Raw genomic sequence first — 72,089 nt, forward strand, 5'->3', positions numbered from 1 at the left:
GCAGAAAAGAGACAGACAATATTGAATTCTGGAGAGGTGTGTTGCAGTTTAGGAAAAGAAAAGCTCATATAGACATGACAACATTGTTACCAGAGTATAATTTCAAATTGCGTTTTAGTAAGATTCAATTAGTTGGCTAACTCACATGCTTGAAGAAAGCCCTTTTCAAGACTGGACAAACACTGTTATCCTTGACGTTGTTCTCAGAAACTCAGGCAGTTAGCAGAACCTACCAGACAGCAGCACTTACTAAATTCTCTGTTAAAGTTTCACAGTTTTTTGTCTCCTGTTTATTTCAGAGTGATAATCCTTGAGTTCTTTGAATATCCTTCTAAACTAGTTGATATGAGGCAGGCACACTCAATGAAAAGAAAACAAAACTAACAGTTATTGAGCATTGGACTAACCAATTTCTGTGCATTATCTAATTTACTCTAGGAAAATGCAATGAACTAAATATTATGATCATCTTCGTTTATAGTTGGAGACATTGAGGCTTAGAAAGTTTAAGTGGTTTTACTAAGTTTATTTAACTAATATATGTCAAAGCCAGAGTATGAACCAGAGTCTGTCAGATATTAAAGCATGTGTTCTTAAATACTATGCTACACTCTCAGACATTTTCTCTTTCTATGGTTGCCAGATTTAGCAAATAAAAATACAGAATGTCTTGTATTTTATCCGGCAACCTTAAATTGACTAATAAGTTTAATATTATAATACATTTTATTTGAGCCCAAAAGAAAGAAGACTTTTTGAAAACCAGGTTGTATTTAAATTTGGCAATTGGAAATTACCAGCTCATCCATAATCCTTGATGGACAATGAAGGACTGATGAAGCTCATGGAAAGTAGTTGGAGAACAAACAATGCTTGAAAGTTTTGCTCCATTCTTCTAATTTTCCACATCCTCAGGATAGTTAACTGCAGCTAGAAGAGGCACTTCCCTTTTTTTCTTCCCAGATTGTTGAATAAACTCTGGAGAGTATGAAGGAATTGCATGATAAACAACGTTTCATTGTGACTAAATGAATGTGACTACTGTGCCACATAGTAGCTGGGTGATTACGTTTTCTCTTCCCAACTGCCTAGAGAATTACATCAGACCATTATGAGTGTAATCTCATTTTCATCATATGTAACAGACATATATTGAATGTTAACAATATACTAGGTACTAATTAGAATCAATAAGATATTAAGAGAATCCCAGGGCCCAGTCAAGCTTAATGAATATGGCTAAGGGTCATAGTGTGATTTAATATACTCAACCATCTCAGGGGAACTGAGGAGGAAAAGGGGACATTTGAGAGACCTAAAGGTGCGTTTGTCATCTTGGTGAACAGTCATTTTTCAGAGTATTACGTGTGACCAAATGTCAAGAAACTAAGCAAGGTACAAGGCAGATTGCCTTCTCTGAACTTGGCTAAAGATGCATGTGCTCCCACTATTGGGTCTAGTGGATAAAGAGGTTAAATTCAATGAGAACAAAGATCCCTCCCTTCCAGGGTTATAAAGTGCTTGGTGTGAATCACTATAAAAATGAGAACTAATATGGGACACAGAAGTATTTAGTCACCTTAGAGAGTTGTCATACCCAAATGGCAAGCTGATCCCAAGCTAGATTCATTAAGAAGGGCTATAATTAGCTGTGCATGCCCCCTTATATTGTAGGTAGAGAACTATTATTTTATCTTAATGAATGCTATTCATTAACATCACATATTCAGTAAACATTTAGGGTAAGAGTAATGGGGTTTAGAGTAACTAAAAGGAGTGGAATACTCTAAAAAATGGGAATTTAAGATTTGATATACAGTCTTAAAACTTGAGGCAAAATTATGATTTACAGTAGAATTTTCCCATTTTGAGCACCTCCTATACTTTGCCTTCTAGGTGCCTAGAACACTCAAACTTTAAGGATATCCAGGTCAGAGCTCTGCTCCTCTCCTCCGTGTCCCAAAATTACCCTTCAGTCCCTCAACCTTGTCCTCGGATTTTAAAACTTTCATTCTTTCAGTGTCTTTGGCACAGCTAATTTTTAGGAGGAAAACATCTTACGCAAAAGTGCAAGCAACTGATAACACTTTATAGTATAAGATTAACTTTTCAGAGGTATTTGAATGGTTAGAGAATATTATTTTTAGCACCAAGAAGTGAATCCTTAATTGAATAACTTAAATAAGGACACACCACAATCATGGACAGGTTTTTTCAATGTACTCCTCAAATCACAAAACACATAGGTCTATGAAGATACACAAACAAGGTCATTCCCATTAATAACAACTGCATGTCTTAAGTCCTTTTGATTTCAGCAGCCAATATATAATTTTTAAGCAAATAGTGGATGTAAATATCATGGGCATAGATTCCATGACCCATGTTTATCGGTACACTGAGAATGTAGATAATGTCTACACCAATGTTTTCCAAATGCCAGTCCTCATCTAGACGCCAAAAGACTTGTGTCACAGTGAAATAAGAAAAAAATATGAATAATGGAGTAACATTATAATGCTAAATAGTTCTTTACCTGAGATTGTATCCATCTTATATTTTATTGGCATTAAAATAACCTTTCTTGTATCAGGTCACAGTATAAGTAGATAGTATTAAATATGCAATTATTTGGCAGAATAAAAAGTTAGCAGCCTTGAAGTCTTGCTTGGGTCAAATAATCTCTTCTTGAAGCTGAGCTCATGTGTGAAATCTCTAAATCTGGGAACTACTCTTCTCTACAACTCTAAAGCAATTCATCAACTCTGGAAATTCCATTAGTGGTGGTAGCGGGTGGGAATGAAGCATTGAGTGGTAGGCAATGGGTTGAAGGACTGGAGAAGGAGAAATTAGTCAAACTGCCAAAACGACCAATTGACTGAACTTTTGCCTCAGAAATGACCTTGGCTGCCCCAGTCTTTAAAAGGTCCCTGAGGTGTCTCTTTGGACTTTAGGCCTGAAAGACAGGTGCAGTTCTCATCCTTCCCTTGCATCACTCATTCTAAATGCTTGCACATGCTGCACCATTTTCTCTTTGAAAGGAAAAAAATCTATCAAAACATAGAGTATAGAAGAGAAGGAAATGAGCTGTGGAGAGGGGGGAAAGCAGGGATCTACTTTATCTCTGTTCAAAGACAATTGAGAGAAAAGTCCATTTGGCTTTGACTAAATGGACATACCCTGTTCTATGTGCTTTGGATTCAGATCTTTTAAAATAACATCATTTCTATTGGGACTTTACTAGCTCAGTAAACAGCTCTTCTCATTGACTCACAGCTTCTGTTGAATTAGGAGTTGGGGGATGCGCTGGTTTACAAATCTGAGGGTGATCACTGCAGGCTCATTCACCCCTCCTAGCAAATTCACCTTTAAGCAGCTTTCCAGCAATCGTTACATGAGAAAGAGGAGTGGTGAGAGGAAACATGTTGAAACTATAGCCCACAGGGATGGTCCAAGCCAGATGTCTGTTGTGAATTTCTTGCTAGGCCCACCCACACAACTGTTTATTTTTGGCGACCAATCTGAGCATTTGGTTTCTCATAGATTGGTGCCAAACACCTGCCTGCAACCAATACGGACAGCTAAGCACAGTGGCAGAATAGCCAGCCACCTATGCAGGTGTGTTTTCAGGGATAGAAGAAAGTATCCAGTAACAGAAAAATATACGCATTTATGTGTGCACATATGTTTATATGCTTTTACTATCCCTTTAAGTTCCTTTGCCAGAATCTTTGCATTTCATAGTGAAACATTAGCCTTTAACTACAAATCCTTTATAAGAGAGAGAACATATTTATACTAAGCTGTAAATGACTAATAGCAGAACATTTCCCAGGATATTCTTTTGACAAACAAAAGCTGCTGAGACACTAAAATGGAAGGAGTTTTAGTCTCAGAGGAAGACAAAAGGTAAAGAAATGGGTAATAGAGTTGTAGCAGGCACCCTTCAGCTATTTTGGCAAGGGTTAGCTTAATGATCAAAATGTGATTAAGTACTATCTGGAGGTAGAAAGAATCTGAGCAGTAAACACGGAGTATTATGGAATATGAAAATACAAAAATGAAAGATATTCAACCTATTATTAACAATCCTATAATCTAAAATAGTAATGTTATTTATTTGTCTATCTTCTTACCACTTGGTCCAAAAAGAATTTAAGGCAGGAATAACAATTATAAATCAACCTCACATTTGTATCACACTTCATAGTTTGCAAAGTTCTTTAATATTCATTCTCTCATTTAAAATGATTGGTAATGTCACATTGCCAAAATGTGAGCAGAATTTTATTGAAAAATAACAAAAAATTAATCCTTTGTCTGAGAATGGTTCAAAACCAAGCAGCTTATAGTGTCATTTCTTTTGAAATACTTGCATACTTTTTGAACTCTTGTCTGTGCTTTTAACCTGAAATCATAGATAATGAACCATTTATTAAACTTGCTTGCAGCTAATATCAGTTTATCCCCAAGCATCAGACGCCAGATGTTTTTGATGAGAAGAAAATTAATGGCCTAAATAATGAATCAATTGAGGAGCAGTGGCCATAATCCATCTGCTCTTTAAGCCAAGGCCCTGAGTCAGGCGAGCTTCTGGTTACACAGAATATTAATCAGTTGAAGAGTTAAACGGAGGACTCAAAGCCATTGTTGTGAGATGCCTCCGGGCGCCCCCAAGCCACTCCTTCTATAGGCCGGGCTTTGTACGAGGAATGAATAGGCCAACAAAAAGCAGGACACAGAGAGAGAGCTATATAGCACGGGTAGTTTGGATTGACTTCCCCTTGTGTACCCAAGGAGGGAATGACTAAATATGGACAGTGGGAGCCCAAGCCAAGCCTCTTCTATTTAGATGACCTAATATTCCCTAAACACATAATCCATTTTGATGACAGTTAAATCGTTTATTTATTGGGTTTGATCCCATTTGTCATTGTTGCCCTTATTCATTTAGCATTCTCTTCCAATCTCCACACTGATATTTTACTATGATTTGATGTGAAGAATCAGTTTGTATCAAATAAAGTTCTCGTACATACAGAAATTTTCTCAGGGTTTGAGGCTTCAGCCTATATCTTCTTGCTTTTTATTTCCATTCCTTCTGGATATTTGAAAAGCAAGTTATAAGAGAGGCAACGAAAAACCTAATCAGGCACCTTCTCAAATGGTGATATGTAACCTGATTCTTTCCTTTTTAAAGCCCATAACTAATTTATCTCAGAGGCTGGAAAAAGATTACACAAAGTGGCTTTGCTACTTCTTTTTAAATATTTAAGATGGATATATTATGAAAAGAGGATAGCTAGTAAGCTAGCTAGCTATAGATAGATAGATAGATAGATAGATAGAAGATAGATGTAAATACATATAGAGCAGAACCCAAATAACTTGATTTCAACCTCTATTTCTCCAGATCTCTCAAAATTTCTGGGAAACATTTGTAATGGTGGGACTGAGCATACTGGAAAAAATGTTTTTCAACTATGCATCCTTTTACCCATTCCTGCTTTTGCACTTCAACTACTTAGGTAGCAAAAATAGAAGAAATTAGAAAAATTCCAATCAAGAGTGCTAGAGGCGGCCAAAATACCAGAGAATAAAAATTAATAGAAACAATTTTGTTTTTGTGGAGCCATCATCCAGTGCTGCTCTAAGGAAGCACCATATCTCTCACCTATACCTCCTACTCCCTGCTAAATTGAGAAATAGAGTCCTAGAGAGAGTAGCTTTCCTTTTGCATCTGGCCCTTTGTTAGAACACTGTTGCTAAATCAGCCATCTCCTGGGCTGTGTAGAGAAAGTGAGTGTCCTTTGTTTCCTCCTTGGTTCTTGCCATTACTAAAGGATTGCCTGGCTCCCAGGTGAAACTGGTCTGTTTTCCTGAACACATCCTAGTGCATGCCTATTTGAGTACACATGCACACACACATCCCAATCACAATTACCAAACCTTTGCTGCTCACGCTTAGGATTTTGAATGCCAGAGAGTCCTAGGAACTTATCTGGGAGGACCTGGACATTCTGCTGGCCTAAGTAAAGTTCCCCTAAAATAAATTCACCCTGCCCATTACTTAGGGGTGCAGGAATGTGGTGCCACCACTCTCCACACACACGAATTGTACCACCAGATAACATAAACATGCTGTTTATCATCCGATACCACTTATATAGTTAATGCTAATATTTTAAAAATAGCCTTTTTACTTAAAAGCCTTCTGAAATATCGGAGGCTTTGGTCACTTTTTAAACTGGTTCAGTATTTTGCAGGTTTGCTACGTGAGAGGACAGAGAAAAGGAAATGATTTAGAAATGTTGCTAAATAGAAGACCTAGAATCCTGGAAGTTATTCTGAGATGCAGAAAGCACAGTGTGACTAAAAGCACAATGTGACTAACAGTGGTGAGCCTAACTTCCTGAGTTCATGAGACTGCTGCCTTGGCTGCCCAAACAGGCAGCTCTGCAATCAGAGCTCATTGTGACCAGTTCTCTATGAAATATAAAGCTGTTTATTTTGAAATGTCCGCATACTATTTTCTCAGAGAAATAGAATCTTGTATTTTTGGTAGGGGAATTAGCTAGAGAGACTCTTTTCATGATGATCATCTTCATTTCAGATATTGTAATTGAGTCATTCCTTTGAATCTGGAGGTATTTTTGTTTTCGGTTGAAATGAGTCTCAACAATGGCAACGTTGGTCCGAGTGACTTTTCTTTATTAAAATCCAATCCAAAGGACCAAAGTAAAATCCTCTCCCAAAGCTTCTTTCAATCTTCATATTTTACCTAGTTGTGTTGTATTTATTGTGCATAGCATTCTAAGGAAGGTTATGAGTTTGCTTATTTCTAAGCCAAAACAAAAATCTGCTGCAACATGTAAAGAGACCTGTTTGTTATTGATTGATTTCTATCTACATTCTTTATATGCATTAACACTTTCAAAACCTCAATTAGTGTATTTTCCTCCTTTTAATCTTTTGTGAAAATTATCTTCCTAAACACTAATTTTAATGCTTTGAATTGAAACTTTCTGATTTGTTTCCTTATCTTGACTCTTCAGGTAGTCTCCCGTTTGAATTTTAATATATTATTCTCAAACCCTTGGTGTTTTTTTTTTTTTGGTTTTTGGGTTTTATTTGCTGAGGAAGATTTGCCCTGAGCTAACATCTGTGCCAATCTTCCTCTATTTTTTAGTATGTGGGCTGCCAACACAGCATAGCCGCTAACAGAGCGGTGTAGGTGCTTGTTTGGGAACCGACTCTGGGCCACTGAAGCAGAATGTGCTGAACTGAATCACTAGGCCACTGGGGCTGACCCTCCCTTTGGTTTTGAAAGTGAATAAGCTTCAGGTTTTTTCAATTTATGTTGTGGATTTATTTTTGAGTTTTAAATTGGGTTGTGATCTGCTAAATCAGTCAAGAAAATGTAAGTTGCCATCTCCAGTTTCCTCCTTTGCACCGTGAAAAATAAGCTGATGAGAACACAATTCTCATCTGGATTTCTCACTTTGACTTTACAGCTCTTATTCGGAAATCACATTTTCTTTTAGGATTTCTCTGTATTTGGATAAACTAATGATGCCAAGTAATCTGATGATTAAAAGACAGAATGTAAGCTTAATCAGTTGTCTATTTCAAAAATAAATACTTCAGTTAAAACGGCATCTTTGGATCAAACCTATGAGAACATTGATACTCTTGATTTGGTATATAATTTTATTAACCTGTTTTTTCTTTATAAAAATCAACAACTGAGTATAAATTTATGATAAAAGGAATGTGGAAAAGTCTCCATTCGAAGTGTCTCATTTTTTGTCTTTGTACAAAAAAAAGTTCTTTCCCATTCAATTTTGCTTATTTGAAATTTAATGTAAAATTCACATAATTTTGTAGAAGATAAAATATTAGTTTTTTCGTTGTATCAATTAAAAAATAAAAATAGGATTATCAATAGAGAACAAGATAGACTCAACTGTATTCTGGAGAAAAACTCAAGCAGTTCTTACAGAAGCCCATTTTCGAGGATCACGTAATTGGATTTTCCCCTCTTTCATTCACACCCCCTGCTCCAGGTACCCTTCAATATGAGTTCGCCTCCTGTAATAGTCTATGGGTCTAACCAGAGTAGGGAATGAAAAGAAATAAAGGTGCTTACACACATGCATTAACTATTTTAGACCTTGAGATCACCAAGAGAGCACTAAGAAGTCCTTTTGATTTTACTCTTCTCTTTATCCTCTTCAAAAGACCAGATTTTTTCTCACAAAAGCGTCTTGTTCTGTTTCCTCTAGGCACTGCTTTTCAGATATTTCAACCATTGCCATTGTTTCCCTGTGAGTTGGTTATTATTGAGCAGAACATAATGAAGCTAGGATTTCTATGTCTACTTCCTTCCGAGGAGGCCTAATCACTTGCCTCACCTCTCAGTGAATATCCCTGTGAGAGAAGTATGATTACACTCAGTCTGCTGATAGAGAAAAGGAGGCACAGAGAAGTGGCTACTGATAGGGTTAAGAATATGACCCTAGGCTCCTAATCCCTTAGCCTGGGTCTTTTTGTTAAACTACTTTGCCAAGTGACAGAATTCCTGGAATTTGTTTTTCCTTGCGTTAATTGTAAACTTTCCTGCTAAAACAAAATTCATCATCAGTTCTATGCATCTACGGAGGCATTGAATTTTATTTGTTATTAAGTGACAATATTTTCCTCGTCTTTCAAGGCAAACAACTTCAAAGAGATTTTGTTTCAATCCTCTCTGTGGCCAGCCAGCATTCCCCTCCTTTCCTGCTCCAGTCTCACCACGCTGCAGTACCAAGCACTGAAACTGATTGATTTTTCTTTCTCATTGTTTTCACACTAACAGCATTATTGCAATTCGGGTGCCTCACATTGCAATAGCCTCCTAAATGGCCTCTTTGCTCTAGACTCCTTCCTATTCTAATGCAGCATTACAGACGCGGCCAGAAATTGTATCTTTCTAGGGCATCATTTTGATCATATCCTTCATTTAAAAGCCTTCAATCTCCTCTTCACTTACAAAATAAAATCCAAATTTCTCATCTGGTATTCATAGCCTACTCTTATAACACTGAGCTTGCACCACCACTCCTTGTCACATGTGACTGTTGTAGATATTTGTAAAAGCATTTAGCATTTTTGGTTTCTCAAGGTCAGAGCCTATGCTGTCTTCAAGTTTACATTTCACACAGCACCAAACAGAGTGATGTGTACATCAAAGATGTACAAGAAATATTTTAGAATGAATATATGGAAAAATAAAGATTTTTACTTCCACTTACTATCTACCTCACTATTCTTAAAAGTTTGAATCAGAATGGTAAATTTTAAAAGGTTCAAGTGGTGCATATATAAAGAAACAAAATAACTATATGATAATATCAGATTCACAATTTTAAAAATAACTTTTGTTCCTCTTACTAATTAATATATTGTAGAAAATGCAGGAAATTCAGATAAGTACCATCTACAAAGAAGTACATAAAGGTACCCAACGTTAGCATTTTGGTGTCTAACCTTCTAAATTCTTTTTTTTTCTTCTACTAGTAGGCAGTAACTTTAAGAGAAAAAAGCTCAGAAAGCTCTCTTTTATTCTCAGTGGGATAAATTGTCTCTGTGGATTTACTATTTGGTTATTTTTAGTAGAGTGGAGGGTCTCTGACTTTGCAACTAGAAATATAATGAATATATTCTTATGCTCTTATATATAATTCTCTCTACTACTTTTCATGTCAATAAAATAAATTAGATCTCCAGAGAAGAAAGGACAAAAAGTGTGTTTCTCCTTACTATTTGTTCAGCAGAAAATATTTAAACATGAAATCTTTCCTCACCCCAATCCCCCATAGGAAAGGGAAAAACAATCTAAAGTTTTATATAAAGATTGACTTTGGCAGGTTTCTCAGGGTTGCTTCAAACGGACAGTAGCATTTGTATTATCTTATTATTCCCTTTTTAAAAAGAAGGAAGTTAGATTTTTCATGTGGGTACAGATTGACAACTCTTACTCAAATAAAAGAAACAGAATTTATTGTTTCAAATGTTTCTTTAGTGTTGCTTTAGTTGAGCTTTCTTCTTTGACTTGGTCTCATTAAGTAAGAAATTAGTGCAACATTTTCTACCCCCAAGCAAGAAGGAACGTTTTCCCTCCTCAGTTGTTTTCCCAGCATACTTGTCAGACAACTGCCGTACAGGGGAAAGGGCACTTGGCTTGGAATTAAGTTGTTCCTCCGCCTCTGGCTATATGAAGAAATTCCTTGTCTTCCTTATTTCCTGTTTCAGATATACAGTAAACTTTCTTCTCATTCCAAACCTCGAAATAAAAAGTTAGCATTAATTTACTCCTTTTAATAAACATCCCCTTATTTGTACCAGATTGAACTTCACATTAGTATTAAGTTCGTTTGAGTCTATAAATAATAATTTTCTTGGTAAAATGAGCAGCAGTCCAGGTCAATGGCACAGTTGTAATTCGAAGCTTATCCCTGCCACAGGTAAACGAAAAGAACACTATGGTTTATAATATTAGCACATCTCCTACTACCAAATTATAGGTTTGTCTTCAGTGAGGAGGTACTCATTATAGTTATTGAAAACTGTTAAAATACACTTACTTTTTGTCAAAGGATTTGAATCAGATGTGTGACATAAAAGGAAGCATTTATTCAATGCAATGTTATGAAGGCTCATTTGCAAATACTCTATGTGTTGGGAGGTCTGTCCTTCAGATTTCAAGGCTGTCTTTTTTCCACTTGAATAATAAGGAAAGCAATATTGCTGTAAAAAGAGACAAGGGATGAATGGAAAGAAAGTTTCTGTGTTATAGTTCAACTATGAGAAGTTAATTTTTTTCATACATGAGGAAATTGTTGTATTGAATATTGTTTTAAAGAAATATTTCTTCTCTTAACTTGGCATGGAACTTGGATGACATCTTATTGTATTGAGATATAGGCTTTAATGGTATTTCTTTTAAATGCTCCATGCTCAGTGAAGCCTTCCTCTAAAATCTCACATTACATCAACAATTAAAAACAAATTTATCTCCCCTCAACTACCATCCCTCCCTGAAACTTTTTTAAAACATTGCAAGTTTAAACTTACGATAGAGTCAAGATTTGTATTTAAATCAAACCAAGAAGAACTGAGAAAATGTTCTCACAATCTGGACACTTCTTGGACCACATTGTGTAAGGGATTGGGAACAAACACACACGGTATATTGCATGTTACATAAGCATATTCATACTTGATGAGCACACATATGGCTGACTGAATTAAATCCGTCTTCCCTGCAGTCTAACTCTAAAATTCTTTTAAAACTGACCTTACAATGCAATAATGTCTCTGCTTCCGTCTTATTGGGTGACCTTGTAGGCCTGTAACTATAACAGATAATAGTATGTGGCTAATTTCGTTGAAGGCTTTTGAGACACAGACCAAATGTTAAGGTTCCGTTTCCTGATATTTTGAGAAAAAGGGTATAGGTTTCAAATTCCTATTTTCATGGAAACTAGCATGCATGCTGGGGGAAAGAAGCTTTGAAGTTATCAGAAAGTTTTTTTAATCTAAATGATCTGCAGCAAAGTAGAACTGTTAGCATTACCCAGAGTACTTAGCTGCTCTGTTGCCCTTGTGGGTCAAACTTCAGTGTAAATAACTTTATCCAGAAGCAACTATTTGGATGTGCCCCACATCTGTCAGTGAAGCATTTGGATCCAATCTAAACACAAGCCTGAAACAGGGTAGCTGCACCACACATGAAACTTACCAAATTCCCCTATTTTAAAAGCTCAGTTTTTGTTTTGAAATACATATGCGAAGGGAAAAAGCAGACAATTTGGCATTTCAGTCTCTGTGTTGTTTTTCTTCTCTTTGATCTGCCAAATGACCAGAGATACTCAAGTGTCTCTTATCTGCATAGGTGAAAGCCAAGTAATTATATAGTAAAGTGAACTACATGGTAGGATCCTCTCTGTCTCTCTGTCTCTCTCACATCCATACACACATCAGAAATACAAACCAGTCTTATAGGTCACACATCTTGTGGTGACAATTGTTTTAGAGGGGAGGAGGATTGGGAGTTAAACTAACTACATAATTTTCAAAACCTGAAAGTATAACAGCCTAATTCTTTTCACTTTATTATTTTTGTTAAGTAATCAGGTTGTCTATATGCTACTTTCAAAATCTTACACTTCTCTTCTCTCTGGTTCCCTGTTTTAATTGACATAGAGGAGTGTGCTGTTTTGAAATAGCATTGCAGAAGCCTCTGCAAAGCTGATGTACATTTTTAAATTACAGATAAAAACCCATTTCTGATGATAATAATGCCCTACTTGAGAGATATTTTTTAAATTCAAATACGCAGTTTTATGAGAAATAGACAAACAAGTATATGAAAGCTGATATTCAGAATTCATGTTTCCCTACACCTCCCACTTACCTACTAAAATATATGTTATAGGGTTGAGAAGTTCATCTCAATCTTGCAACCCACAGCCCTTTTTTTCTTTTATTTATTTATTTACTTTTATTGAGGTAACAGTGGTTTATAATATTATATAAATTTCAGGTGTATTTCATATTTTGATTTCTGTGTAGTCTATATCATGTTCACCACACAAAGACTAATTACTATCCATCATCGTACACGTGTGCCCTATTACCCCTTTTGCCCTCCATGGCCCATGGCCCTTTAAAGTGAGAACTGATACTCAGAATGATGGCCCTGAGTTCTTCCATGGGCTCAAAAATAGTTATTTTAATAAGTAGCTACTACTTATTAAGCCCATAAGATGTTTTTTGTGAATCTGCTAATCTCTTTATTTGCATTATGCAATTTAATATACCTGTAAGTAAATGTAAAGTATCTGACCAAGTAAGCAGCAGAGCCAGCATTTGTTCTTAGGAATGTCTGACTTTAAATACTGACTCTTAAACACCACTCTATAGTGATATAGGTAGATAATGCATCCTATGATATACTAGGTATATGAGGTTTACACACCAGGCTAAGCATTTTAATATGAAGATGAGATAATACTTGAAAAACCTTGAACATAGCGCCTGGCACATTGTAAGCATTCCCTAAATGTTAAAAATCTTACTACCAAATTTCATAAGTAAATAACAGCCCCCTTTAAAAAAAAGTTAGCAGTCTAATAGGGGCAGAAGACAAATAAGCAAAACTTTACGTAATAGAGAATTTAAATCAATAGTTCAAGATAACAATAGAGACATAATAAGGTAGTACATAGCTCATTATACAGGCAAAACTTCTCTAAACAAGAGAGTATTTTAAAGTAAAATAATTCAAAAATATTCAAGGGATAAGTGAAATTTGAGATTATCTTGAGTGATGGGTAGAATTTGCATAGGGAAGAGGAGAGGAGATTCCAGGTGGATGGAATTGCATGAGCAAAGGGAGGGTGGCTGAGTTGTTAAAAATGTTGTCATGATCATTACATTTTTAGAATTTTGTACTCTGTCAAAATTGGTAATTCATTTATAGCAGATATAGTAACCATTGACTGAATACACTCTTCAGTTAATTTAAGAGATCGAGTGGTATAATAAAGGAACATGAGCATTGGGGTCAGAAGAATTTTCCCTAGGTGTTTTGTATAAGCAATGTAACATTCTATTTAGAATCCAAGAAAGTTGGACTTACATTTGTCCGGAGGTGGATGCTTCTCATCACCAAATTCAGAATTCACACAGATAAATGATGATCACACATCTTGAAAAGCTAATAGTCTACTGGGCTACAAGTATGTATGCTTGATGTGTATATGACGCATATATTAAGCTGAAGAGAGAAGGAGGGGCATAGCAGATAAACTGAAATAATTGACCACCTTTCTTTTGTTTCTAACAAAGATTATGGAAGCTATTGCAAAAGTAGGAAGGATCAAAGAACATGCATCAGAGAAGCGGCCATTTAGCCTTATCTTCAAACACAAGCATGGCATGTGAGTTTATAAGTGCAATTATCTGTACAGTTAATGCCTTCAGAAACAAACTTTTCTTATATGTCAGTTGCTTTTGAAAATAATTGCAGTGCTGTTAGATCTTTCAGGTGAATTAACGTAGGGATTCTAGTCTTTAAAGAAAATCATAATCAATAGGGCGTCATAAACCTCCTCTTTCACACCTGGAACTCAACTGTAGCAATTCTTTTATCCTCAGTCCCAGGGTATGCTGTACACTTGCTGCTGAGAATGTCAGCATGATGGGATCTTAAACATTCCAGTACATTTTCATCATTACTACCAGGTGTGGGTCTCACCTAAATGAATATTCCTATAAGCAGTGAAGCAGCTTTGAGGTCACAAAGTTGATTACCCAGGTGAATTTCCAGCTCCCTTTATTACAGAGCATCTGCGCTTTATCTCCTAAAGTAGTGGTTGGGCTGTATTTTCTAATCCAACTGGGATTGGCCAGGTTTCCTCTTTTAAAGTAATCAATTAATTTTTTCAAAGTAATTGATATTAAAATAAATCAAAATAATGAAAAGGTTTGCGTATTTATTTTTTGGCTTAGTAGTTCCTATTTATTTACTTTTTTATGTATAATGCAATTTCTACAGTTAAAGAATGTTACAGTAACCGAATTATGGTGTCGTGATTGACACAACATGGCTGGGGAAACATTGGACTGTGGTTTCTGGACTTGTGAGATGTACTGGACTCATTTCCAAACGACAACTAAACTGTTTAGCTGTGAGAGGAACTAAAAAATAAACTAGTTACAATGCAGTTAAGCCTAAAATAACCACATAATCCAAACGCAGCTCCTAACTTTATACGGTGGTTTTTTTTCCCGAATTCACTAGAACAAAGAACTGTGCATACAACTAAGGCAAATGAATAAAATCAAATTAAATAACTGCAATTATCCAAGTATATGAAATGCCTTTAGTTTTATTTACCTATTTACATTTTGTTTACTACATTTGGCCAGTGGTAGTGACTTAAGACGTCATAAAAGTCCATCTGGGTTTCTGTGGTGGAACTAACAATAACAATACACAAACGACCCCCCTCTGACTTGTTTCTTTAGGAGCCCAGCTTGGGCATGTTTACCCTCAGTTGGTATATACTGACTGCAGACTTTATAATTTTGAACATGTTGGATACTTATAATATGGATTTTCACAAAGGCCTCTCATTTGACCATACTTGAATTTTGTGAATTAAAACAATGTCAAACAGTTTTTATAGTTGCCAAAAAAAGAAGGACTTCCATTCTTGGTCCTTAAGCCAAATGTTAGTGAAGTTTACCATTCTTTATATTAAAATAACAAAATTTTTAGATGCTAGCAGAGAGAACAATCATGTGAGAGTAAAAGAGACTTTTACGAAGACAATTTTTTTTCTTAAAAATATGGTCAGTATGAATCAGTAGGTTATAAAAACATGCTAACCTAAATCCTAAAAATGTTTTAATCAACTGTATTTATTTCTAGGAATATAATTATTACTCCCGAATTTATTTCTCCTTAACTATTTCTTCTAGCAGCAGACTAAAATGAAGTGAAATAAAAATGTTCTAGCTTGTGTAAACTTGTAATGTTGCTGATTTAAAAGATAAACAGAAGACAACATCATCACAATACATGATTTAAACATACTTGAAATACCACTAATCAAGTCCATATCAACTTAACATAAAACGTGTGCTACAACTATCCTATCTTTGAAATAGTATTTATTTAGAAGGCTGCTTTCTTCAAACTCCCCATGCTGAAACTTCTTGTCAGGATTTTTCTTTGATTTTTGAAAATTCCATTACAATAAACATTGCTTTATGATTTAAATATATAAACAGCAAACTGATTTTTCCTAGAATGTCAATAAAAACAGCACCTGCCTCCCCCTACTCCAATAATATGTAAAATATGTTTACTCCAAATGCATGGAATATCTATATCTATATATTTCTAAATATATATACATTATAATATAATTCACATATATAAATATATGTAAGTTGTATATATATTTGAATATATTGTTTTTTTAAAGAATAAGAAATGTAGTCCACAATGCAGAAGACCCTTTCCTTATATTTTTTACATGCGTTTTTTAATTTAAACCCGCTGAATTGGAAATTGCATATGTAAGCTATTCACACAGGCAAGAAAGCATTCTGTGTCCAATTAGCACAAGAAATTCGGTAGTGAAAGGCTTTTGGTATTCTACAATTTGGTTAACATTGTGAAGAGGCTGAGTTTGGGGAAGGGTAGGAAATAGCGATGAAAAGGATATTCTTTTTTAATTAACTCATTGAAAATCTGCTTCAAATTCCAGACAGAAGCACAAAGTGAATGTGGATTCCTCATAGTATTAGGCCAATGATAAAACTTAAAAAACATCTCGAAGAATCTTGACAAAGTGAAGTAATATTTCATTTACTTCAGGCGGATTTCTCCATTTGTACTTAATGCTACTTCCAGCAGGCTCTATTTAGAAAGACTACAAGAAAAACTACAAAAACAAATCATATATGAAAATTCAATTAGATGTTGACTATTCACATTACAAAGAAGATTGTTCAATAGTCTAAAGTTCCCTGCATCTCAATACACACACATACACACGCACAGCACATTTGTGCATGCATTTGCTTATCTGCCGAGACTTGGAGCCTGAGAAACTTAGAGGGAAAATATTAGGAGCAACTATCTGTTGAAGACCTGTCAGCTGGAATGATAAAGCAGCTCTGAAATTATAATGTGAGTTGATAGGAAAATGGGATTTGATTTAATAAAATAACACCTTGACTTGTATCATACTTTTCTCCTTTTTTAAGGCACTTGAACAGAGGACTCATAACAGCTCTCTATGAGGTTGGTTGTAATTGTAAATTCTTAAAACGTCAGAACTGAAAGTGCCCTGTGTTTTTATCTTGTCATCTCTTCATATTAAAGAAAAAGAAACCAAGGTTCAGAGGTTGGGTGGAAAATCTTAGGCTAAATGAGTATAACGGAAAAAGCACTGATTGTAACCAGAAAATGGTGAATTTGAGATTCAGCTCTGCCACTCTTGAACTGTGCAAACTTCCTTGAGAAAATAATTTAACTTCCTTGAGTCTCAGTTTTCTTACCTGTAAAATATGGAACACAGTAGCTAATTTTCTGACTTGTGTAGATTCAGGGAAATTATGTTTGCAAAGCATCTAGCACAGTATCTGGCACATAGGAGGTACTCAACTAAAGATAGCTCTATTCCTGCAGGGCAGTATACAATGGACACACACACATATGTCTTCAGGAATATAGTTATTAATAGAAGTAAGTTATACCAGTGCACAGAGAAGGGAGAGCCTTGGTAAACTTTAAAAAAAAAAAGTTTGCAGCCTTTGATAATAAAACTGAGCTTAGGTTCTGCTGGTTGCCATACATTTCAGCATAAGCACCTAGAATAGGCTCAGAATTGAAACAGAAATAATCTTATTGCTATGCATTTGCCTAGGTGATAGGATTTTGGAGGTGGGGGATGCCCCTTTTTCTACCCTACTTGTATTGAAATCCCTTTATTTACTCTTCAGGCTTAGCATGTCCATTAAAATATAATTATGATTCTTCCTGATTACAACAACAATATAATTTATTACAGATCCGTGGAAGAATATAAACAAGAAAATAAACTTAGCTAACCTACCACCCAGAATAAATTAATGCAAATATTTTGGTATATTTCCTTAGTCTTTTATTTTCCACGAGTGTGTCTATGTATTAGGATTGTAATATACAGAGAGAGAGTTTTATCAGGACCTTTCCAATCTTAGTTTGTGAGAATTTCTCCATGCCATTAAATATTCTTTGAAAACGTAGTTTCTGATAGATGCATACTATTTCCTTGATATGGACATTCCACTAATTATTTTAAATACATCTGTTTATTACAAACTCAGTTTAATTGAGCTTAATGCAACTATCAACATAGTTTTACTTTTCTGCCAAGGCAACTCTGTCCCTAGTGCTTATAGCCTCTTCTGGGGAGGTAGAGTCCTGATAACCTAGGCAGATGACAAACAATATATTGATAGGTAGAGCATATTAAAATAATTATAAATTTGTAGCCTTTAGGTAGGGCATACTCACTTATGTTCTATCACAATCTCACAACTCCACAACTCCCTATCATTTTATTACTGGTTAGCTTACCTGACATGCCTGGCCCTGAGGTGATTTGTTTATGACTTCAGATAAAGCTATCAGATTGATTAAACTTATAATTATTTATTTCATTAACTTTCTCCTCTAATAGCCTGTGAAGTCTTTAAAGACAGGGACCACAGTTAAATTCATCTTTGTATGTTATTTAATGCCTTTAACCAGGACTGAATCCCAGGAATGATAGAAAAAGTCCTGATGTTCTTCATTAGCCTGGAGACACAGTAGTTCCTAATTGGCATTTTGTCTGACTTGGGGCCACAGACCTTTTTAAACTGATTTTTAATGTTCTTGCCTGCATTCCACTGAGCTAAGTCAGTCAAACAACATGGATTCATGCACTCCTACCACATATCCTGTCCTGAATTTACTGGTGGGGAGAACTTAAACACAGGAAGGTCACAATGTTACAAAATAAGAACAGATAGGAAAGGCTTCCAGTGATAAAAGTTCAAGCATTTAGGGGTAAATAGTGCTTTCCTGTTCTATCTCCAATCAGGCCAGATAGGTAAGCATCAAATGAGTTTATGTACAAAAGTGAACCTTATCAAGAGCAAAGTGATTCCTCTAAATCTGGAAGGTGGAACTCAACTTCTTTCTGACACGTGTGAACCTTCACCCTTTCTATAGTCCTGTTTTAGCCAGTACTTATACAGGAGAAAGTGTAGCCCTAAAACTAAGAACAATAATCACCCATTGATAACCTTTTGGAACAGGATTGGTGGAGAAGGTGTGGATGTGGCCATAACATAGATATTCCTGAGTCCATCCCTTTCCCTATAGATTGCCAGTGAGACCAGTTGTACTTAGGCCTGGTGGGAAAGCACATATGACCAGATTTTACTTAAGGCATTGCCTGCACTGATTTTGTCACACTAGCTTTCTTCTGAGTTCTCTATAATAGAGGAAATTCTTTAGAGATATCTGGAAACCCCATTCTATTAGATTCCTCTATAGCACTCAACCTGCATCACTAAATTAGTACATGCCCCAACCCTAGGGTCTCTGTAAGATCTATTGAAACTATGCATAAGGAGAAGCATTACTAAATGTAGAACTCCATGAGAGTAGAAGTGAAAATTATCTTTCCATATGCACTGCTCTAGTCTCCCTAGATGTGACATTCAAGAGCAACAACTCTATCTTATCTTTCTGGTGTTCTCTCCATCACTAAAACCAGGACAAGGTATGCAATAGGAATGCAGTGAATTCATGTTGACTGACAGATTTAGCTCAGTGGAATGGAAGCAAGAAGATTATAAATCAGTTTAGAGAGGTCTGTGGCTCCAAGTCAGACAAAACGCCAATTTGTAACTAGGGGTCTTCGGGCTGATGACAAACATCAGGATCTTTCTATCATTCTTGGGATTCAGTGCTTGTTAGAGGCATTAAATAACATACTGAATCCCAGTGCGACTTCATGAATTCTCCTCAAATTTTAATTATTCTGCTATCCCTGGCCCCATTTTTAATGACCCAAGCATTATCAGAAGTGCGCATTTCTGCATGATAGAAGACAATTACTCTGTCTACTGTCTCACCAAAAGCAAAATTAAAGTAGGTCGTTAATCCACAATCTCCTCTTCTTTCTATACCTACACATCCATGCAGGGAGGCTAATCAGAGCTCAGAAGGGCCAAGGGGTAGTGCAGTTAAGCAGTGGGAAGCAAGTCTCTGACATTTCATCCAAATTAGAGCTCCAGAGGGTGTGGCTCTGAAGGGAGCTGCTAGAGGCACAGCTGATGTCAACACCTTCTTGAAGAGTATCTCATTACAGCTCCGCAGTCCAAGTGAATGAATAAATCCATTTCCCATGGTGGGGGGCAGTGGGAAATCTCATCAATGAACTTGGAGGTGGTAAGGAAGGGAAGGTCTTTAGGAAGTTCCATAAAAAAGTGTATTTAGTCATGATCTAACTGAGATGATCTCCAAGACAACCCCTGGAATATGCTTTCTAGGGCTATTGGTACAATTTTAAGAAGTCTTTGAAGGGATTCTGACTGATCCTTCAGTCTCAAGTTAACACTATTTATTACAAGCTCTAAGATTGCAATATTTGAGACTTTCCTTTGGGTTTTATGGTACCACAAGTCAAGGCCAAGCAGATGAAATCTAAACTTTAGACTCATTTTACTTTGCCTGACCAGTGCTTTTAGACAAATGAATTGAATGCTATTTGGTGAGATATCCATTCTCCAGTTTCCTACACCACTGCTCTTATCTCACACTCCAAAATTTTCATGCAATTATGATACCTCCTTGGCCCCTGAAGAAAATCTCTCAGGTCGCTTCTATGTCTGAAAGACCCATAACCTCCAGTCTCAAGGAGTTGGTCTCAGCATAGCCTCCTAATATAATGCTAATACATGAAGTTGTATTCATTTAACCCCTTTTATAGGAATTTCTGCCATTATGCTGAAGACAAGATGAAGTGGAAATTCTTCAGGAGTAAGAGGTGGTATATACATATATTGTTGATATGAGATAAGGAAAAAGTGGGAAATATAATGTGCCTTGGTACAGACGCATTTCTACTTGGCATATTTTACCATATGATTTTTCCTAATGGAGAGTTGAGGGTGAGTGGACCCCAGGAATCCAGTTGTAAGCTTTCTAGTCTATTGTTTGAAAAAAAAATCAATGTCAGTCTATTGCTCACAGAACTTAAGTAAGTGGTTTAGGTGACTTGTCAGCCTACGGTCAATTTATCCTCAAGTGCTCTAGATTCTGGAGATACAAGAGTAGTCACTATCGACAAAAATTACCAAAAGTCTTCTGTGTAACTCAGATAAACATAGGCTGAGGATCCTTGTCTCACAATCAAGGAGCAAAGCAACCTCAACTCTGAGGAAGCTAAAGAGATTCCCATGGAGACTTCCCTGTCTGCTGTGGCAGCCACTTTATGTACCAGGCAGTTTCATTCTCATATGAGAAATGATAAACTATAAGGTCTTCAAGGGACCCTGAAGCACAACTAAGTACACAAAGGCATGCACAAGTGCCTTTATATGAATGGAAACAATTCACATGAAATTAGAAAATAGATGCCCCTCTGGTTCTCACCCTGCTCTCTTTCCTTGCTCTTCTTCACTATTCAGGCTATGATGATAATCAAATATATATAATATTAGAGGTAGTAGCTAATATTTTCTCAGCTCTTATTATTTGTTAAGCATAATGCTTTACCCATTTAATAATCTTTTGCCATAAGTGTCATTTCTATTATCCCTATTTTCTAGATGCAAAAACCAATTTCTGAGAGGTTAAATAAATTGTCAAGGTTATTTTCTTAAGTAGCACAGCCAGGAATTGAACCCAGATCTGTCTTACACCAAAGCTTCTTGGGCTCTAACCTGCTGCTTTGGACTGCTTCTTGTAATGCTGCAGCCAGCTAGACAAAGAATCTGTTCCACAGATTTTCATTCCAGCACAGCACTAGGCACTAACTATGGTGGTTCTAACAGAGGACGGGCATTTTCAATACCTTTGAGTTTGAAAGATCCTCAGAAATTGAACCTTCTATCCAATGAAGACATTCTATAGAAGTTCTAGTAGATGATCACTAAGCCTCTGCTTGACATACCTATGCAATGAGGAGGTTATTACTTATTATTATCTCCTTGCTAGCCAAGAGCTGATATGAGTTTTCCCTTGGCAGTCCTGAAAATATTTTTAGGAAGTTATCCCACTCTCCCCAAGTTTTCTATCCTTCATTCTGAGCATTTTCAAATTCTTTTGCCACTTCTCATATTTTCAGATATTTATTCATTCACTCATTCAAAGATCTATTGAGCACCTGTTATGTGCCAAGTACTATAGAGGTACAGTGATGTACAAAGTGGATTCCTTTTTTTTCCACAGAACTAATTATACTGAGTCATGAAAACAAGTAAAGAAATTCCAATTTATCATTCTGATTATTTTTCTTTAAATGAGTCACAAAAGTGTGATCCATAAGGACAAAGTTTAATGCAAATGACCATTTCAAGTACCAGAGGAAGAGCAAATTGGGGATAATACAACCATGCTAGTGGTTGTATATTTCCTACTCTATGCACATGTTATATCTTTTCTGGGTAAAAAGATTTTAATCACTCTTAAGATATTTGCATCAGTTAGCTATTACTGCATAACAATCTCAAAACTCAATGGTTTAAGCAAACATTATTATTTTTTAATAACACTCTAAGTGATTTTAATATTCAACTAGGGTTGAGAACTACTAGAAAGTCTAGCTGACCCATTTCTTTTAAGCATCAGTTATATTGAGATTTATTGTTGTTTCTTGCCAATCCTCCTGCCTAAATAGGCCCAACCTGGAGTGATGGAAAGTTGTGGTCCTAGCTAGATAAACTAAGTGCTTACCTCTCTGGAATAGACAACCAAAGTTTGCTTTCTACTTGTCAAACTCTTACATTTTCTTCCATGTAACTCCTCAGATTTATAGTCTATAAAGTAAGTGCCATATATTATCCAATTTAATCTTCACAGCAGCTCTGTACAAGATGGGCATCATTGTTCTCATATTATTTCCATGAAGAAATTGAGGTTAAGGGAGGCAAAGAGACTTGCATAGAGTCACAAAACTAGTAAATGAGAGATTTGTGATTTAAACCCAGGAAAGGAGAAGGGCCATCAACATGTGGATCGTAAAATGCGTGCTTTTATTCATTCATCCCTAGATAGCCACAGCAGATTGCATGCAAACTTAAACTAAGGGGATGCCAGTGTAGATTATTTTAGAATACACCAGGACAGCTCCCTATTGTGAAATATTTCCCTTATTCATTTGTTCTGAAACTTGGAATCCACACCACTAGAGATTAATAGAATTTTAGAACCATATAGCTTAAGGAACAGCAGTTTTTTTAGCATTCACTGGTTTATCCCTATGAGTTGCAAGAAACATGATAAGCATTTTTTTTACTGATAATGATTTATTGTTAAATGTTATGATTAATATATTGAATGAATAGTAGTTAGCATACCAAATGAAATTATTACTTTTTAAACATCAGAACAGACTCAAGGCTTTCCCTATAGAAATGTCACTCTCATTTGCATTTCTATATTTTTCTTGGGTCACAAATCAGCATTTTAGTGACACTCAAATGTATGTATGCTAGTAAACATTATCAACCATGAATTTGGTGGCAAAAAAACAATGCTTTTAAGATTTTCTGGTCTAGCGATTCTTGTCTGGGAAGATATGTGTGTAGCAGGAAGAAAATCCCAGGGATGGGGGTGTTTCAGATTACCTGTATTATTTTTGCAAACTATCTCCTCTCACATTGTTATAAACTCCTCGTCTCATTGAGGCATGACAACCTCCTCTGACAATAACCCATCTGGTTCAATTTACACATGGGGGTGGGGCCTTATCCAAAGCCATAAAGCAATTTAGTGGCAAAGACAACACAACTCAGATCCCCTCCAGGATTCTTTTTGCAATACCAACTGTTCTATTAAAACACAAATTACCCTAAGAGGATAATATCACATTTCATACATCAGAGTTAAAATCAATTTGAATGAATTACTTTAGATACAGAAAAAGGACAGAGAGAAACTTTCCCTATGTGAGGCTTTGCTTAGGAAAAGTGGTAAGAAGAGATGGACAGAATGAAAAAACAAAGAAAGCTAAGAAGACAAGCTTCACATACTTCTCTATCTTGCCTAGATTCTTCTCTGCATTCAGGTGTGGATTTTGGCCTGCCACTTAATATTGTCTGGAAAGAACCACCACATCCACTCTCAGATACTCTTAAACAAGGAAGAATAGAACACATGTATAAATTTTTCATCCATCTCTATAACAAAATTGTAGATATTCATTGATATCTATGATACAAGAGCCTTAAAACTTTAAAAGGAAAGTGATTCCCTTGGTGATTGAATATATTTCTGCTCAAAAAGATTGCAGATCTCAGAGTTAATCTCTGTTTTAGCCCAAGGAGGTGGTGACAGTTGTTATACTAACTACTTTTGTTTTTAATGAGTAAAAGTGTTAAATGAATAAATGGTCTCATTAAAATGCATACAAATGGTAGTGCATATTTACTGCTGCCCTGAGCTAGAGAAGTTTTTGCACCTTTCTTTTTAAATGTCTTTATGGTTATGACTTCATTATATTTAAATGCATGGGTTGCTCTTTCCTATTTATGAATTGGACATGGTAAGCCTTCTTTGGGCTGCATATGTCTAGAAGGAGATGTCTGACTGGCACATGGAGGGGGACTATCAAAATCCGTATATAATTAAAACAGAAACACTCCTAAAAACTGCTTCATTGTATCCAGCTTGGCAAATTGCCTGAAGAATGTCTTTTCATGTGGTTACTGTTTAATAAGTACAGTGTCTTACAGAAAGGTAAACACACAATCACTTTGCAAAGTAGTAAGCTAAATGCATCATACTTTTACTATATCCAAAATAGGTTTTTAAATTATTTCCTAGATTTGAAGATGATGTCATCTTCCTATAGAGGTAACCTGAGGTTCTGATGTAGAAATGTGAGTGAGTGGTCACTTCAAGGATTATTCTTTCGCCTTGAGTAGTTTTTAAGATCATCTGCTTTGGAGTTTTCCATTTGTTTCCCTCTCTTCTTTTTGTGCCTCCCATGTGCCCCATCCCCATCTTATATCTAGCATATTGTTGAGTATTTTGTAGATACTCAGTAAAAGCTTTCTGGCTGAGGAGAGGAAGGAAGAAAAGAAGAAAGGTAGGAAGGTAAGAAGGGAGGAAAGAAGGAAGATCGGAAGAGAAAAAGAGAAGGGTGAAGGAGCAAAAATCCCTTCTCTATTATGTTTATAAAATCTTTATTAGCTGTTCATATATATAATAACTATGTAGCAATTTGGGGAAAGTTTTAATATACAGAATTTACATTTAAAAAGGAAGACCAAAAATTGAAGTTACAGTGTGATTACAACCACTTTTATTGTTGTATGATATGTTGATAAATGATAAACTTCATTTACAACATTCTTTAGTTAATTTGATTTAGTTAATTTAGTTAATTTTAAGAGGGATTATAAAATTTAAAATATATACAGTTGTTCATTATTAAAGTTTTTTAGCTTCTCATTTTAAAATAATTTCAGAATTACAAAAATGTTCAAAATATTGCAAACACATACATACACTTTTCACCTGGATTCACCAAATTTTGTTAATATTTTACTGTGTTTGCTTTATCCTCTCTCCATGTATGTCTGTATGTATATGCACACATATACATATTTATTTTTTCTGATCTATTTGAGAGTAAATTGTAGACATGATGTTCCTTTAACTTTAAATATATTTCACAGAGCTACCACCATATTTAAATGTGAAAAACAGAAAATCTTTACTCTAAAATCTCCAGCAAGGCAAGGGTGCCCACTCTCACCACTCCTATTCAGTATAGTACTGGAAGTCCTAGCTAAAGCAATTGGGCAAGAAAAACAAATAAAAGACATCCAAATGGGAAAGAAAGAAGTAAAATTGTCTCTATTTGCAGATGAAATGATATTAAATGTAAAAAATCATAAAAACTTCGAAGAAAAACTTTTAGAACTAATAAGTGAATTCATTCAAGTTGCAGGATACTAAATCAACTTTAAAAAATCAGTTACATTTCTTTTTTTTCTGCTTTTTCTCCCAAAATTCCCCCAGTGCATAGCTGTATATTTAGTTATGTGTCCTTCTAGTTGTGGCATGTGGGATGCTGCCTCCACGTGGCCTGATGAGCGGTGCCATGTCCACACCCAGGATCCGAACCAGTGAAACCCTGGGCTGCCAAAGAAGAGTGCACAAACTTAACCACTTAGCCATGGGGCCGGCCTCCAGTTACATTTCTATACCTCACTAACCAACTATTTGAAAAAGAAATAGAGAAAAAAATTCCATTTAAAATGACATCAAAAACAATAAAGCACTTAGGAATAAATTTAACAAAGAATATGAAAGACCTGTACACTGAAAACTATAAGACATTGATGAAAGAAGTTGAAGACACAACTAATTGGAAAATTGTCCCATGTTCATGGATCAGAAGAATTAATATTATTAAAATGCTCATACTAGCCAAAGTCATCTATAGATTCTATACAATCCCTATCAAAACTACAACAGCATTTTTCACAAAAATAGAAAAGCAATCCTAAAATTTATATGGCACCTCAGAAGGTCCTGAATACCCAAATCAATCTTGAGAAAGAAAAGCAAAGCCGGATGTATCACACTTCCTGATTTCAAACTATACTACAAAGCTATAGTCATAAAAATAGTGTGGCACTAGCATGAAAACAGACAAATAGACCATGGAAGAGAATCTCAAGCCCAGAAGTAAATTGTTACATATACACTGAACTAATATTTGACAAAAGACCCAAGCATACTCAATAAGGGAAAGAATACTCTCTTTAACAAATGGTGTGTAGAAAACTGGATATTCACATCTGAAACAATGAAATTGAGCCCTATCTCACACCACTCACAAAAATTAACTCAAAATGAATTAGACTTAAAAGAAACAGCTGAAACCATAAAATTCTTAGAAGAAAACACAGAGAAAAATCTCCTTGGCATTGGTCTTGGAAATATTTGGATATGACACCAAAAGCACAAGCAATAAAAGCAAAAATCAACAAGTGGGACTATATAAATCAAAAGCTTCTGCACAGCAAAAGAAACAAAGAACAAAATGAAGAGGCAACCTATAGAATGGGAGAAAATATTTGCAAATCATTTATCAGAAATGGGGTTAATACCCAAAATATACAAGGAACACATACAACTCAATAGCAAAAAGACTGATAATCATATTTAAAAATGGGCAAAAATCCTTACTAGACATTTATCCAAAGAAGACATCCAAATGGCCAACAGAAACATGAAAAGAAGCTGGGTATCACTAATAATCAGGTAGATGCAAATCAAAACCAAAATGAGATACTTCACACTTCTTATGATGACTATTATCAAAAAAGACAAGAGATAAAAGGTGCTGGCGAGGATATTGAGGAAAGAGAATCCTTGAGCACTGTTGGTGGGAATGTAAATGGTATAGCCTCTATGGAAAACTGTATGGAGGTTCCTAAAGAAATTTAAAAAAATAGAACTACCATGTCATCCAACAATCTCACTTCTGGATATATATCTGAAGGAAATGAAATCACCATCTCAAAGAGGTATTTGTACCCCAATGTTCATTGCAGCATTACTCGCAATAGACAAGAAAGACTTGTAAACAATCTAAGTTTCCATCAATGGATGAATGGATAAAGTGTGAGAGGGGCCGGCCCCATGGCCGAGTGGTTAGGCTCGTGCACTCTGCTTCTGTGGCCCAGGGTTTCACTGGTTCGAATCCTGGGTACAGACATGGCACTGCTCGTCAAGCTTTGCTGAGGTGGCATCCCACATGCCACAACTAGAAGGACCCACATCTAAAAATACACAACTATTTACCAGGGGGCTTTGGGAGAAAAAAAAAGAAAGTGTGAGATAGCTATAGATATATAGATATAGATATAGATAATTGGAATATTATTTAACCATAAGAAAGAGGGAAATCCTGCCATTTGTGACAACGTGGATAGACCTCAAAGGTATTACTCTAAGTGAAATCAGTCAGAGAAAGACAAATACTGTAAGATCTCACTTACAAGTGGAATTAAAAAAGCTAGATTCTTAGAAACAGACAGTAGAATTGTTTTCCTAAAACCAAAAGGAGTCTCTTGCATAAGAATGATACAATTATCAAATCAGAAAATTAATATTGATATATTCTATAGTGATATAAGTAAAAGAATAAATAAATAAGTAAATGTGCTGGAAGGGAAAGTTTCTTATGGTAGAATTACAACTTATAAGTGTAGAAGAAATAAGGGAATTAGAAAATCACCATTGACAATCACTATAGTAATACTTCTTTGAGGCAAGAATCATCGATAGATGTTAAAACTATTGAGTGAAAATATGATGAGAAACAGGATATTCACGTGGTCTCAAAGTATCTCTTCATAAGACAGTTACTGACAACAAAGGTAAAAATAGTAATTACAGTGGAGAACCCCTGCAGAAATCAGTTTAACCAAGAGATGAAAGTTACGATCACCAGCAATAGGACAAGTGGATGTCGTGTGTCCTCTTCATGATTTTATAATGCACTTAGAAGGACACACCATCACTTTTGTGATATTCTTGCCAAAAATACATAAGCTGAATCTCACCGCGAGGAATCCCTAGGTGAACCCAAATTGAGGGACTCCCTCCAAAAAGCATCTCGAACTCTGTCAAAATGTCAATGTCATGAAAGACAAAGAAAGGCCAGGATTCGAGATCAAAATACATTAAAGAGACAATGACAACTAAAAGCAACACATGATCCAGGATTTTCTGTTGATAGGAAGGACATTATTGAGGCAATAATATCTCGACTTTTTCTTTTGAGTTCACTTTATCTTTATTTACAATATTATTTGATGCCTACAAATTGGAATACTCCCTCCAATATCATTGTTTCTTTCTGTATTACGTCCCCTCATGTTAAAACGTTACAAGTGGTAACTTTAACCTTCAGATCTAAGAAATATGAACTGGTTTTGTTAAATTGAGAGTTAAATTCTTTGAGATATCTTGGAATAGGGTGCCTATTTTTGAGAATAGTAAGCACATGAAGATTTCAAAGGCAATTCACTATGGAAGAAATCCTTCAGATTGCAGTGGAAAAGTAAGTAGTGACATGACTATTGTTGTTTAGAGGGCAACAATGAGTCCATCAATGCCCAACTTCTTACTACTTCCATTGAGTGATATCTGAAATGCTACCAGAAACCTTTTTTCTTTTAGTTTAAGAGGATTCCCATTCAAATGTTAGTCACCTACTTCTCAATTCCTTGTAACTTTAATATAGATGAAGGTGGTGACTATGAATATGGCTTAAAGGAAAAGAAATAATTAATGACTCTGAGCTCCTGAAGTGAATGTGTTGAGGATATAGTGGAGCTGAGGACGTAGGAGCAAAGAGGAAGCAAGGGCTCAGCCATCAAATTTTACAGATGTTTCATTTATCCCCAGAAAAGCCCTGTCTTTGGAGCAGTGGGGACACATAGTTCAATTATTTGCTTTAAGTTTTCAGACATTCTGAGAATCCCTAATGAAACAAGAACTACAAGGAAGCTACAAATAGCTAGGATGCAGTAGCTTCATTTTATAACTCTAAAATAGAGGATGATATTGCCTTGTGAATACAACATAGCGGATTGGATTAATCCAGGTCACAACTTTAGTGTTGCTTTTTAAATCAATCGTATTTCTTAATACAGTCTGTTTTTCCACGTGGGACGCTCGTGACAACCAGATTTCTATCTTTGATGTGCTTATTAAACTCAGTAAGTGGTCTAATGCAAACAATGGATATTTAATTAACATATTATCACTTGACTAAATTTTAATTAAATGCTCATTTAAAACACCTCAAATGTTGTCATTCAAGTTAATGTCAATTTGCTTCTTTATAAATCTACTTAAACTTTATGCTCTCCTGTTTGGCAATGAAATGCAGATTCATTAAGGTCTAGCATAGCAATCCATTTTACGATAGTGTATGAGACATTGAGTGATCATTGATAATAATAATAATTATAGCATCATTTTGTGATTTATGTCAGGTGAAATTTTGCTATAAGATACAGTTTCATAGGTATATAAAGAATACAATCAAAGAAACTATCTTAAACTGTATTTCAGATTTTGTAACTGTATGATCCAACTTAACTAGACACTGTACTGTTCTCTCTTATTACAGTCTCTTGCTTTTCCAATCTACAATGTTTACATTAATTCATTTCTTCATTCACTGACTCATTCTTACCAGATTTATTTGGTAGGTATTAAGCACAAGGGACCTTGCTTAGTGTTGTGTAGGATACAGAAATTATCAGGGCACATCTCAAACTCTTAGCAGTAGATGATTTAGTATGGGAAATGTGATGAGACTATGAAGAACTAAAAGTGACTCAAGGGAGTAAAAAATAAATTTATGTTAAATGTTATGCTGTATGCTTAATGAAAAGAAAGAAGAATTTGACCTCCAATTTCCACACCAAATCTTTGATTTCACAATTATCTAGTTGAGGTCCTTAGGGGAGGCACTTACATGACAAGGCTTTTGAGTTACTCCTGGAAGCGTGGATACTATTTCAACAGATATTCTTGGAGTGGAAAGCAGTCCAAGCACTGGGTTCAGTATAAACCAAGATACTGTAGTAGAAAAGTTAGGGGTTGGTTTGGGGTAGACAAAGTTCTCAAGTTTGACTGTAGTAGACAATTGTAGAGGTGTAGTAGAAAAGAAGACTATAAAATTGCCTAAAATGGGGCAAATATAATTGAGAGTGAAGCACATTTCTCATATTATTTGTACCATTCACTGAAATATCCATATTTTGAGTCAATTCCTTTTTTATTAAATACTTGTAAAATCTCAAAATTTTACCTAGGATGTAGCACACTAAGATAATTTACTATTCCAAGTCTTTTGTTTCCTTGTTAATTTTCTATCTAGTTGTATTATCCATTATTGAAAGTGGAGTACTAAAGTCTCCTACTGTTATTTTTAAATTGTCTATTCCTCCCTTTAACTCTGACAGTTTTTGTTTTATGTATTTTGGTGCATATATGTTTATAATTGTACATCTTCCTGGTGGATTGATGCTTTTCTTGCTATAAAATGTCCTTCTTTTCTCTAGTAATGTTTTTTTGTCTTGAAGTCTATTTCATCTGATATTAGTACAGCCACTCCAGCTCTGTTTTGGCTACTGTTTTTATGGTATAATATTTTTCATCCTTTTACTTTCAACCTATTTGTGTCTTTGAATCTAAAGTGTGTCACTTGTTGAAAGCACAGTTAGGTAATATTTTTAATCCATTCTACCAAATTTTGCCTTTTGATTGGAATGTTGAATCCATTTACACTTAATGTAATTATGGATAAGGTAGCGACTACCTCTGCCATTTTGCTGTTTGTTTTCTACATGTCTTATGTCCTTTCTTGTTCTTATATTCCTGCATTACTGCCTTCTTTTGTGTTTACCTAGGGTTGTCTTAATTTCTCCCTCATTTTTGAAGGATAATTTTGCTAGTTGATGGTCTTTTCCTTTCATAACTTTGAATGTGTCAACTCATTGCCTTTTGGCCTACATGGTTTCTGATGAGAAATCAACAGTTAATCTTATTGAAGATCCCTTGTATGTGATAAGTCATTTCTCTCTTGCTGCTTTCAAGATTCTCTATTTGTCTTTGGCTTTTGACAGTTTGATTATGACATGTCTAAGTATAGATTGCCGTTGTGTTTACTTGACTTAGAGGTCATTGAACTTCTTGAATGTGTAAGATTAAAGTTTTTCATCAAATTTGGAAGTTTTAACCCTGTTTTCTTTAAATATTCTTTCTGCTCCTTTCTCTCCTCTCCTTCTGAGACTTCCACTATGCATGTGTTAGTATGCGTGATGCTATCCCACAGATTACTGATCTGTTTCTTTTCATTTTCTTTGTTCTTAATGTTCCTCAGATTGGACAATCTCAATTGATGTATTTCCAACTTCACTGATTCGTTTTTCATAACAGTCCAAATTTGCTGATGATTCCCTCTAGGGAAATTTTTATTTCAGTTATTGTGCTTTTCAACTCCAGAAATTCCTGTGTTATTTCTTTTTAATCTATATATGACTTTTACCTCTTTAGTGATATTCTCTATTTGAGGAGAAATTCTTTCATACCTTCCTCTACTTTTTTTAATATGGTTTCCTCTAGTCTTTTGAACATATTTACAACAGTTGATTGAAAATTTGTATCAAGTAAATCCAAGATATAATCTCCTTCAGGAAATTTCTATTGACTATTTTTTCCCCTGTTTCTTTGAGTGTCATATAACTTATTTTTAAAAGTGGACAGTTAAAATAATATAATGTAGCAACTTTGTAAATCAGATTTCCTCCACCCAGTTTGCTATCATTTGGGTTTTGCTGGAGTTGTTCTTGTTGGTTTTTGCTTGTTTGGGGACTGAAATATTTGCTTGGTTTGTTTAGAAATTTCTCTAATGCCTTGAACCAATACTTCTTCTATCCTTTACCAAATGACTTTGTATGTGTTGGGCACAACTTCAATGCTCAGGGAGTAGCCAACACTGTCTTAGCCTTTAATTTCTGTATTCACAGGCCTCAAAGTCAACCAGGGGTGAGAGATTAGGGCCTTCCCAGGTCTTCCTTAGGCATGTGAAAAGCCCTTGACATGCTCATGACTCCTAGATTCTCAGTGCTACGTGAGAGCTTAGTAAAACCTCCTGAGAACATCTCATTCCCTAGATCTTATTTTTTAAGTTTTCTGGTAGGCTCTTGTTTGCCCCAACTTATATTTCTGCTTCTGGCATCTGCAATGTTAGATAATTACTGCTCATTCTTTTCAATAAATGCCCTGGGAGTAGGACTTTCCTCAGTGATTGAGCTCAAAGTTAGGTCAAATAATTACAACCCCTGTGAATGGAGCCTTTCTAGGGAACTACCAAACGGGTCAAATAGTGACAATGCGCTGAGGATGGAACTTTTTGAGGAGCTCTAAGTTTGGTCTGTTCTTCGGTGGTTTTTGGTAGCTGGTTTATAAGTTATTGGTCTGACCAACCAGTTACCATGGTTGAAAGACTATTGTTTTTAAGATTATCATGAAGTTGTAGAGAGTGTGCTATTATTCCTGATATTGAGTAGTTTTTCTTGAGTAAATGCTCATTGGATTGTTCCCAGCGTTTGGTTAATTTCCCAAGTACTGAAAAAGTTGATTTGACATTTTTTTCAACAATCTCATTGCTTTAATGGGGGAGTGGATTTTCACAGGTGCTTACACTGCCATTAAGGAAATCTCACCTATCTAATTTACTAAGTAAGAACTTATCACTAATTGAACATGCATATGAAGCAATCATAAAAGGAGAATTTCAATGCAGAATGTGGAACATCAGTACAGTAGACCTGAACATCTTAATTGGGGTAATAATTGTAAGGGCTGAAGTTCAAAAAACCAGGAAATAGTATTACTCACGGCAAACATATAGGAGGAAATGATATTTAAAAGATAAGTAGATGGGGAGGGGTGATCCATAACAAGAACAAAAGTAGAAAGACACAAATGAGGAGGGAACTCAAGAGTTGAAGAGGCAGCCTTGGACGATAGCAATGAAGAGCATGGAAACCTTATCAAAAGAAGGAAATACTAGACAAGGGGGGAAGTGAAGCAGAGATGGCCTTTGAAATCATCAGAAATGTGGCTGCTTACAAGATACAATTTGAGGTTTATTGAGTTCTAGGCATGGCATCTTTGTCCCCTGAGCAAAAGGGTCTCCTCCAAACAAACTGCACTGTCATCATTTAGAATACCTGGTTATGTAAGGCTTTCAAAATGATCCAGACTCCTTTATTAAGATAGAATGACCCCTATTATAAACAGGGAAGGGCTCATGTAAAAGGTTACATAAATAAGATAAAAGAGTTTAGGTAAAAACTAGCATTAAGGGGCCGGCTTGCTGGCATAGTGGTTAAGTTCACACACGCCACTTTGGGTGCCCAGGATTCGCCAGTTTGGACCCTGGGCATGGATCTACACACTGCTCCTCAGGCCATGCTGTGGTGGTGTCCCACATAGAAGAATTAGAAGGACTTACAACTATTTACTGGGGCTTTGGGGAGGAAAAAAAAGAAAAAAGAGGAAGATTCGCAACAGACGCTAGCTCAGGGCCAATCTTCCTCACAAAAAAAATTTAAAAAATCACCACCAACAACAAAAACTAGCATTAACATCTTAGAAGAATTAGTTAATAACTACTAAAAAAATAATAAAACACTGAGGAGACTAAGGAGCCTATTTGGGCTTTGGGGAAGAACTGGCAATAGCAAAGACAGACAGGGCATAGAAGACCAATATTGCCCATGACAGTCTTGGCTGGATACATAGTACTAAGAAGCACTAATCTTATAATGATTGGTTAAGGAACATGGAGTAGTTAATGGAGACTCAGAAAGCTCTAGGAGTTTGGCGACTATACAGTGATTAAAAGGACACTGTCAAAGATGTTTAAAAAAACAAAATGAGAGTAAAAGGGTGAAATTATCCACTTGGTAGAGGAACAGTTATGTAAACTATCTCAACTAAGGTCTTTCCTTTCATGATCCTTCAAGATATAAGCATAGAATTTTTTAGACAATTCTCATGATTCCATTACAATTACCTTTTTCATTTCTTAAGTTTATTCCAATTTATTCATTCATTACCCTCATCTAGATCTTTATGGTTGTCAATAGAATTGTTGTGAAAATTGGTGATATATGAATAAAACATAGTGTCTGACGTGTATATAGTAGGTACTTAATAAATGTGAACTACTATTATTATTAACCAATAAACCACTATAAATGAACTATATAATTTACCCATAGGAAACTAGTGAGCTTAAGAAATAACTGTTACTATATAACACGTTGGGTGCTGGAGGGACTACACAGTTACATAATACACGTTCTCTACCCTCTAAAAGTTTGAAGTCTCTTTGGAGTAATAAGCCACATAAAAAGTAAAAAAAGTAACTATAATATGTGAGTCTTAAAAATTGTCCCAGATAATTTCTGAAATAGAAATTCAGAGAAGAAAAGACACTTTTAAATGGAGTGATCACGGAAAGATTAAGAATTTATTGAGTATCTTGTATAGAAAACTAAAGAAATTGGAGTCTAAAGGGGGAAGTGGTCAATGTGGGCTATGCCAGCTCTTTGCTAGGTACTAGATGGAGTACAAAAGAAAGTATGCTCTAGAGGTTTAGTAGAATCGTGCTATATTATTATGCCACTCTCTTTATGCTACTTACCACTATTGATAATAATAAAATGATGCATTAATTTCTTATTGTGTGCCAGGCCCTATTCTAAACATTTTATATGAATTATCTCATTTAATTCTAAAAAGACCATATATGGAAGGTATAATTATAATTTTCATTTACAGATGAGTCACATGACACACAGAAAAGTTAAGTAATTTTCCCAAGATCACAAAGCTAATGGCAGGATTTTGAATTCAACTATTCTTGTCATACTGTGGAAGCTGCATGTTGTTGTGATGCTGAAAGCTATGCCACCAATATTTCAAATACCAGCAGGGTCACCCATGGTGGACAGGTTCCAGCAGAGCTTCCAGACTAGATAGACCAGGTAGAAGGACCTGGTCACACAATTCCTAAAAGATTGGCCATAAAACCCTATGAATAGCAGCAGAACATTGTCTGATTTAGCACCAGAAGTTGAGAGGATAGAACAAAACACTGAGCAGGGCTCCCCTCCGCTGTCACAGGGTCGCTAGGAGTCAAAACTGACTTGACAACATGAACAACAAAACTGATACCAGAGCTCACACTCTCAGCCACTATATCCCACTTATATTCGCCATTTTACAAACTATAAACTTTCTTGGTTTAAGAACTTTGCAAAAACTATTTTCTTTTCTTTGAACGCCCATCCTCACAATAGCCTCCTGTAGAAAAATCAAATTGTTTCTTTAAGGCTCTTCTCAAAACCAACAAACAATTTTTAGACACTTGAATGATATTACATTTCTCTTTTGCTTTTAAGATCATAGTGCATAATTAAGACTTGGATACAATTTTTCTATGTCTTAGTTTCTTCTTAAAATTAGAATGTGACTTATAGGGTAATTGTATGGATAAAATGAGGAAATACATGTAAAAAGCTTAGCAATATGTTTGGTAAATATTAAGCTATTTGCAATTAATAATAAAACGTTTTGGCTTTTTGTTTAACATTTTAAGAAATCCACCCATTACAGTTCTATATAAACATGTACATACACATTTTCACCTCCCACATGGTTGTAAATTCTTGCTGGGTAGCCTTTGGAAAGTTTTTTTCCTTCTATCACTCCTAATACAATTATTTGCTCACAACATGTGTTTAATAACTGAGTTGAATTGAATTACAAGTTAAAACAAATTTGAATAATTATGGAGTAGTGGAGGGAATAAATCCTTTAGCATTCAAGCCCACCGAAAAACACAATTAAGTATCATTTCAATAGAAGAAACTATACCAACATATAATAATTTCTATCAAAAGAAATAAAGAATATTTTCATTTATCAATAATCACGTTATTTTCTACAAAACACCTCATACTGTCAAGAACAAAAACATGTTCAAATAACATGTTTATTCATCTTGCTAGATCTATATAAGCAATAAATTTTCCTTTCTTTTTTTTCTCATAAAGTACTTTTTTTCCTCAAAAGCTGTTCCTCTAGAGGCCTTAACAGCCTTGTTAAACACATATTCTATACATAAGCGATGGTCATGTAAAGTATTTTGAAACCTGGGCCTTTGAAAAATTGATTTTCAGGCTCTCGTCATTATTATTTGGATCAACCATTTGTAGGTTGATCATTGAGCAGCCAGATATAACTGAGACTGATTGTTGAGATCAGCCTAATAACTGAACGGAACTGACTCTTCAGTGGACAAGTCACTGCTTGGTAATTGAGCTTTGGACATTTAGGAAGGAAAAGTAGATACACGTAGATTGATTTTGGTCACTTTAGTGTGCTATACAGAAAAAGCCTTTGTCCCAGTTTTAGATAATCCCTACAGGTAAAGAATGGTTATCACTCATGGCCTTTATTTAGCTTACTTATTTTCTTTTCTAGTTAAATTTACTTAATTTATATGACACTAACTAGAAAGACAAAAAACATATCTCAATGGAGACCAAGGGCTCAAATTTGAGTCTCAAAGGAAAACTCTTGCAGCAATGCAAAGGACCTTGATTAGTATCGAGGAGAGTCATTATGCTACTTACATATTTTTTTCTAGATTGAACTTTAAATACATTTTGCGTGTGCAATTTATAGAAATGATTGTTACTGATCGTAACAAAGACATACGTGTTATAATTTTACCATTTGCATTCAATAAAATGATTTAGATAGTAGAGTTTATATATAAAATAATGCAGGATTGTGATATTTAATTGCCAATAGAATACAGCCAGCACACAGGAGGCTAATTTGTTTGCATTAGTCGCTCCGGTCAACTGCTTAAAAAACACAGATTGTAGAACTACTAGTAGATTGCATTACACCATTTAAATAAATACTGGCAATTTGTCAATGTCATCATAGCTTCAACATTTCCTTTGAAATGCCAGAAAACAGTAACTCCATCTAAACTGACCTTTTCTTTTTTAGACAGTGATGACCCGGATTTTCTTGTTCTTAGTAGATAACGTCTATATGTCCTTCATAAATTCAGGTTAAGCATCATTTTGGAGACTGAAATAAGTAAACTTTGGAAGCAATGAAGAATTTATTGACAATTACAAACTTTATTAAATAACGAAAATGATATATTGCAGAGGTATGGCGTAACAATAGGATAAAAAACAAAATTTTAAAGTTATTTTGATAACTGACATAGCATCACTCTGAATGGAAACTCTGACCAAGGCTATACATATCTCACAAATCAACATGTATTTTCTGGTCAAAGTGCTTTTTTGCTGTTTTGTTTTGTTTTTGTTTTTCATTATTGTCTAAGAATTCAACTGTTGATACCATCTATTGGAATGTCAATGTAGTTATTTAGTTCACTTATTAAGACCATCCACAATAAAATAACACTATAAAAGGATCGAGGGAGCAGAGGAGCTGAGGGGTGACCTCAAACAGACAGGACACATTAAAAAAATTGAGATTCTTCAATCTGGAAAGATGAGTGCTGATTATGGAAGGGATCAAAGTCCACAAATCCACAAAGGATACAAAGAGGAAAAATAGGTTGCTTCCCCAATGAAATTCTGCTAAAGTAGAATGAAAGGGCTTCCTTTACTGATTGAAATGGGATATCTAGGGAAAATGAAAATAAATATTATTTTACCTAATAAAGTTTATGAGATCCATTGTCTTGAGAGATAACCATAGGCTGAGAAAATAATTTACAAAGAGGTTTTAGTCAACTAGTTATTGGGAGTACATGCCAGGAATTAGAAATCTATGGTTTGAGGCCTGGTTTTATTTATTCCTTGAACATGTGTTTTTTGGCTGCCTTCTAAGTGCCAGGCACTAGATATAGAACAATAATTAAAACATCTCGTACTCACCTTCATGGAACTTGCTATCCAGTAGAGGAAATATTTAACAGAGACACCCAAATTAATTTAAATTAATAATTTTTGAGTTGCTTTAAGTCTTTTGAAGAAAAAGTATAAGTGTTTATGTTTATGTGAGAGTAAAACAGCAGTGACGAGTTAAACCTGTGAGTTGAGGTTCAATTAAGGAATGATCTTTCTGAGAAAATAATGTTTAAACTGAGACTTGAAAAATGAGAAGTAATTTAAGCAGAGCAGGCAAGGAAAGCACTGAGGGCATAGAAAAGTATGTGTGTAAAGTCCTAAGGTGAAAAAGAAGTTGGTGTTGTAGCCAACTTAAAAGAAAGCCACTGTAACTTGAGATTAGTTAAAGAGGAGGAGGATAAAAAGAGAGGAGGACACAGAAGAGGTCTGGGTGGATTTGGCTAGGTTATTTAATAACTTTAAAACTTAGGTTTTTTCAATAGTAAAAACTGGGGATAATAGTACTTAGCTCTCACAGTTGTTTGTGAGAAGTAAGTGAAATCATGTATGTGAAGCACTTTTCAGAGTGTCTGGCAAATGAGTGCTCAGGATATCTTAAGCTTAGCTATTATTATCAGTATTTGAGAAGCAATGCAGTCTTATAGTTCCATCTTATGGTCATGTGCAAAGGAAAATGATTAGGTAATGTTGTGTAAGTCATTTAACCTCTTATAAACTCAGTCTTCTCATCTGTAAAATAAGGATAGTAATAGTATCTAATTCCTGGGGTTGTTTTGAAGCCGAATTCAGATATAAGTAACCTGGCACACTGTAAGTACCAAAGAAATGTTAGCCATAATAGGAAACCATCGGCCAACTAAAGAAGTTTGGGGAACATTTCTAAATTTGAGATTTATATCCAGGAGGGCAACTTTGCCCTTCAACACAGTATCTCTTCACTCTCAGCCTGAAAAAAATCAAAGGGCTGACTTATTTGGCTTTTATCCAGGATGAGGAGGGAAATACATTGGAAACCTCCTGATTGATGCCACTGATAATTGTAGGAGAGACTCCTTCCTCGTTCATCTATTCATCCAGTCACCATTACTAAGCACCTACTGTGTTGCAAGCACTGAGCTAACTTTCGGGGATACTGAAGCAAATAACATGTAGCCTCTGCCCGCAAGGAGCTTCTATCATAGAAGTCTTACCGCTGTATAGTGCAGCAAGTGAGAGTGTGTAGTTATATCTGGAGACACAGCCAGGAAAGTTTTCGTTGAATTGGTGGAAATTTTCATTCTAGCAAAAACATACACAGAAGAAGGATTGGTGAAAGGTGGGTTAGGGACATGCTATGGCTTGATTTGACTAAACATTCTGGCTTTTGTCCTAAACTCCAGAGAAGTTTTAGGTGTCACTGAGGGAACCCCAATGTAACTCAGGAGGAAGGCACCTCAAAGCCACTAAACCAATACAATGTGGCTATCAGAGGGTGGAGAGACCATAGCATTTCCCTATAGCTGTGGGAAAAAATAATTGGCTAACTCATTACCTTGTCTAGCTGTGTGACCCAGAGTATGTTATTTAGCCTCTTTTTATCCCAGTTTTCTCTTATGAAAATGAAGGCATTGATAATAGTAATACCTCATAAGTTTGCTGTAGTGATCAAATAATATAATACAATAGTTCTTCATCCAGGCTACATGTTAAGATCACCAAAAGACCTTTTACAAAAATGTTGATGACTGCTACCCACTCACAGAGATTTTTATGTAATTAGTTTAGATGGAGTTTGAACATCATTTTATAAAAGTTTTCTATATGATTCTAATAGATGGCCATTGTTGAGAACCCCAGAGATAATGCATGTGAAGGTTTTAGTTTAGAACCTGGCATATATTAAATGCTTAATGTGTTAGGTGATGTTAATTAATGTTTTAGGTGCTAATACTGATATTATTATTGTTGTTATTTATTATTTTACTTGAGTTTTGCAGTTATCATCAGCTCAAAGTATTTTCTATTTTCCAATGTAATTTATTCTTTGACTTATGGATTATTTAGAAGCAAATTTCTTCATTTACAGTGATATGGAAATTTTCTAAGTATTTTTTTATTATCGATTTCTAGCTTAATTAGTCTGTGGTTAAAGGACATATTTTGTATGGTTTCTCTCCTTTGAAATTGGCTAATAGTTTCTTTAATGCCCAGAATATAGTCAATTTTTGCAGTTGGTGGGTACAGAATTTATTTCTATACAATCCAATGTTTTACCATTTTTTATCAGTCAAGCCTTTTATATCCTTATGGATTTTTGGTTTGTTTTATTAGTTACAGAGATAAATGAGTTAAAATCTATTTGTCTATTTCTCTTTTTAATTCTCACAACTTTTCTTTTGGATATATTGAGGCTATGCTATTAGAGTCATTCAAATTCAGAACAATTTTACCTTCCTGTTGAACTGATCCATCTATTTTTATAAAGTATTTCTCTTTGTCTCTAGTAATATGTCTTGAGTTAACATCTCTTTTTTTCTTGTGTGAAGTATAACTAGTTCAACTTTGTTCTGGCTAGTGTTTGCATGGTATATATTTTTTAATACATTATTTTTAAGCTTTCTGTGTTCCAGTACTTAGGATGTACCTCAGTAAGTAGCATATATTATGGGGTTTTGTATGCATATTTTTGCAGTCAGACCTCTCTGCCTTTTAAATGGGATATTTAGTCTATTATATTTAATATAATTTTTGATAGTTTGATTTACATCTACCATGAACTATTTATTTCCTATTTGTGCTATTTTCCTTGCTTTTTCTATTTTGTCCTCAGTTGGGTTAATCAAATTTACTATTATTATTCTTTATTTCTCCTCTATTAGATAATCAGTTATATATTCTTTGTACTATTCTTTTAGAGATTACAACATGCATCTTTGACTTAAAAGCAAAAATTAGCACATTTACCATTTTCAAATAATGCAAGGACCATAGAGAACTTTAATTCCATTTACCTTTCCTATCTTTTGTGCTATCATTATAATAAATTTTAATTAAACGTATGTGTGTGTATATATACATATAATATACACATATATGCTTGAATTCCGCAGACATCATTTTTATTTTTTTAAAGTTGATATTGATTTATTATTAATGTATATTTAATAATTTATTTTTTATGGAGGTATAATTTACATCTAACGTTGTGTAAATTTAAGGCATACCACAAGGTTGATTGGATACATTTATATAGTGCCATATGATTACCAACATAGCTTTAATTAACACCTCTATCATGTCATATAATGAACATTTCTTTTTCGTGGTAAGCACATTTAAGATTTAGTCTCTCAGCGATTTTGAAAATGTAATACTGTATTGTTGATTATAACCACTATGCTGTGCATTAAATCTCCAGAACTTACTCATTTACCATTTGCAAGTTTGTATCCTTTAACAACATCTCCCCAGTTTGTCCACCCACAGCCCCTGATAATCACCATTCTACTTTTTGTTTCTATGAAGTCGGCTATTTTAGATTTCACATATAAGTGATATTATACAATATTTGTCATCCTCTGGCTTGTCTAACTAAGCACAATGCCCTCAAGGTCCATTAGTGTTGTCCAAAATGACAAAAGAATATCCTTCTTTCTCAACGTTGACTATTCCATTGTATACATATACCACATCTTCTTTATCCATTCATCTGTTCAGAGATACTTAGGTTGTTTCCATATCTTCCCTGTTGTGAATAAGGCTGCAGTAAACATGGGAGAGCAGATATCTTTTGCTATCCTGTTTTCATTTCCTCTGAATATATACCCCAAAGTTAGATTGCTGAATTATGTGAAAATTCTATTTTTAATCTTTTTAAGAACCACCATACTGTTTTCCATAGTGGCTGAACCAGTTTACATTCTTACCAACAGTGCACAAGGATACCCTTTTCTCCACATCCTCACCAACGCTTGTTTTCGCCTGTCTTCTCAATGATAGTCATTCTAACATGTGTGAAGTGATATCGCACTTTAGTTTTGATTTGCATTTCCTGGATGATTAGTGATGCTGGACATCTTTTTACATACCTGTTGGCCATTTGAAAGTCTTCTTTGGAAAAATGTCTATTCAGTTCCTTTGGACATTTTTTACCCAGATTTTTTGCATTTTTGTTATTGAGTTATATAAATTCTTTATATACTGTGGATATGAACCCCTTATTGGAAATACAGTTTGCAAATATTTTCTCCCATTCTGTAGGTTGCTAAGGATTTCCAATTTCCAATTGAAATTTCCAACGTGCAAGAACATTCCCACAATACCAAACAATTCTGTGACACTAGTGGAGTGTCTGCCATTTCAACTCATTTCTGATATTATCTATCTGGAGATAGCGTCAGACTCTACAGGTTAAGGGCTTAATCCTACATGACTTCCCCTACCTACTTCAGACACCAGTCAGGTCCGCATTGTCACCTGTGCTTCTGATTGATCAGCTAATAGATTGAGTGTTCCAATGACCTCCTCCTTGGGTTCAATTAATCTGCTAGAGCAGCTCACAGAAGTCAGAGAAACATTTTGCTTACTATATCGCCAGTTTATTACAAAAGGATATAACTCAGGAACAGCCAGATGGAAAAGATACATAGGGCAAGGTATTTGTGAAGGTATGCAGAGCTTCCATGCTCTCTCCAGGCATTCCATTCTCCCCACATCTCCATGTGTTCACGAACCCAGAAGCTCTCTGAACCCTCTCCTTTTGGGTTTTTATTGAGGCGTAATTACATAGGCATGCTTGATTAAATGATTGGTCATTAGAGATTGATTCGACTTCCAGCCTCTCTCCCTTCCCTGGAGGTCAGGGGAATGTGACTGAAAGTTCCAACCTTCTAATCACATGGTTGGTTACTCTGGTGACCAGCCCCATCCTGCTATGCTTCCTAAAAGTCACCTCATTAACACAACAAAAGCAACCTTCATTTCTCTCATCACTTAGCAAATTCCACGAGTTTTAGGAGCTCTGTGCCAGAACCAGGGATGAAAACCAAGTATGTACTTATTATAAGTCACAACTGTAATCACAGTTGCCTTTTCATTTTGTTTATTATTTCATTGGCTGTGCAGAAGCTTTTTAGTTTGAAGTAGTTTCACTTGTTGATTTTTGCTTTTGTTGCTTGTGCTTTTGGTGTCATATCCAAAAAGTCATTGCAACATCAATGTCAAGAAATTTCTTGCCTATGTTTTCTTCTAGGAATTTTACAGTATCAGGTCCTATGGTTAAGTCTTTAATTTGTTTGGCATTAATTTTTGTGCGTAGTGTAAGATAGGGGTACAATTTTATGTTTTTGCATGTGCTTATCCAGTTTTCCCAGCACCAATTTTTGAAGAAACGATCCTTTCTCCCTTGAGTGTTCTTGGCTACCTTGTCAAATATTAGTTCACCATGTTCATGGGGGTTTATTTCTAGTCTCTCTATTCTGTTCCATTGGTATATGTGTCTATTTTTATGCCGGTACCATACATTTTAAATTACTATAGATTTGCAATATAGTTTGAAATCAGGAAGTGTGATGTCATTGGCTTTGCTCTTCTTTCTCATGATTGCTTTGACTAATCAGGATACTTTGTGGTTACATACCAATTTTAGGATTTTTTTCTTCTATTTCTGTGAAAAACCACTGGAATTTTTATAGGGATTGCATTGAATCTATAAATGGCTTTGAGTAGTGTGAACATTTTAACAATAGTAATTCTTCCAATCCATAAACTTAGGATAACTTTCTGTTTGTATCTTCAAATCACTGAAATTTTTATAGGGATTGCATTGAATCTATAAATGACTTTGAGTAGTATGAACATTTTAACAATAGTAATTCTTCCAGTTCATAAACTTATGATAACTTTCCATTTGTATCTTCAATTTCTTTCTTTCTTTTCTTTTTGTTTGAGAAGGATAAGCCCTGAGCTAACATCTGCCACCAACCCTCCTCTTTTTTTTCTTTCTTTTTCATTATTTTTTTAAAGATTTTATTTTTCCTTTTTCTCCCAAAGCCCCCCAGTACATAGTTGTGTACTTTTAGCTGTGAGTCCTTCTAGCTTCAGCATGTGGAATGTTTCCTCAGCATGGCTTGATGAGTGGTGCCATGTCTGTGTCCAGGATTTGAACTGGTGAAACCCTGGGCTGCTGAAGCAGAGCACGCAAATTTAACCACTCAGCCATGGGGCTGGCCCTCAATCCTCCTCTTTTTGCTGAGGAAGATTGGCCCTGAGCTAACATCCGTGCCTATCTTCCTCTATTTTATATGTGGGATACCTGCCACAGCATAGCTTGATAAGTAGTGCAAAGGTTCACACCTGGGATCCAAACCTGCAAATCCCAGGCTGTCAAAGCAGAGCATGTGAACTACCTATATCTTCAATTTCTTTCATGAAAGTCTTGTAGTTTTTTTTGTTGTTGTTTGCTGAGGAAGATTCACCCTGAGTAACATCTATGCCAATCTTCCTCTATTTTGTATTTGGGTCAGCACTACAGTATGGCTGCTGATGAGTTGTGTAGGGCTGCACCTGAGAACTGAACCTGGGTCCCCAAAGCAGAGCCCACCAAACTTAACCACTAGGCCAAGGGACTGGCCCCTTGTAGTTTTCATTTTATAGGTCTTTAACTTCCTTGGTTAAATTCATTCCTAAGTATTTTATTGTTTTCAAGGCTATTGTGAATGAGATAGTTTTCTTTATTTTTCTTTCGGATATTTCACTGTTAGTGTATAGAAAAGCAACTAATATCTATATCTTGATCTTCTATCTGAAAACTTTACTGAATTCATTGATTAATTTCAATAGCTTTTTGATTGAGTCTTTAGGATTTTAGATATATAATATAATATCATCTGCAAATAACAATTTTACATTTTCCTTTGTGATTTGGATGCCTTTTATTTCTTTGTCTTGCCTATTTGCTTACAATAGGAGTTCCAGTTCAATGTTGAATAAGAGTGGTGAGAGTGGGCACCCTTGTCTTTCTCCTGATATTAAAGGAAAAGCTGTTATTTTTCACCATTGAGTATAATGTAAGCTCTGTGTTTGTTATATATGACCTTTATTATGTTGACGTTGTTCCTTCTACAACAATTTGCTGGAGGTTTTTATCATGAAAGGATATTTTGTCAAATGCATTTTCTTCATCTACTGGGATGATTATATGATTTTTATCTTTCAGTCTATTAGTTGGATGTTTCATATTAATTGATTTGCGTGTGTTGAACCATCCTTGCACCCCAAGGATAAAACCCACTTGGTCATGGTGAATGATCCTTTTATTCTGCTGCTGAATTAATTTGCTAATATTTTGTTGAGAACTTTTTCATCCAAGTTTATCAGGGATATTGGTCTATAGTTTGTGTGTGTGTGTGTCCTTATCTGGCTTGGTATCAGGGTCATGCTGGCCTTGTAAAATGACTTTGGAAGTGTTCCTTCCTCTTTAATTTTTTGGAAGAGTTTGAGAGATACTGATGTTAATTCTTCTTTAAATGTTTTATAGAATTCACCAGTGAAGGCATCTGGTGCTGGGCTTCTCCGTTTTGGGATCTTTTTGATTAATGATCCAAACTCCTACTCATTATTGGTCTGCTCAGATTTTCTATTTTCCTCTTGGTAGGTTGTCTGTTTCTAGGAATTTATGCACTTCTTCTGGGTTATCCAATTTGTTGGCATATAAGTCATATAATTGTTCATGGTAGTCTCTTATGAGCCTACATATTTCTGTAGTAAATGATGTAATGTCTCTCTTTTTTTTTTTTTTTTTTTTTTTAGATTTTATTTTTTCCTTTTTCTCCCCAAAGCCCCCCGGTACATAGTTGTGTGTTCTTCGTTGTGGGTTCTTCTAGTTGCGGCATGTGGGACGCTGCCTCAGCGTGGTCTGATGAGCAGTGCCATGTCCGCACCCAGGATTCGAACTAACGAAACACTGGGCCGCCTGCAGCGGAGCGCGTGAACTTAACCACTCGGCCACGGGGCCAGCCCAGTAATGTCTCTCTTTTTATTTCTTATTTTATTTGAGTCTTCTCTCTTTGTCTTAGTCTAGCTAAAGGTTTGTCAATTTTATTTATCTTTTTGAAAAACTACCTCTTAATTTTGTGGATCTTTTTTATTGTTTTTATGGTCTCCATTTTATTCCTGCTTTGATCTTTATTATTTCCTTCCTTCTACTGACTTTGGGCTTAGTTTGTTCTTCTTTTTCTAGTTCTTTGAGGTGTAAAGTTAGGTTGTTTATTTAAGATCTTGCTTCTTAATGTAGGTGTTTATTACTCTAACCCTTGCTCTCAGAACTGCTTTTGCAGCATCCCATAGCTTATGGTATGTTGTGTTTCAATTTTCCTTTTTTTTTTGAGATGTATTTTCATTTCCCTTTTGATTTCTTCTTTGATCCATTGGTTGTTCAGAACTGTGTTGTTTAATTTCCACATGCTTCTAAATTTTTAAGCTTTCCTTCTGTTGTTGATTTCTAGTTTTATACTACTGTAATCAGAAAATATACCTGGTATGATTTCAATTTTCTTAATTTGCTAAGACTTGTCTTATAGCCTATCATATGATCTATCTTGGAGACTGTTCTGTGTGCACTAGAGAAGAATGTGTATTCTACTACTGTTGGGTGGAATGTTCTATAAATGCCTGTTAGGTCCAATTTGTCTAATGTATGGCTCAGGTTCAATGCTTCTGTTCTGATTTTCTGTCTGGCTGAGCTATCATTGCTGAAAGTGGAGTACTAAAGTCCCGTAACAGTAATGTATAGTTTATTTCTCCCTTCAGACCTATTAGTACTTTTTTTATGCTTTTTGGTGAGGAAGATTGGCCCTGAGCTAACATCTGTTGCCAATCTTCCTCTTTTTGTTTTCTCCCTAAAGTCTCAGCACGTAGTTGTATATCCTAGTTGTAAGTCACTCTAGCTCTTCTATATGGGATGCCACCACAGCATGGCTTGATGAGCTGTGTATTGGTCTGTGTCCAGGATCCAAACTGGAGAACCCTGGGCCACCAAAGCAGAGCATGTGAACTTAACCACTTGGCCACAGGGCTGGCTCCCTAGACCTATTAGTATTTACTTAATATTTTGAGGTGCTCCCATGTTGAGTGCATATATATTTACAATTGTTATATTTACTTGATGAATTTAACCCTTTATCATTATATAATGACCATCTGTGTCTCTTGTTATCATTTTTTACTTAAAGTCTATTTTGTATGATATAAGTATAGCTACTACCACTTTATTTTGGTTTCCACTTCCCTGGAATATCTTTTCCATTCCTTCACTTTCAGCCTATGAGTATGTTTAAGTGTGAAGTGAATTTTCTGTGCTTAAATCTGAAATGAGTCTCTTGTAGGTAGCATGTTGTTGAGTCTTGTTTTTCTATCCAGCCAGCCATTTGGTGCCTTTCAATTGGTAGATTCAATACATTTATATTTAGAGTAATTCTTGATATGTAAGGACTTACTAATGCCATCTTATTAATTGCTTTCTGGCTGTTTTTCAGTTATATTATTTCTTTTTTCCTCTGTAAATACTTACCTTTGTGTACTAGTGATTTTCCATGGTGGTATGCTCTGTTTCCCTTTTCTTTCTCTTTTTTTAATGTATTTTCTTTTTTTTTTCTTTTTTTGTTTGAGGAAGTTTATCCCTGAGCTAACATCTGTGCCAATATTGCTCCACTTTATTTGTGGGTTGCTGCCACAGCATGGCTGACTAGTGGTGTAGGTCTGTGCCTGGGATCCAAACCCAAGAACCTGGGCTGCCAAAGCAGAGTATGCCAAGCCACTATGCCATTGGGCCAGCCCCTCTGTTCACCCTTTCTTTGTCTTTTATAATCTACTCTGGTTTTGCTTTGTGGTCACCATTAGGCTTACGTAACCATCTTATAAATAAAACAGTCTATTTCATGCTGATAGCATGAACAGCAGCCACATCCCTTTAATGCCCTTTGATATTCTTAGCTGCCTCTTTCCCAATCTCTTCCTTCCCCCTAGTCATGGAGGTCCCACCTCAGTACAATGGGTACTGCTGGAGTGAAATAGGTTTCTACAGCAGGGTGCCACACAGCTGGGGTAGTTTGACACTCACTAACCACTCTCCTTTTCCCCTGTGGATAGGTCACTGCTGCCTAGTTCAGTCCTGCATTGTGTCATTTTGGAGAAAAAGTAGCATTGTCAAAATTTCTTTTATCTGATCCAATGCATCCACACTTGTATTTTTTTCTCCAATGGCATTCTGGAATCTCCCCTTAGTAAAGCTGGACTTTTACAAATCTCTTTCATCTGTGGGTGTCTGCTCAAGTTAGCACTCTTCAGGTTTTTCCTGTCTTGGACTAAGAGGAATTGGGGCAGGTTTGCTGGCTCTTGCTGGTTCTCCAGTACTTACTGAGGTCTGTCTGCCTATTACTGAATGCACAGGTGGGCAAGATTCCTCCCAGGTCCTTTGCTGTATGGTGCTGGGTCTCACAACTCCCAAATAGGCACTTTTATTCATAAATGGATGCCTAATTAGTTGTTAAAAAAAGGGGAACAAAAAGGAGAGAGATCTTATGCCACCATAATGCTCAATTTATATTTAATCATCTATTTATACTTTCAGTATTCTTCACTTCATCCTTCTTTTCTATGCTTCAATCCAGGATCAATTTTTTAGACTTGAGGAGCTTTATTTTGTATTTCACATGGTGTAGGTCTGTGGGCTACAGATTACGTCAGTTTTTGTTTCTCTTAAAACATTTTTTTCATCATCATTTTAAAATTTATGGGTATAAAATATAGACATTCTATGGATAGGATATAGAATTCTTCATTAGCATTGTTTTTAGCTCTTTAAAGATGTCATTCTCTTTCTGACTTCCACTGTTTTATTTGAAACATCTTATTGTTTTCCTCCTACAGTGAAAGAAATATTTTATTATTCTATTTTTAACAATTTCTCATTTCATTTCGTTTCCATCGGGTTTACTAAGATGTGCCATTGTGCACTTTTTCCATATTGTTTTTCATTGGTGTTCACAGTGCTTCTTGATTTTGTAACTTGATCTATTTTGGATCTAGTTTTGGAAATTTTTCATTTACCTATGCATCTAGAAATGTACTTCTGGTATTATTTCAAACCCATTGTTTCTGTCCTCTTGACTGTGCTCTAGTTATATATATGTTAGGTTTATTTGTACCATGTCCCATATGACACTAATGTTCTCTGGTATTTTGCATCATTTTTCTTTGTGTTTTAATATTTATATTAAAACTTAGTATAGTGACTTATCTTCCAGGACACTAATCCTGTCCTATGTTTTGCTTACTCTGCTATTAAACCTATCTAATGAGTTCTCAATATCTTCAAAATCTTGCACTTCAAGGTCTGGCTGCCTTGGTTGTCCTAAACATTTTTGTCTCATAAGCCCCATTAAAGTGTCAAAAGTTTTGAGATGTTGCTGTTTATTCAGCACTTAGTCCATGCTTATCTAGGAATGAGCAAATGCCCTGGAGGGACAAGTGGAAGAGAAAGTCAAACTCTCTTCAGTGTTTTCCCCTTGTCCCTGGGATCTTGCTCTTTCAAATTACAGCTGCCTAGTTTGCTTTCTGATGATTTTGAACAGGTACATTTATTTACTTTTCTTCCTTTCTTTCTTTCTTTCTTTTTTTTTTTTTTTTACAAATTCTGTAGTTATCCTAATTAGAAGTGTTATTCTAATACAGGTTTTTCATTCATAATGAGAAATGGAAGCCTCTGGCCTCTGTTATTCTGAGTATTATATTAGCCAGGTTAAAACTAGCACCTAAACAAAAGTTATATTGAGTCATAGTGCTTAAACATGGCAGTCAAAATCAGTTCCAGAACCATTCACAGACTGCATTGTCATACTCATGCCTACTCCCCTATGACTAAATATATGAACCCAAATCTACGAAGTATCAAGGGCAAGTTCTGAAAAGTAAAAAAAAATCAGAATTTGCTCCCCTGGAATGTTGAGAGTCCAGTAGACTAGGGCAGTTTTAACCACTACTATCAGATTTTGAGTGGTACAAATTTTTAACAAAGTATTGGCTTAATGAGGTAAAGGGTTCCCCAGGGAGTCATGTTTTCTCAATGTGACAATGAATTTTTTCTGAACAACCAAGTTTAGAAGTAGCAGACTTTGGAAAGTTTAGAAATATATTGTATGGCATAGTTACCCGATAACTAAAACTACAAAAGCATCATAATCATCAACAAGATTGAAATTTATTGAGCTTTCTTTTGTGCCAGACGTTGTACTCAGTCATTTACATTGAATTACCTTTCTTAACTTTATGATGTATGCACTGTTAATATTCTCATTTTGTGGATGAGAAAACAAAGATGTAAAGTGATAAAATAATTTTCATAAGGTTACCTTTAACTGCTCAATGTAGACTCAAACTAGAGTGTTTCTGACTTCAAAGCCCACCAAGTTAACCACTATAATGGTTTATACAACCCAGGAAATTAGTATAGCTTTAAAAAGTAATCGCATCTAATTATAGAGCAATTTAGGCCTCAAAAGACACTCCTGAGTCATATCCATACCAAATTTGACTTTCTTGGCACTTGGGCTATCTTTTCTCTTCTTCTCTATTGAGCTAATGCCTGTATGGCTCCCATAGTTCAGCTTAATTTTAATTTCTTCCATGGGGTCTTTCTTCTTCAGCTGTAGCTCAAAAAAGGTATTTAAGAATAAACTTGGTTGGCACTGTGGAGGTGGCCTACAACACTGGCTATGGAAGCAAAATGTTTGGGTTTGATTTCTGGCTTCAATACTTCTAACTTAAAATCTTTGGCAAATCCACCATCCAAATTTCCTTATCTTTAAAATGGTGATGATAATATAAAGGATGGTTTATGTGATTAAATTAATACCCAATTTTTTCATTGTAACTGGTTTATAGCATTATATAAATTTCAGGTGTGCATGATTTTATTTCAATTTCTGTGTAGATTACATGTTCACTCCACAAAGACTAATTACAATCCATCCCACACAGATGTGCCTAATCAGACTTTGCACTCCTCCCTCCCACTTTCCCCTCTGGTAACCACCAATCCAATGTCTGTTTCTATGTGTTTGTTTGTCATTGTTTTTATCTTCTACTTATGAGTGAGATCATACTATATTTGACATTCTACCCCTGACTTATTTCGCTTAGCATAATACCCTCAAGGTCCGTTCATGTTGTCACAAATAGCCAGATTTCATCATTTCTTATGGCTGAGTAGTAGCCCATTGTGTGTATATACCACATCTTCGTAATACATTTGTCCCTTGATGGGCACCCAGGTTGCTTCCAAGTCTTGGCTATTGTGAATAATGCAGTGATGAACATAGGGGTGCATACATCTTTATGCATTTGTGTTTTCACTTTCTTTGTATAAATACTCAACAGTGGGATAGCTGGATCATATGGTAGTTCTATTCTTAAGTTTTTGAGGAATCTCCATATTGTCTTCCCTAGTGGCTGCACCAGTTTACACTCCCACCAGCAGTGTATGAGCGTTCCCTTCTCTCCACATCCTCTCCAACACTTGTTGTTTCCTGTCTTGTTAATTATGGCCATTCTGACGAGAGTGAGGTGATATCTGCATTGTGGTTTTGATTTGCATTTCACTGATAGTTAATCATGTTGAACATCCTTTTATGTGCCTGTTGGTCATCGGTATATCTTCATTGGAGAAATATCTCTTCAGATTTTTTGCCTATGTTAATTGCATTATTAGGGTTTTTTTCCTATGTGTTCTTTGTATATTTTGGATATTGACCCCTTATCAGATATATAGTTTTCAAATATCTTTTCCCAATTGTTAGGTTGTCTTCTTGTTTCATTGATGGTTTCCTTTGCTGTGCAGAAGATTTTTAGTTTGATGTCGTCCCATTTGTTTATTTTTTCTGTTTTTTCTCTTGCCAGGTCAGACATGGCATTTGAAAATATGCAGCTAAGACCGATGTTGAAGAGCATACTGCCTAAGTTTTCTTCTAGAAGCTTCATGATTTCAAGTCTTGTATTCATGTCTTTAATCTATTTAGAGCATTTTTGTGTATGGTGTAAGATAACAGCCTTCTTTCATTCTCTTGCATGTGGCTTTCCAGTTTTCCCAAGGTGATTTATTGAAGAGATTTTCCTTTCTCCATTATATTTTCTTGGCTCCCTTGTTGAAAATTACCTGTTCATAGATGTGCGGGTTTGTTTCTGGGCTCTAGACTCTGTCCCATTGATCAGTGTGTCTGTTTTTGTGGCAGTACCATTCTGTTTTGGTTACTACGGTTTTTTATTATATTTTAAAATTAGGGAGTGTGATACCTCCAGCTTTGTTTTTATCCTTAGGATTCCTTTGGCTATTCAGGGTTTTTGGTGTTCCACATAAATTTTAGGATTCTTTCTTCTATTTTTGTATAAAATGTTGTTAGAACTTTGATAGAGATTGCACTGATTCCATAGATTGCTTTAGAAAGTATGGACGTCTTAACTATGTTAATTCTTTTAATCCAAGAACATGGAATATCTTTCTATTTCATTGTGTCTTCTTCAATTTCTTTCAACATTGTTTTATAGTTTTCAGTGTACAGATGTTTCACTTCTTTGGTTAAGTTTATTCTTAGGTATTTTATTCTTTTTGTTGCAATTGTAAATGAGACTGTATTCTTAATTTCTCCTGCTACTTCATTGTTAGTGTATAGAAACACAACTTATATTTGTATGTTGATTTTGTATCCTGCAACTTTGCTGTATTCAGTTATTATTTCTAAAAATTTTTTTAGTGGATTCCTTAGGGTTTTCTATATATAAATTCATGTCATCTGCAAATAGTGAAAGTTTCACTTTTTCCTTTCCAATTTGGATCCCTTTTATTTCTTTTTCTTACCTGATTATTCTGACTAGGGCTTGCAATACTGTGTTAAAAAAGAGTGGTGGAAGTGGGTATCCTTGTCAGGTCCTGTACTTAGAGAGATAGCTTTCAGTTTTTCTCCATTGAGAATGATATTAGCTGTGGGTTTATCATATATGGCCTTTATTATGTTGAGGTACTTTCCTTCTACAGCCATTTTTTTCAGAGTTTTTATTATAAGTGGATACTGTATCTTGTCAAATGATTTCCCTGTGTCTATTGAGATGATGATGTGTTTTTTATTCTTCATTTTGTCAATGTGATGTATCATGTTGATTGATTTCTGGATGTTGAACCATCCCTGCATTCCTGGAATAAAGCACACTTGATCATGGTATGATCTTTTAAACGTATTTTTGTATTCCATTTGCTAGTATTTTGTTGAGGATTTTTGCATCAATGTTCATCAGTGATATTGACCTGTAATTTTCTTTTTTTGTGTTATCTTTGTCTGGTTTTGGTATCAGGGTAATGTTGGCTTTGTAGAATGAGTTAGGAAGCTTCCCCTCCTCTTCAATGTTTTGGAAGAGATTGAGAGGGATAGGAATTAATTCTTCTCTGAATGTTTGGTAGAATTCCCCAGAGAAGCTGTCTGGTTCTGGGATTTTATTTTTAGGGAGGTTTTTGATTACTGTTTTCTTCTTATTGGTGATTGCTCTTTCAAATTATCTAAGTCTTCTTGATTGTGTTTTGGAAGGTTGTATGATTCTAAGAATTTATCCATTTCTTCTAGATTATCCAATTCGTTGGTGTATATCTTTTCATAGTATTCTCTTATAATCTTTTGTATTTCTGAGGTGTCCCTTGTAATTTCTCCCTTTTCATTTCTGATTTTATTTATTTGAACCTCTCTTTTTTTCTTGGTGAGTCTAGCTAAAGGTTTGTCTATTTTGTTTGTCTTTTCAATCAACAAGCTCTTGGTTTCATTCACTTTTTCTATTGTTTTTTTAGTCTCTATTTCATTTATTTCTGCTCTGATTTTTATTATTTCTGTCCTTCTACTGATTTTGGGCTTTGTTTGTTTTTCTTTATCCAGTTCCTTTAGGTGTACTGTTAGATTGTTTATTCGAGATTTTTCTTCTTTGTTGAGGTATACCTGTGTTGTTATATACTTCCCTCTTAGAACCACTTTTGCCATATCTCATAGATTTGGAATGTTGTGTTTTCATTTTCATTTGTCTGCACGTATATTTTTTATCTTTTTATTTCTATTGAGTTCATAATAGTTTACATCAATGTGAGATTTCAGTTGTACAGTATTTCTTTATTATCACCACGTAAGTACTCCCTTTCACCCCCTGTGCCCACCTCCCAACTCCCTTGCCCTGGTAACCACTGAACTTTTTTCTTTGTCCATATGTTTGTTCATATTCCACATATGTGTGAAATCATCTGATGTTTGTCTATCTCAGTCTGGTTTATGTCACTTAGCATAATTCTCTCCAGGTCCTTCCATGTTGTTGAAAATGAGATGATTTCGTCTTTTTTTTATGTCTGATTAGTATTCCATTGTATATATATACCACATCTTCTTTATCTGATCATCAGTTGATGGGCACTTGGATTGTTTCCATGTCTTGGCTATTATGAATAGTGCTGCAATGAACATAGGAGTGCATATGTTACTTTGGATTATTGATTTCAAGTTATTTGGGTACATACCTGGTAGTGGGATAGCTGGGTCATATGGTAGTTCTATTTTTAGTTTTCTGAAGAATCTCTATACTGTTTTCCATAGTGGCTATACCAGTTTGCATACACACCAGCAGTGTATGAGGGCTCCCTTTATTCCACACCCCTCCAACACTTGTTATTTTTACTCTTAGTGATTATAGCCATTTTAACAGGTGTAAGGTGGTATCCTAGTGTAGTTTTGATTTGCATTTCTCCAATGATTACTGATGTTGGCCATCTTTTCATGTGTTTATTGGCCACCTGTATATCTTCTTTGGAAAAATGTCTGTTCATATCCTCTGCCCATTTTTTGATCAGGCTGTTTGTTTTCATAATGTTCAGTCGTGTGACTTCCTTATATATGATGGAGATTAACCCCTTGTCAGATATATGATTTGCAAATATTTTCTTCCAATTGGTGTGTTGTCTCTATGTTATTTTTTTTTTTGAGGAAGATTTGTTCTGAGCTAACTACTGCCAATCCTCCTCTTTTTGCTGAGGAAGACCGGCCCTGAGCTAACATCCTTCCCCTTTCCTCTACTTTCTATGTGGGATGCCTACCACAGTATGGCTTGCCAAGTAGTGCCATGTCTGCACCCGGGATCTGAAGCGGTGAACCTCGGGCTGCCGGGAAGCAGAATGTGGGAACTTAACCACTATGCCACCAGGTCGGCCCCCATCTCTTTGTTTTGATCCTAGTTTCTTTTGACTTGCAGAAGCTCTTTAGTCTGGTGAAATATACCACTTGTTTATATTTTCTTTTGTTTCCCTTGTTTGAGAAGACATGGTATTTGAAAAGATCCTTTTAATTTCGATGTCAAAGACTTTATTGCCTATATCATCTTCCAGGAGTTTTATTGTTTCAGGACTTATCTTCATGTCTTTAATCCATTTTGAGTTTATTTTTGTGTATGGCATCAGAAAATGGTCTACATTCATTCTTTTGCATGTTGCAGTCCAATTTTTCCAATACCGTTTATTGAAGAGACTACCTTTCCTCCATGTTATTTTCTTGGCACCTTTGTCGAAGATTACCTGTACATAGATGTGCAGTTTTATTTCTGGGCTTTCAGTTCTGTTCCATTGATCTGTGTGGATGTTTTTGTACCAGTACCATGCCGTTTTGATCACAATGGCTTTGTAGTACATTTTGAAGTCAGGGATTGTGATGCCGCCATCTTTGTTCTTTTTTCTCAGGATGGTTTTAGGAATTCGGGGTCTTTTGTTGCCCCATATGAATTTTAGGATTCTTTGTTCTATTTCCATGAAGAATGTCATTTGAATTATAATTGGGATTGCATTGAATCTGTAGATTGTTTTGGGTAGTATGGACATTTTAACCATGTTTATTCTTCCAATTACTGTGCATGGAATCTCTTTCCATCTCTTTATGTCATTATCAATTTCTTTCAGTAATGTCTTATAGTTTTCATTGTGTAAGTCCTTTGCCTCCTCAGTTAAATTTATTCCTAGGCACTTTATTCTTTTAGTTGTGATTGTAAATGGAATTGTATTCTTGAGTTCTCTTTCTCTAAATTCGTTATTAGAGTATAGAAAAGCAACTGATTTTTGTAAGTTGATTTTGTACTCTGCAACTTTACAGTAGTAGTTAATTATTTCTAATAGTTTTCTGATGGATTCTTTAGGGATTTCTATATATAAGATCATGTCGTCTGCAAACAGTGAGAGTTTCACTTCTTCACTCCCAATTGGGATTCCTTTTATTCCTTTCTCTTGCCTAATTGTTCTGGCCAAAACCTCCAGTACTATGTTGAATAAGAGTGGTCATAGTGGGTATCCTTGTCTTGTTCCTGTTCTCAGAGAGATAACTTTCAGTTTTTCCCCATTGAGCATGATGTTGAATGTCAGTTTGTCATAAATGGCCTGTATTAAGTTGAAGTAATTTCCTTCTATCCCCATTTTGTTCATAGTTTTTACCATAAATGCTTGTTGGATTTTGTCAAATGCTCTCTCTGCATCTGTTGAGATGATCATGTGGTTTTCATCCTTCAATTTGTTTATGTAGTGTATCCCATTGATTGATGTGTGGATATTGAATGATCCCTGTGCCCCTGGTATAAATCCCACTTGATCACGATGTATGATCCTTTTTATGTGTTGCTGAATTTAGGTTCCTAATATTTTGTTGAGGATTTTTGCATTTATATTCATCAATGATACTGTCCTTTAGTTTTCCTTTTTTTGTGTTGTCCACATCAGGCTTTGGTATCAGAGTGATGTTGGCCTCATAAAATGTGTTAGGAAGTGTTCCATCTTCTCTAATTTTTTGGAATATCCTGAGAAGGATAGGTATTAAATCCTCTCTGAAAGTTTGGTAGAATTCCCCAGGGAAGCCTTCTGGTCCTGGGCTTTTATTCTTTGGGATGTTTTTGATTATTGTTTTAATCTCTTTCCTTGTGATTGGTCTATTCAGATTATCTGTTTCTTTTGATTCAGCTTTGGGAAGTGGCAAGAGACTAAGAATTTATCCATTTCATCTAGATTATCCATTTTGTTGGCATATATTTTTTCATAGTATTCTCCTATAATCTGTTGTATTTCTGTGGTGTCTGTTATTATTTCTCCTCTTTCATTTCTAATTTTGTTTATCTGAGCTTTCTCTCGTATTTTCTTTGTAATTCTGGCTAGGGGGTTGTCAATTTTATTTATCTTCTCAAAGAACCAGCTCTTCCTTTCACTGATCCTTTCTACTGCCTTTTTGTTTCAATAGCATTTATTTCTGCTCTGATTTTTATTATTTCTCTCCTTCTGCTGACTTTGGGCTTTGTTCTTCTTTTTACAATTCATTTAGGTGTAATTTTAGACTGCTTATTTGGGATTTTTCTTGTTTGTTATGGGTGCCTATATTGCAATGGGCTGCTGCATTCCCTTTTAATACGGCTTTTACTGCGTCCCATGAGTTGGTGTTGTATGTTATCATTTTCATTTGTCTCCAGGTATTTTTTGTTTTCTCCTTTAATTTATTCAATGATCCATTGGTTGTTCAATAGCATGTTGCTTAGTATCCACATCTTTGTCCCTTTCTCAGCTTTTATATTGTAATTAATTTCTAGCTTTATAGCATTGTGATCAGAAAAGATGCTTGTTATTATTTCAATTTTCTTAAATTTATTGAGGCTTGCCTTGTTTTCCAACATATGGTCCATCCTTAAGAATTTTCTGTGTGCAGTTAAGAAGAATGCGTATTCTGCTGTTTTTGGATGGAGTGTTCTATTTATGTCTATTAAGTCCAACTGGTTTAGCTTTTCATTTAATTCCACTGTTTCCTTGTTGATTTTCTGTCTGGATGATCTAGACATTGATGTGAGTGGAGTATTGAGGTCCCCTACTATTATTGTGTAATTATTAATATCTTGTTTTAGGTTTGGTAATACTTGCTTTATAAAGTTTGGTGTTCCTGTGTTGGGTGCATAGATATTTACAAGTGTTATTTCTTCTTGATGGAGTGTCCATTTCATCATTATATACTGCCCCTGTTTGTTTCTCTTTGTCTGTCTTATATTGAAGTCTACTTTGTCTCATATAAGTATTGCCAGACTTGCTTTCTTTTGTTTGCCATTATCTTGGAGTATCATCTTCCATCCCTTCACTCTGAGCCTGTGTTTGTCATTGGAGCTGAGATGTGTTTACCAGAGCCAGCATATTGTTGGGTCTTGTTCTTTAATCCATCTTGCCACTCTTTTTTTTTTTTTTTTGAGGAAGATTTGCCCTGAGCTAACATCTGCTGCCCATCCTCCTCTTTTTGCTGAGGAAGACTGGCCCTGAGCTAACATCCATGCCCATCTTCCTCTACTTTATATGTGAGACGCCTACCACAGCATGGTTTGCCAAGCAGTGCCATATCTGCACCCAGGATCCAAACCGGTGAACACTGGGATGCCAAAGCGGAACATGCAAACTTAACTGCTGCACCACTGGGCTGGCCCCACTCTGTGTCTTTTTATTGGAGAATTCAATCCCCTTACATTTAGGGTGATTACCGATATATGACAGCTTAATGCTCGTTTTATCACTCGTTTTCCAGTTCTCTTGCAATTTCATTTGTTTCTCGTCCTGCTTGCTTTGGTCTTCCCATTGAATTATGTAGTTAATTGTGATTTGTTTCTTTGCATTCGTCTTATCTATTATTTGTGTCTCTCTTCTGCTTTTTTGTTTAGTGGTTACCATGAGGTTTGTAAGATATTCTATTTTCTGATGGTCTCTTATTTCCTTAGTCTAAACCTATTCAGTCCCTTTCTTCCTCCCCTCCTAAGTTGTTTTTCTCACATCTTATTCCATCCTTTGTTATGAGTTTGTTCTTAAAATGACAAGATTGTGTTTGTTTTTGGTATTTTCATTCCCTTTATCTTTAATGCTATACTTGAGTATTTGCTATCCTAGTCTGCTTCTGTTTACCTATTTACCTCCTTGCTCTGTGTTTTGTAACTCCTTTCTCCCTTTTTTTTAATGTATGAAGGTCTTGGGGATTTCTTGTAGTAGAGGTCTCATGGCTACTAACTCTCTTAGCTTTTGTTAGTCTGGGAAAGTTTTTATTTCTGCATCATACCTGAAGAATATTTTTGCTGGATAGAGTATTCTTGGCTGAATATTTTTGTCTTTCAATGATTTGAATATTTCATTCCATTCCATGCTAGCCTGTAAGGTTTCTGCAGAGAAATCCACTGAAAGCCTGATAGGGGTTCCTTTGTAGTTTATTTTCTCCTGGCTTGCTGCCCTTGGTATTCTCTCAGTGTTATTCATTTTTTCCAGTTTTACTACTATATGCCTTTCAGTAGATCTTTTTACATTGACATATCTAGGAGATCTGGAAACCTCTTCCACAGCAATTTCCATCTCTTTACCTAGGTTTGGGAAGTTCTCTGCTATTGTTTCTTTGAACATGCTTTCTGCTCCATTCTCCTTCTCTTCTCCTTCTTGAATATCTATAATTCTTATTTTGCATTTCCTAATTGAATTGGATATTTCTCAGAGACCTTCTTCATTTCTTTTTAGTCTTAATTCTCTCTCCTCCTCTGCCTGGAGCATTTCAACATGTCTATCTCCAATTATGCTGATCTTCTCCTCTATGATATGCACCCAAGCCTGTAGGGAGTCTATATTTTGTTTTATCTTTTCCCTTGTGTCTTTCATCTGTAATATTTCTGATTGATTCTTCTTTATAGTTTTGATCTGTTTTGCAAAGTAGCTCCTGAGCTTGTTGAGTTGTTTCTCTACATTCTCTTTCACCTCCTTGAGTTTTTTGATGAGAGCTATTTTGAACTCATTGTTATTTAGATTACATATTTCTGTGCTCTCAGGACTGAATTCTAAGTACTTGCCCTTTTCTCTCTTGTCTGGAGATTTGATATAAGGTTTGATATTGCTAGAGGGGGTGGTTCTGATCTTACACATTCTGGTATTATTTCGTGGCAGTTACCGCCTATCGCCACTAGGTGGGAGACAAGCACCATGTATTCTAAACCCTCTGCCTTCAGCCTAGATCCCAGGCAGTGGAGTCGGTGCAGAGCAGGTGGGGGACGGGCACTTTCTCCTGCTTCCTCTTGGGGCTTTCTTGCTCTTCTCACACTGTCTGCTCTCCTGGGGTGTTGGCTTGATGAGGTCACCCCCTGGAAGAGCTCTTGTGTTGGTAGAGGTCTTCCCTCTATGCTGCATGCACCTTTGGGGATCCTTGATGTTCTTGCAAACAGATGTCCCCTCCCCCATTCCTGCCCTCTTGGAGGCTTCCTGTGGTCATGCATCGCAGTATTTAGAGGAGGGAGCAAAGTTTTCTTTTACTCCATTTCGGCTTTTCCGAGGGGGTGCTTCAGCCTCTCCACCTTCTGTTGTATGGCTACATGTGTTCCGCTGACATTTTTGGTTTGTGTTAGAATGTCTGCCATTGGAGTATGGATGTCCCTTTTCATTGTATGTTTGAGGGGAGAGATTCCCAGACAAGTTCACTCTACCATGATGCCAACATCACTCCTACAGGTATTTTTTGATTTCTCCTTTGATTTATTCATTGACCCAATGGTTGTTCAATAGCCTTTTGTTTGATCTCCACATTTTTGTGGCTTTTCTGATTTTCTTTCTATAGTTGATTTCTACTTTCATACCTTTGTTGTCAGAAAAGTTGCTTGGTGTTATTTCAGTCTTCTTAAATTTATTGAGACTTCTTTTGTGGCCTACTATGTGATCAATTCTGGAGAATATTCCATGAGAACTTGAAAAGAATGAGTATTCTGAAGTTTATAGATGGAATGTAATGTATATATCTATTAAGTTCGACTGGTCTAATGTGTCATTTAAGGCCAATGTTTTCTTATTTATCTTCTGTTTGGATAATCTATCCATTGGTTTAAGTGGACTGTTAAAGTTCCCTATTATTGTTGTGTTACTGTATGTTTCTCCTTTTATGTCTAATATTAATTGCTTTATAAATTTAGATGCTCTTATGTGGGGTTCATAGATATTTACAAATTTTATATCCTCTTGGTGGATTTTTCCCTTTATCATTATATAGTGCCCTTCTTTGTCTGTTATTACAGTTTTTACTTTAAAGTCTATTTTGTAGCAATACCTCAGCTTTCTTTTCATTGCCATTTGCATGGAGTATCTTTTTCTATCCCTTCACATTCAGTTTGTGAGTGTCTTTAGGTCTTAAATGTGTCTTTTGTATGCATTATATATATGGGTCTTGTTTTTTTATGCAATCGGCCACCCTATGCCTTTTGATTGCAGCCCACTGATATTTAAAGTAGCTATGTACCTGTTGCTATTTTGTAACATTTTCTGGGTCTTTTAGCAGTTCTTCTCTGTTCCTTGCTTCTTCTTTTGCTCTCTTCTCTTGTGATTTGAAGCTTTTTAGCATTATATTTCAGTTCTTTCTCTTAATTATTTGTGTATTTATTATAGGTTTCTGCTTTGTGATTACCATGAGGTTTATATAAAGTAACCTACGTATATAGTAATTTATATTGAGTTGATGATCTCTTTAGATTGACCTCTTTCTAAAAGCTCTACTGTTATACTTCCATCCTCTTATGTTCTTTATATCCTGTGCAACCTCTTTTTTGTGTGTGTGTATCCATTATCCTCTTATCATTGAAATAGTTAATTTTAGCACTTTTATATTTTAACCTTCACATTATCTTCATAGGTGGTTAATCTGCTACCTATAGTGTATATTTGCTTTTACCAGTAATTTTATTGCCTTTTGGGGGATAACTTTCTTATTCCTATTTGTGGCCTTCTCTTTACCATTTAAATATAAGTCCCTTTAGCATTTCTTGTAAAACAGGTTTCTTAGTGCTAAATGCCTTTAATTTTTGCTTGTCTGGGAATCTCTTTATCTCTCCTTCCATTCTGAATGATAACCTTGCCAGGTAGAGTATTATTGGCTATAGGTTTTTTCCTTTCATCACTTTAAATATATTGTGCTACTCTTGTGCAGCCTGTAAGGTTTCTGCTGAGAAGTCAGCTGATACCCTTATGGGGTATCCTTTGTATGTCACTTCTGGCCTTTCTCTTGTGGATTTTAGGATGCTCTCTTTATATACAATTTTGGACATTTTAATTATTATGTCTCTTGGTGTGGGCCTCTTTAAGTTTATCTTGTTTGGTGCTTTCTGTGCTTCCTGTACCTGGATGTCTGTTTCCTTCCTTAGGTTAGTAAAATTTCAGCTATTCTTTCTTCAAATAGATTCTCTGTCCCTTTGTCTCTCTTCTCCTTCTAGGACATCTATAATACCAATGTTAGTGCATATGATGTTGTCCTAGAGTTGCATTAGAGTGTTCTCATTCTTTTTAATTCTTTTTTTCTTTTATCTGTTCAGCTTGGAGGCTTTCCTCTGGTCCTGCTGATCTGTTCTTCTGTATCAGATTCTCTGATATTGAGTCACTCAAGTGAATTTTTCATTTCCAGTATTGTATTCTTCATTTCTGATTGGTTCTCTTTTATATTTTCCAGTTCCTTGTTGATATTCTGGCTGAATACATCCATTCTTCTCCCAAGATCAGTGGGCATGCTCACGACATTTGTTTTAACTTTTTGTTAGGTAGGTTGTTTATTCCTGTTTCATTTAGTTTTTTTCTGTTTTTTTCCCTCTTCCTTTGCTTGGAACTTTGTCCTTTGCCTCTTCATTTTGCCTCTGTCTGTGCTTATATGTATGTATTAGCTGGGTCAGCTGCATCTTCTGATCTTGGAGAGATGGCTTTATGTAAAAGATGCCTTATTAGGCCCAGGTGTATGCTTCCTCTCGTCACAAGTTCCAAATGTTGCAGGAGTGACCCCTGTGTGGGCTACATGAGTCCCTGTGTTGTGGCAGGGCTTCTCTTGCTGCAGGTGCCCATAGAGACTTGGCTGTCCCCCTGGACAGCTGGTTGTCATTCTCAGCTGCATATCAGTCCTGTAGACTCTTCAATCACTTTATCAGGTTTGAGGAGCCCCACAACAGTAGGCTGCAAGGTCTAATAGCACATTCCTGTTGCTGTTTTTCTATTAAGTGTATAGGTTCACAGCATGGCTGTTTGCTAGCTGCAGGGGACAACTGCTGTAGGCTTCTGTCCTGCAAGGCTGTTTTTGGCTGTCTCAGGAGTGCAGCTGAGTGGGGCTGGTGCCAGGCATGGAAGCTCACAATTGTTTTAGGCTTAGAAAGGTGGAGCTAGTCCCCTATGTGGCTATTTGAGAAACACAAGTCTTCTTCAGCTGACAAGCCCTTAGACCACAGGTCCACCCACACTGTCAACACAGTCCTGGCCTTTGCGCATATCCTGATCCCCTGAAGTGGACTCAGTCTCCCCACTGCAGATGCCTCCACACACTCCACCACTGCCCAACACACTCCACTCACTCCTTGTGTGTGCCCTGCCCTGCAGAGTTGGACCCACTCCCCTGCTTGCAGATGATCCAGGCACTCAGTATATTCAGGCTCACATGTTGCCCAAGGGCTTGCTGTTGGGTGGGACTTGTCCCTAGGGTAGGCTGCCTGCCTGAGCTTGATTAAATCAGAGCTCTAGTGGCCAGGGCAGACCCTGGCAAACAGGCCACAGGAAGAACTCTAATGATGTCTGCTAGTGTCTGTGTCAGCAGGCCTGTACTAGGCCACAATAATGGCTGCTGCCAATATCTCAGTCCCTAGAGTGGTTGCACCTCTTACTGAGGTGCATCCAGAGCCTATCAGGTGAGTCTCTTTTGCAGAAAGGACTGTGCACCTTTCTTTCTGGTGATTTTAGGTTGCTTTCCGAAATGGGTGAATTTGTGTGTGGGCTCTTCTTAAGAGCTGGCTTTTTTCCATTTAAATCTGATAGCTTTTCTAGGGGTATTCCCCATGTAGTTACTAGCCAGAAAAGTCAGATATTATGAGACTTGTCTCAGTTGTGCTGTCTGAAGAATGCTTATAATAACAATGCTACCCAACGCATGTTCCCTGCTCCTTTAGGGAAGGCTGCATACCTTAGGATTGCTCCCAGCTGGCTGTGAACCTCCCTGGCTCTTGAAGGTGGCATTTTTCTCTCCATAAATGAATTTATCCCCCTTCCACCTCAGTTAGGAGTGTCCTTTTTTATAGAGGTTATTTTTATCTAGTTTTCAGTTCTCTCTCAGGGGTACTTGATCCAAGAGTAGTGGTAAATTGGCTTTGTCTATGGGAGAAGGTGAGTTCAGAGCCTGCCTACACTATGTTCTTGACACCAATCTCTTCACAATTTTTTTTGAGGATGATTAGCCCTGAGCTTACATCTGCCACTAATCCTCCTCTTTTTGCTGAGAAAGACTGGCCCTGAGCTAACATCTGTCCCCATCTTCCTCTATTTTATATATAGACACCTGTCACAGTATGGCTTGATAAGCAGTGTATAAGTCCATGCCCAGGATCTGAACCAGTGGACCCCTGGCGACTGAAGTGGAGTGTGCAAACTTAACCACTATGCCACATGGCAGGCCCCCACAATTGTATTTTAGAGTTCTTGGCAAATAAAAAGTGCTCATCAAATATTTCTTTTATTATTATAGTCTCTCCTTCCTCAGACCTTGAGTTCTTTGAGAGCAGAGTTTGTGTTTTATTCATGTATGCATCTCCAGCAATGAGTGTATTTCTTGGCACTGAGTAAGCATTCTGAGATTATGCTATATAGCAGGAACAAACAGACATTTAAGAAAACAATGGAATTTAGAAAGAGAAAGAATCCATTAAAGTTTTATCACCTTTCATTCAATAATCATTTATGTTATATGTACCAAATGCCAGGTACTTTAGTAAAAAATTTTCACTTTATAAAATTTTGATGTTTACTATTTTATAAACACTTTGACATTCATTAACTGATTCAATCCTCAAAGCATCCCTGTCAGGCAAGTGCAGAATTAATTATTACTCCCATTTTACATATTAAAAAAATTAAGGAGCATAGTGGTTACATGACTTTTTTCCTAAAGATACATAGTAGCAAAGCAAGACTTACACCTCAGATCTTGGTTTTCATCCACTCCTCACAGCTACTATATCATCAAATGTACACAAAACCAAAATAAAATTACTGTGAATAATTCACCTCTGAAAGACTATGTTCTTCAGCCCTATATTTTGTCCTAGATTTTGTATAGGGCCAGCCCTGGTGGCCTAGTGGCTAAGATTCAAAACTCTCACCACCAAGGCTCAGGTACATTTCCTGATCAGGGAACCATTTGTCAGTTGTCATTATGTGGCAGTTGCATGTTGCAGTGATGCTGAAAGTTATGCCACCAGTACTTCAAATACAGGCAAGGTGACCCATGATGAACAGGTTTCAGCAGAGTTTCCAGACTAAAACAGACTAAGAAGAAGGACTTGGCCACTCCTTAAAAAATTGGCCATGAAAACCCTATGAATAGCAGGAGAGTATTGTCTGATATAGCAGGGGAAGATGAGAGGATGATTCAAAAAGACTGGGCAGGGTTCTGCTCTGCTATTCACAGAGTCACTAGGAGTTGGAATTGACTTGACAGCACTAACAACAACAATATTTTTCATGTATTTTCGAAATGAGTTATATATTTCATTAAGTAAAATTCATCCTTTTTGGTATACAGTTCTATGAATTCTCACAAACAAATACAATTGTGTAACCAACTATCTACATAAAAATATAGAACATTTTTACAATCATAAAAAAAACTCACGTACTGCTTCTTTGTAGTCAACCCTCTCTCCTTTCCCAGTCCCTGGCAAGAATTCATGTATTCTTCATTGCTATAGTTTTGCTTTTGCCACTCATATAAATGGAATAATACAGTATATAGCCTTTTGAGTATGGCTTCTTTCACTCAGTATAATGCATTTGAGATTTATTCATGCTGTTGTGTGTGTCAATAGTTCATTTCTTTTATTGTTGAGTGGTTTTTCAATGTATAGATAAACTACACTTTTTTTCTATTCACCAGTTAAAGAACATTTTTTGGCAATTATGAACAGAACTGCTATAATCATTGATGTACAAATATTCATGTGAACATAAGTTTTCACTTTACCTAAGGGTATATTTCAGAGTACAATGCAGAATGATATGAAAAGTGTGTATTTAAGGTTATAAGAAACATTCAAATTGTTTTCCAGAGTGGCTTACAAGTTTGCATTCCTTTCAGCAATGTATAAGAGTTCTAGTAGTTCTGCATCCTTGTCAGCATTTGATGTTGTCAGATATTTTGATTGTAGCCATTCGCATAGGTATATAGAAGTATCTTATTGTGGTTTTAACTTGAATTTTCTTAATGGCTAATGATGTTGAACACGTTTTAATGTGATAATTTGAGATGCTTACTTCCTCTTTGGTGAAGTGTCTGATCATGCTTTCCATCCCCCATCTTTAAATTGGGTTGTTTGATTTTATATTTTTGAGTTTTGAGTATTCTTTAAATATTCTAGATACAAATATTTTGTCAACTATAAGTTTATTAATATTTTCTCCCAGTCTGTGGCCTGTATTTCAACACTCTTTCACAGAGCAAAAAATTTTGTTTTAATTAAATCTATTTGCCTTTTTTTCTTTTATGGACTCTGATTTTGATTTTGTGTCTAAAAATTTTTCCTAATCCAAGGTCATAAAGATTTTGTCTTATATATCTTCTTAAAAAATAATGAATTCCTCTGTGTCACCAAGAATATTTCTGTCCTCTCCATTTATTCAATATATGCTTTAACTATGCTTCTTAACATTAAAGAAATCACATTCCTTTAGAAATCCTGACAAAAATTAACATCACTTACATGGATTGAATTCTATAGCATATAGAATCATTTACCTATTTACAAGCCGTGTTAGAATTCCCACATGAATCTATGACAGATGTCTGGTCAATTTACAATATATTATTTCAAAAAGCCAGGTTAATTTTATCAATACAGTCAAACAACTGGTCAAGTCATTAAAAATTTAGCATGTTTATTTAATTGTTTGAAGTGTTTGATTCAAGCTGTGTCTATCTGCACACAATAGTTTGATTTCTGGTTGAATTGATACATCAGTGGTCAAATCAACCTAGCATTTAGATGAAAACTTGACCAAATATTTAACTTGATTGCTCCAAGTTAACAGAGCATATAGCTAAAATAAAACTTGATTTTATTTCAAAAGTAACTTGGTTTAATATGGCTTTTATGTATATATCTAATTTATTATCATAAGATATAGGCAAGGCCCAATAAATACATTTTCTTATATTTCTGCAAAGCCCTCCTTTTTCTTTCTCCTACTTACCCTCTAGCATTACCTCAGGCTATGGAGGGAGTGAGTGATTGAATGCAGAGTAAATAGCAGTCATGGGTAATTGAACTCAAGAGCTTGTGTAGAGGTTGGAGCAGGGAAATGAACCCCTAACTATATACCTCTATTCCTCTACCCCTGACCAGAGAATGACCCTCCTCTATTAGAATTGGTCAGCTCCTTCCAATAGTGGAAGCTTTGAGAGGTTATGTACTTGGGTCAGTGAAGTAGGGAGGGGCAACCTGCTTCACCAGCCTGATCATTCAAATCACCTCTGGGGATCAATGCAGTGACAGATGTCTCAGACAGATTGACTGCACATTCAGCCATAATTGCTGGAATAATAAAACTGTCACCTGTGATATGTGGAAACATCAGACTAGGGTTAACTACATTATTGTGGCTGGACTTAACAAGTAATATGTGAAGGACATGACAAAAGTAAAAGTAATATCAATTAAAAATCAAAGAAATCCACCATGTGATGCCCAGTGATACTTGCCAGACTATCAAAGAGACTTTTGTTGTTATTGTTGCTGCACTGAGGAATAATTTAAAACTTTGCAGATTCTCTGTCTTTTAACCATGAGCATGAGGAATTCTACTTTTAGCTAGCATCTATAATATCAGAGGAAAATGAGACTTAGAAGCCAAACCTATACTTCAAATTTCTTTATCACATGAAAACTGAAGACTTGAGAGAGGAATTGACCTATCCAAGTTCATAGTTAGTACATAGACAAAGGTCTAAAACCTAGATCTCCTCCTCACTCATTTACGTATCTCTTACTCTATTATCTTGCCTTCCTATTCTTGAGAGTAGGTAGTTCATGAGATAGCATAATTTCTTGAACTTAATAATTGCTGGCTGAGTGATTAAATCCTTTGACTATGTAACTTCAGTTTTTTGAAGTGAAAAAAATATATATGTTTAAGATGAATTCTATCCAACACAGTTTTTTTACAGCCACCTTCATGGACATACCAACATGCTTAGAAACTGAGGTGAAGTGCTTCTTCTTCTCTGGGATACATTTCTGCTTGGCATTGTGCATCAGTCTGCGAAACTAAATTTATGGCAAAGATTTTAACTGGTTAAGCCAATATTCAAGTTCTTGTTGAATTCCTCTTCTGCAAATTCTGTTAAATGATAGAGTAAACAAGTAGTAAAAAATAAGATTATAAGAGCCAATTCACCCAAGGAATGTATAGCGTATTTCTGATTCTACTACAATGCAAATGTTTAACCCAGTATTTTCTAAACTGTCTTCCACAGAATAGTAGTTTTGTGGCAAGTTAATTAGTATTCCTGGGATAAGAATGTTGTTTTCGTTGTCAAATGAATATTAGACATGCTAAGTTATACAAACTTAACAAAGTTTCTTTATCACAGTATTTCTGAAGAAATGTGCACTAAAGCAGCCATAGTCCAGATAGTATAAGACCTATTATTGTATGGATTCTGTTTATTATTCTAAGTGTGGTGGAGTATCATGGAGAGTTTTAAGTAGGGAAGTGAAATAATTTTTAGGGAGATCAAGTTAGAGAATATTACGATAGTCTAGGAAAGAGATGATGGTGGCTTGGACCAGGGTAGTGGCAATAGAGGTATTAGGAAGCAATCAAAAACTAGCTATATTTTGAAGTTAGAGCCAACAAAATTCACTAAAAGACTAGATACAGGGTATGAGAGATAGAAGTCAAGAAGCATCATTAGGTTTTGGACCTAAGCAATTGGCAAATGATGACATTACTGAAACAGGGAAGAATAGAACTTGTATGGGAGTTTTTATTAGGAGGTGGAGTTGGGATCAAGAGTTTATTTTCGAACATGTTAAATTTAAGCTGTATATTAGACATCCAGGTGGAAATGTCAAATAGGCAGTTTGAAAGATGAGTCTGAAGGTCAGAGGAGAGTTGAAGCTGGAGATGTAAATTTTGAAATCAATGTATAAGTGGAATTTAAAAGTCATGGAACTGGATGGAATTACTTTAGTAGAGAATATAAATAGAGAAGAGATTCAAGGACTACTTCTTGAAATACTCCAACATTTAGAAGTCAGGGAGGTAAGGATGAATCAACAAAAGATACTGCATAGAGTGACCAATGAGGTAAGGACAAAACAACGAAAGTTTATTGTCTTTGAATTCTAATCAAAGTGTTTTAAAGAGAAGTGGTTAATTCTTTGTGCCAAATTCTGCCTAAGGCATCAAGGAAGATGAGAACTGAGATTTTACCATTTTTTAACATGAAATTCCTTGGATTTTGAGAAGTAGTTTCGTGGAGGGAACATAATCCTAATTGGAGTAAGTTAAAGAGACATGAGAAGGTGAAATAGTGGATACTATAAATATAAATCACACTTTGAGGAGTGTTGGTGTAAATAGGCAAGAAATTAGGTTGGAAGGGGTTAGGAGGATAAGAGACAGTTGGATATTTTTTACAATGGGATAAAGTATAGGGTTTTGTTTGCTTATGAGAAAAACCCTCTAACAAGAGATAAAAACTTGATGCAGAAGGGGCAAAAAGTCAAGGATTGACATACTTAAGCAGTACTCAGGTGGAAATGGTTGGCTTTAGGCTGGAACATAGTTGACCCCTAGCAACCAAGAAGGAATAAAGAGTAATGTCTACATATGCAAATAAGATTGCATACTCAATGATAGGAAGATCAAGGAGTCCTCTTCTGATGTATTCTATTTTCTCGAGGAGATTAAAAAAAAAAAACAAGCTCATTAGCTCAGTGTAGAGAAGAAGAGAGGAGGAGCTGAAAGCTTGAAGGGAGAAAATAAAATGTGAAATAGTCATTTCTGGGAATGAGAGAATAAATTGACCAAGAGAGGGTTCAGAAAATTATCGCCTGGGGGCCAAAATTGAGCACTGACTGTTTTTGTAAGTAAAGTTCTATTAGAACACAGACATGCTTATTTTTTTCACATATTACCTATGACTGCTTTATATTAGCCAAGTTGAACACTGAGACCACATAGCCCACAAACCCTAAAATACTTACTATTTGAAGATTAGAGAAAATGTTTGCCAACTCTTGGACTAGAGATCACTTGGCAGTATAGAGGACCCACTTCATGTTTTTTGACATAAATTTAAATTGAGGCTAGTCAACAAGGTTGAATATTTTCCTCCATCTTCACTAAGTTGCTCAGGAGAAGTTAAAGAACAAGGAAAATTCAAATTTAAACAGGGCTGTATTTTTCCAGGCAACTATGAGAGAAAGAAAGAAAGAGTCTAGGAAGTTGGATTTGGGCTCTCATGATAGAACATAGAGTCTAATCAAGGTAATAAAGAAAGTGAGAATAAAAATGAAAGAGGGATTCTGGGAGGATAATGTCAGCAAGATGGTAGAATTGGAAGCCCCAAAAGCTGCTTCCCACCATGAAGACACTGAATCAATAACAGTACACAGGACAATTTTCTTTGTGAGAAATCCAAAAACCAGTTAAAATACTCTAGCACCTTAAGCAAGCACAAAAACAGCTGCATTGAAGCTGGTAGGAACTTGCATCCCTGATCCCTACTCCTGGTTTAGCACAGCATGATCAGAAAGAAACTCCCAGCTCCTAGCTTCTCCCTGGGGAAGAAAAAAGAAGACTGAAACATACATCCAGTGTTCAGACTTTTCAGGGGACTGGTTTCCATTGTGCCTGAGTCTAAGTGCCAACAGGAAATGGTATCATGTTGGGGGTCTCTGAGAACAAAGGCAATGGCTTCAACAAGCACATACTCACTCACCATAGTCCTTCCTCCCAATTCAGTGGGAGAAATCTTCCAACTACTGGCTTCTCCCTGGGGAAGGAAAGAGTTGAAGCATGCATCCAACACACCACTTTTTCAAAAACCTGCCTAAGTAACTGGTTTCTGTCTTGCCTGTCTCAGAGTGCTAAGGGGATTCAGCATACTCTAGAAGCCAGGGGGACATGGAGAACAAAAGAGAGCTAGGTCGCTTGTTGCTCAACTAGAGGACTTATGATAGAACAGACAGAGGCCAAGGCAGCTTGAGGACCTCTCCTCAGAGGGGAAAGAGAAGAGTAGAACATGTATTCGTCATTATGCATTTTCAGGGAGCTGACCAACTGACAGGTTTCTGTCTTGCCTGACAAGAAGCACTGATAGATCTTGGCATACTCTAGAAGCCTGGGAGCAACTGAGAACAAATGAGAGCTGGGAAGCTTACTGCAGCTCCAGAGAACCTGAAGTGCCATAGACAGACAATGAGGAAGCGAGAGATTATGACCTCCTTAGAAAAGAAATCAGTAAATCCAACTAATTGGGAATTTACACACACAAGTCTAGAGAAGACACATGCATAGGAAAGATTTGAGAGGCTCCCAGAATCTCTACTAGGACCGATTGGTGAAGGTTTTTCCCTATGAAAAGCCAATCCATAAAGACTGA

This window comes from Equus quagga, chromosome 10 (genome assembly GCF_021613505.1).
Source record: "Equus quagga isolate Etosha38 chromosome 10, UCLA_HA_Equagga_1.0, whole genome shotgun sequence".
In the NCBI taxonomy this organism is placed as follows: Eukaryota; Metazoa; Chordata; class Mammalia; order Perissodactyla; family Equidae; genus Equus; species Equus quagga.